General features: G+C 47.3%; 1 protein-coding gene across 4 annotated transcripts; it reads left to right on the forward strand.

The window, feature by feature from the left end:
• The first annotated feature begins 14,069 nt into the window (after positions 1-14,069).
• On the forward strand, positions 14,070-60,149 carry LOC114052548 (G-protein coupled receptor 35-like). 4 transcript variants are annotated; one of them, XR_003570277.1, is made up of 3 exons: positions 14,070-14,313; positions 17,841-18,601; positions 59,939-60,149. XR_003570277.1 is itself a non-coding variant. In XM_027875191.1 (3 exons), the coding sequence occupies exon 3, from the start codon at positions 51,359-51,361 to the stop codon at positions 52,289-52,291; it is 933 nt and encodes a 310-aa protein (XP_027730992.1). In that variant the 5' UTR covers positions 14,070-14,313; positions 17,841-18,601; positions 51,347-51,358; the 3' UTR covers positions 52,292-53,508. The 4 variants fall into 4 exon arrangements, 3 of the variants coding, with proteins under 3 accessions (XP_027730992.1, XP_027730994.1, XP_027730993.1); XM_027875191.1 differs by lacking the exon at positions 59,939-60,149 and adding an exon at positions 51,347-53,508; XM_027875193.1 differs by lacking the exons at positions 17,841-18,601; positions 59,939-60,149 and adding an exon at positions 51,347-53,508.
• The last annotated feature ends 1,702 nt before the right edge of the window (positions 60,150-61,851 follow it).

A 61,851-nucleotide genomic window follows, 5' to 3' on the forward strand; every position in this document is an offset into this window, starting at 1 on the left:
TTTGAACCCAGATTTTCTGCCTCCAAATTCAATACGCTTTTCACTATCCTTTGCCTGATCACTGCCTTGGTACTTGCCAGGTTATTTCTGCTTTCTTTCCTGAGGATTCTATTCATATAAGCCAGGCTTCAAAAGCTCCTAGTTTAAAAAAAAAAACAACAACCCTTAATGGATAAGTAGAAATTGCTGATACTTACCTAAGTCTAGGAGGAAGAGGACCCCCCTGGAATGATACCAGCCACCTACCTACCTAGCCACAAGGTTCCCCCTCCAAGCTCTGAGGCTGCCCTGGTTAGTCTCGGAAGCTTTTCCCCAGATTTCTTATTTTTTCGGGGGGGTGAGCCTCCTGCGGCCCCTTTCCTCTTAGCCTACTTCACACACCCCCATCCTGGCTAGCCGAGGTAGGACTCTTGCTTGAGGCAGCTGACTGAGTTTTTCTAGCCCGGAGGGGTTTGCTGTTCCCAGGCTGCCACCGAGTTCTAGGTATGCAGATGATTAATGCCAAGAAAGCTTGAATTTAAGGGTTCACAGAGTCCATGGGTGCCAATCAGACATCAAGAATACAGATCATTATCTCTCATTGTCTGAATAAAAAGCCTTGTAAGGCAGTTTGCCACGTTATGCTGCCTCACACAGTCCTGCTGCCTAGAGTTCTTTTTAAACTCAGTTGCCTTTTTTATGACAGTGTCAGAGGATTTGGGATTCTAGATTCAGAACGGATAGGAACCTCAGAAGTCTTCTAGTCTGACTTCATTTACAGAGGAGGAAAGTGAACCCTTGGAAGGTTCAGGGACTCTGAGCTCCTGACCCACAGGGATGGTTTCACTCATTGTCCTTGTTTCCCCAGCGCCTAGCCCAGAACACGTGCTTAGTAAAGCCTTGTTTGTTTGCTCAGGGTCACAGTGTCAGAGGCAGGATTTGAACCCAGGTCTACTGAGAACAGAGTAAATGTTCTCTCCATGTATCTGATATAAAAGAAACAGAGGACATAGGTCATAGATCTGAAGTTAGAAAGGACCTTCGAGATGTTGTCATCCATGATTCTCATTTTATAGATAGGAAAAGTGAGACCCAGGAGAGGGGAGGCAGCTTGTCCAACAGAAGCGGGATTTGAACTTAGGTTCTCTGACTTCAAACCCAATCCCTCAGCTCCTCCCAGACCTACTTTATATTTTTTTACATTCTATATTTTTTATTTATTTTGATTTATCAACAATCACTTCCATAAGCTTTTGAGTTTTATATTTTCTCCCCCTCCCTCCCCATCTCTCTCCCCAAGAGAGCGCAATCTGATGTAGGCTATACATATACATTCCTATTAAACATATTGTCACATTAGTGATGTTGTAAGGAAGAATTAGAACTAATAGGAGGAAGCACCAGAAAAAGGAAACAAAACACAACAGAAGAAAAAAAATAGCAGATAGTATGCTTCGATCTGCATTCAAACTCCACAGTTCTTTCTTTGGATGTGGATAGCATTTTCCATCATGAGACTTTTGGAGATGCCAGACCTGCTTTAAATAGGACATCCACATACATGGTATTATTTGAGGCTCCCAGAAAGCTCCAACTCTTCCTCAAGTAGCACTCAGAGACGTCCCCCAGCAGAATGGGCCTCCCGTCCACCGGGGAGGTAGGGGGATGTTTACCCCAAGCATGTGAAGGGCAGATGAGAACAATTTGTTCCAATGGCGGCTGAAGCAGGCTGCGTGGAGCGCTTTAGAGCTCGGTCAGTCATTGAGCACGCCAAGGTCATCCCCTGTATCCCTTGCCAGTGACTTTTGTCTCACCCCTGGACCCTGATGCCTCAGGAAGAGAGAGTGAGGCTGAGGACTTCGTGCAACTCTGCCTCATTTAAATCTAATTCATGAGCAAGTCAAGACATCACCCATCATATTGTGGTATCATTGATCCTCTTCAAAAACAAAGGACAAACAACAGTATTTCTCTCTGGTCACCAGTGATACTGATTAAGACAGGGCCAAAGAGAGAACTCCAGTGGTGGTCCAGCAGAGAATTGTCCTGTAATACGTTAATAACCAGCCGCTTGAGCAGGAGGGGGACTGAAGCTCTTCCTGTGGAGCCCGGCATGCTTGCTGGCCTCTCCTGGTGAGATGGGCCTGGAGCTTGGTTCCCTAATTCTGTTGACGGGTGGAACCCAAGCCAGGAAGACCTTTCCCTCTGTAGGCTGTAAGGGCTGTAGGAAGCTCTTCGGAGCCCATCATGGCTGGTCCTCTGATGGCTCTTCCTTGGACTTGGGGTGGGGGGGTGTGGGTGTGGATTTCTTTCCTTCTCCTTTCTCCCCAGGAGTAATGGGGGCTACAAGCACATGGCAGTGGGAACCTAGGCTTGCTTGGGGGAGTCTGAGTTTGGAGAAGGGGAAGGGAACAAGCATTTATTAAGCACCTACTATGTGCCAGGCACTATGCTAAGCACTTTATGAATATTACCTCCTTTGATCCTCACAGCAGCTAGTGAGGAGGTGCTATTATTATCCCTATTTTGCAGTATAGGAAACCCAAGCAGATAAAGGTTGAGTAACTTGCTCCGGGTCATACAACTAGTAAGCCCCTAAGTTTGAATTTGAACTCAAGTCTTCCTGCCTCCAGCCCCCGAGCTCTATCTACTGGGACACCTAGCTGGGGGAGAAAGCTCCTACTTCATCTAGTCCAACCCATTTTACAGATGAGGTATTATGGAATGACCCCAGACTCTGGAGGCCGAGGACAGTGCCCCTGACACTTTTTACTTGTGTGACCTTGGGCAAATGACTTAACCTCCACTAGCTGGTTTCCTCATATGTAAAACAAAGGGGTTGATGGGGTTAATTTAAGCTCTAAACTCCAGGAACCCATTCTCTCTAGGACATCGAACAAGTGACATGCTGGAGTGGAGAGTGTAATTTGTATATGGCCACCAGATGGCTCTGCCAGTCTAGTCTAAATCTCTTGTCTGGCACTGTGAGCTGGGAAAGGTCTCAGGTGTCTGGCTTTTACACGGTAATACAGCTTGTCCGACAGAGGATGTGTCTGTATAAGCAGAGGGGGAGCCAAGATTAAGCAGAGGTTTATAAAAGAGTTTGCTGTAGTGAATAGCATTGAAATCAATATCAGGAGAACCAGAATTCAAACCCTATTTATGACTGGTGTGCCCCTAGCCCGGTCACTCAGCCAGCCTCACTTTCTATACCTGTGAAATGTCAGCACCTACCTCATAGGGATGTTGTATGGGCCAAGTGAGAAAATACTTGGATAATGCTTTGCAAACCTTAAAGCTCCATATGGGTGATTATAATTGTTGTTAATATTATTTTCATTGCCTTCCTTGGCATTGTTGAAGGACATGTCCTGAAAATCCTCGCTAGGGAAATCAGTGAAGTATAGCAACTCTGAGGACCTGGGTTTGACTATGTCCCAGATGAACTACATTCTCTGGTACTGGTTAACAAACATCTGCGAAAGGAAGGGGGTGATCACACAAACCCCAGCATGGCTTCATATTAAGCCATGACCTTCTGGTCTTAATAGTGTGGATTTGGAGGTGAAAGGGACCTCAGAGTCCATCCAATATTTTACAAATGAGGAAACTGAGGCACACAGGTATAAGTGTGCCAGAATTTGAACCCAGGTCTTCTGAGTCCAGAGCCAGTGTCCTTCCTATCTGCTCTGACATGCTGCCTCTCTAGGTCATGGGAGACCAACTTCGTTTCCTTTTCTGCCAGAGTTATTAAATTGGAGATCAGAGAAATGGCATGGTTAGAATTTACCTAGATTTTAGAAAAACATTGGGAAAATTTATCTCCTTCAATTATTGTGGCAAAGAAGGAGAATTGTAGGCTCATACAACAAATGGATTCGGCACTGTTTAAATGGTAGGACCCCAAGAGTAATCAGCAATGGTTTAAGACCAGCTTAGCAGGAAGTCTCCGGTGCCTCAGAGGTCTGGACTTGGTTGGGATGTTTGAGTTCACACCATATGTAGACAGACTCTGGGCTCACTCTCCCAACTCTACCCCCCCAACATGACTGGCTACCTCTCCCCCTCACAGCTCTAAGGCGTATTCCTGAAGGTGAGTAAGGTTTCCTTCAAATGTTGTCAGCCTGAGTCCCAGAATGCTTGTGTAATTTTCCCCAGCAATCAATCACCAGTGATTGTAATAACCGATTAATATCAATTAGCTTTTACAAAGGGTTAGAAAAGGTATAGCAAGGACCAAAGTATAAAAACATTCCTCTAATCCAGGGCACCTCAGTCCCTGGAAAGAGTGGGTTCAAACTGCAATGGGTTGTGGCAAAGCATCTGTTTGTCCTACTAACTTCATTTCCAAATGTGGCATTGTTAATGGAGTCATTCCTCCTTTGCTTGCAGGACATGGCATTTTTGGGGGCTGCTAGATTGATTTACTGCTTGTGTGGATGCCACAGGTCACTCCTCAGGGTCACCTGGGGCAGCTAGCTATAGGAGTCTCTGCCTTGGACACTGGGCACTTGACTTCTGGAGGCTCTTGCAACTGGCTGAACCTCATAAGGTCATTGTCTCAAATACCCCTTCACTTTACAGCAAGAAAGAATAGATACAGTAGGGATGGAAGAAAAGCTTAGAAGCCACCTGGCACCCAGGCAGGGGAGGGCTTCCCACCTGGACATGCAACATTCCTTCCTTTCCACTCAAACTAGAGGAGCGAGAGAGCAGGCAATTTGGCTGATTAGTGCATTTGGTTTGTACATTCAACAACCAATTAAAAGGCTTTTCTTCACCATTAAGTAAGCAGACTCCAGCTAGCTATAGTGTGAATAACAAATCTCAGGAAGCAGGTGCATTATTTAATTTACCTGTTGCATATTTCCCTTGGCCTGGAACCAACGACCATACTTTATATAATTATAACTTTGAATAGTGCGAATTCAGATACATGCAGCCATTTCACAGGACTCACACTCATCAGGACCGAGTATCTGCACATGCTGTGAAGCAGAGGTTCAGGGTCTTCTCATCTCCACCACCTTCCAGAAACAAGCTCCCCAAACATCTATGGGGGTCCTTTGTGAATCCCAGGACTGGTCAGTCCCTCATTATGCATGTCAATCAGAACTGTCACGGCATCACTTTCATGATGTCAAGGTTGTCTTTGAGAACGAAGGACAAACAACAATCAGAAAGGACCTGGGGGTGTTTACCCTGAAGAAGACTTATTCTCAAGTCATGTGGGAGAGGTATTAGACTCAGTCTGCTTGAACCCAGAAGGAAGAAGTAATCAATCAGCAAGGACTCATTAAGCACCTACTATGTTCAAGGCATAAGGATGAGGGAACCTTGGTGCTCTCACTGGGCCTGAGTCAGGAAGACTCATCTTCCTGAGTTCAAATTTGGCCTCAGACACTTAGTAGCTGTGTGACCCTGAGCAAGTCACTTCACCCTGTTTGCCTCAGTTTCCTTATCTGTAAAATGAGCTAGAGAAGAAAATGGCCAACCACTCCTGCATCTCTGCCAACAAAACCCCAAATGGAGTCACAAAGAGTCAGACACGACTGAAAAACAACTGAACACATGTTCAAGTCACATTGCCAAGTATTGGGGGTGTGAACAAAGGCAAAAACAGTCCTGGGCCTCTAGAGACACACATTCTAAGAGCAATGAATGTCAGGTACAAATGGTCCCCGAGTTCAGGGAGTTCCCAGTTTAATGGGGGAGACAACTGTCCAAGTGTGTATGAACAAGATGGGCACAGGGTAAGTTGGGGATCCTCTCAGAGCATGGCGCTAAGGTTAAGGAGGACCAGGAGTTCTTCTACAGAAGCTGGGACGTTTGCTGAGATTCGGAAGATGCCAGGGAAGCCAGGAGGCCAAGACGAGGGGCACAGAGAGTGAGAACCCTCAGTCTGGAGATGGCGAGTCTTGTTGGAGGAACTGCAAAGAGGCCGGTGTCGCTGGATCACAGAATACTGCGGAGGGGTGCGAGGTGTAAGGAGTCTGGAAAGGGAGGAAGGGATCAGGAGATAAAGGGCTTTGAAAGCCAAGCAGAAGATTTTATATTTCAGTCTAGAGGCAGTGGGGAGCTACTTGAGTTGATCAAATGGGGTGTGTGTGTGTGTGTGTGTGTGTGTGTGTGTGTGTGAGACGTGGTCAAACTTATGTTTTAGGGAGATCAGTTTGATGGCTGAGTGAAGGATGGATTGGAGTCGGGAGAGATTTGGGGCAGGCAGGCCTTCCAATGGCTAGTGCAATAGCCCAGATAGGAGGTGATGATGGCTCGAACAAGGTAGCAGTGTCTGAGGAGAGAAGGGGTGTATGTGGGAGATGTTGTAAAAGTGAAAATGTCAGAATTTAACCACTGGTTGTCTATGAGGTGTGAGAGAGTGTGAAAAGTCAAGGGTGACGTCTTGTTTGTGAGTCTGGGAGCTGGGAGGATGATGGTGCCCTTGAGATTAATAGGAAAATTGGGAAGAGGGTAGGGCTTTGGGGGAAAGATAACTAATGCCATTTTGGACATGTTAAGTTTGAGATATCTACACAGGACAGCTGGCTCAAGAGATCTAAAGGGCAGTTAGAGATTTGAGACTGGTGGTTGAGAGAGATTAGGGCTGGACACGTAGATCTGAGAGTCATCTGCATTGAGATGATAATTGAAATCATGGGAGTTGTTGATATCATCCAGTGATATAGAGAAGAGGGAGAAGAGCAGAGGGCCCGGGACAGGGTCCCCGGTGAGGGCCACGGCCTGGATGAAGATCCGCCAACAAGACCAAATTGGAGTGGTCAGGTAAGCAGGAGGAGATCCAGGAGAGAACCATATTATGAAAGCCTAGAGAATAGAGTGTCTAAGGAGAAAAGGTTGTTGTCAACAGTGTCAAAGAGTTTAGAGAGATAAAAATGATAAAGATTAAGAAAAGATCGTTAACTTTGGTGACTGAGAGAGCCTTGACGACTTTGGGGAGAGTGCTGAGGTCAGAAGCCAGACAGTAGAGAGAGGCAGGAAGAGAGGAGGAGAGGCAGCAACGGCCTGATTGGAGACGGAGACAGAGGCCAATCTTTGGTGTTGCTTTCTCTTTCCTGCTCTGTACCCATCTCCTGCTGTATCTGGGAGTCGATGTCTGGCTATCTCAGCCTCTGCCTTCATTTGTTTTTCTGTTGGTGTCTCAAGCTAGACTACGGCTTTCATTTCCGGGCTATGGGTGGCAGGCCTGGTGCTGGAGATCTGGCTGTGACCAGCTCCATGGGAAGGCCTTCTACCTGCTCTGAAATCTTTTCCTGTTGTATTGGCCACGCCGACCTTCTGCCGGCCGCACGCCGTACCCTCTCCTCCTATAAGGAGCAGGCTACCAGAGTCATACTCACTTCCGAGTCTTCGGTCCTCAGCCGGATAAACACACAGAGACGAGCCATAGGGAGGCGCCAACACCAGAGCTTTATTCAGAGGCCATCACAGCAAGCCATCATAGCAAGCCCAAGCAGCAAGGCCAGAGCAACAGAGCAGGAGCCAGGAGAGAGAGTGCGCGTGATCTGACCACGCTTGTTCCTAAATACCTACCTAGCCCCTCCTCCCCAGCCCACTTACTAGCCAATGATTGTAGGGTCAGATACCGGAAGGGGCTGTCTGAGTTTAGCACACCAAGGGGGAGGGAGTGACATAGGAGGCTAGGACCGGATACAGGGAGGAGGCATCTGGGATTAGCGCATAGACAGAGTACGTGACCTAGGAAGTGAGACTCAGACACTGGGAGGAGGGGTCTGGGGTCAGTGCTGCACAAAGGGACCCAGGGTCACAAGAGGCGTCTGGGGATGACATTGCATATAGGGAGGGGACTAAGCAAAGGGAACTCAGTCCTCTGCCGTCCCACTCCCACGTGGCACCGCCCCTTGCCTCAGGAGCTCAAGCTCCAGCTACTTCCTTGCACCTAGTTTATCTCACATAGCACTGCCCACTGCCTCAGGGCTTCTCCGTATCCAGCCCATCCCAGTTCACCACGACTCTGCCTACCACAGCCCCTGCCTCGACTTCCAAAATACCCAGATCTTACCCTACTCTTGCCACAGCACCCAACCTGGTAGCTGCCAACATCAGACAGTCCCTCACACCTGTAAATGGCCATGCTGCTCTACTGGAAGCCTAAGCCAGGAGTTTGTTTGCTCATTCTCTCTAGTAAAGGGCAGAGAGAGACAGCAAAAGAACCACGATCCCTAAAGAGATCAGGAGAAGGAGCCAAGGGGAGCTCTCGGGCGCCGAGCTGGAAGGGAACCTGCAAATCAACCCCTTTATTTCCCACAGGAGAAAACTTTGGCCCACAGAGCTCATCACACAGGTGGAAATTAAGCTGTAATTTGAATGGGCTCCTGTGTCTAGATGTGCCTTCCTCCTACTTAATCAATAAACATTTATTAAGTACCCACTATATGCCAGACCCTGTACTAAGACTGGAAATACAAAAGGCAAAAGACAGTCCCTTCTCTCAAAGATCTAATGGGATGCTCCCATTCCTACAAAAATCTCTCCCCCTCCTCCCTGATGCCTGGAGACCCTTTGCCAAGCATCATTCTGTTGTACGATGGTACTCAGAGACCAGTAGTGTTAGCTGTTCAGAGTCTTGGCTTCATGTTTGTGTGTGTTGGGGGGGCAGGGAGGGCTTTTCTGGTAAACTGCCCCATTAGCCCAAGTCCCCACTCTAGCCCAGTTTGGGGGAGTTCTGGAAATCTGGTTCTTATTACTCAGTCATTACTGGGAGGGATTAGTGCTGACTGGCTCGTGGGCATCTTTCTGAAGTCGAAGTTACTTGTGCCTTGGTGGCCTTGACTGAGGCACTATAGTAATTTCACCTGCATATGTGGGTGCCTCTCAATTTTCTCCCAACTCTGTCTATTATTGTCTATGTTGGAGGATTTTATTTTGCAGCATCCTATTCAATACAAGGGTTGTCAACAGGCACCTAAGCAAACAACAGCATAGAAACAACAAAAGCATTTCATTGGAGCAGAAAAGGCAGAAAAATTAGAAACGTTCTGAACATTCTAAATTCATTCAAAGTTTCATTCTAAATATCTAGAATTGTTTTTAACCAAGAATTTTAAAAAATTAGAAACATTGACCCAATCAATGGGTGCATTTCCATTCTCTGCTCCACCCCCCCCACACACCTTCATCCCTGACTCCCTCCCTGCTCTCATCCTAAACCTCCTCCCCATACAGATTACTGCCTGACCACTAGCTATGGCTATCTGCATGGCACTAGGGCAGCCCAGGGCCACACTGCTGCCATGTAGCTACATCTGCCTGTACTCACAACATCCCCTGTGCTGATGCTCCAGCCTCCTAGGAAATAAAGCCCTGCTCATATAGGCTTGTCTCTGTAGCACAGCTTCCTCATCAATGCCTAGCCATGAATTACCATTATTGGTATATTAGGAGGAAGTTGCACAGTTGAGGTTTGAACTCAATGAAAGGACACTTTCTAATACTTAGAGCTGTCCCAATGTGGACTGAGCTGCCTAAGGACAAAATGTGTGAGTTCTCCATCACCTGAGAGGTCTCCCAGACCACTAGGCTTGCCTTAGCCTAACCTACCATCATCCCAGGCAGTAATCCCAGGAAAGATGGGGCCAGCCATCCCCACTAACTGCTGGCCAACAGCCACCCTTAGGCATGCTAGTTAAAGCAGTAAAGTGCCCTGAGGAGAGACAGGAGGCGGCATGTGCCAGTTAAGACAAGCTACAACACTCTTAACTACTAGCTCCTGCTCAGTATCTGATGGAGACAGCCCAGTACCCTGAGCCCAGGACCCAGGAGTCCAGGGAATATTGGTGATGCCCAGAGCTGTGGTCCTGCATCCAGCCCAGGCCTTGCAACCAACATCTGGGGAATCAGCCCTGCCTGGTGCACTTGTCATCTGGTTAACTACTGCAGGTATTAAACTTGACCCTTTCTTCAGCTGCCACAATGCTCAGAGATGACTGCCACATACATTCAGAAAAAAAATGACCACAGATAGCCCAGAAGAGAAAGTCTCTGCACTGGTTCAACATCAGAAATGGATGTATTTGTCAACAGAAAGATACTAAGGAAGACATCCCATCGGCTTTGCTGCTGCATCGTAAGGACCATGGATGGGGCCTTTCCAACCGACTTACACCTGAGACTATTCCTAAGGGCTGTCCCCCTCTCAAGTGCTGGGGATTCAGACACAAAGAACCAGACAGTCCCTCTCTTAGGGGAAGACAACAAGGATATATATAAGTATATGCAGAATAAATATGAAGAGAATAATTACAAATAAGTATAAGGTCGTTAGAGAAGGAGAATGAAGAAAGACCTCAGAGAGAAAGCGATAGCTGAACTGTGTCTTGAAGGAAGAGATTTTTTTGGAGGCAATTGGGGTTAAGTGACTTGCCCAGGGTCACACAGCTAAGTAAGTGTCTGAGGCCAGATATGAACTCAGGTCCTCCTGACTTCAGGCTGGTGCCCTAGCCACTGTGCCACCTAGCTGCCCCAGAAAGAAGAGACTTTCTGCTAGGTCAAGGCGAGAGGGAGTGCACTCCAGGCATGGGGGTCAGGACAGGGCAGTATCCCGTGTGAGGGGCAGATAGAAGGCCAGTTTGGCTGGACTTCGGAGGTCAGGAAGGGGAGGGATGTCGGTTGAGGCTGGAAAGGTAGGCTGCCCCCAGATTATGAAAAGCTTCAAAGCTAAGCAGAGGAATTTGTATTTGACCCTGGAGGCCATAGGGAGCCATTATGTTTATTTATTAAAAATGAGTGGTATAACAGAGGCACAAGGAGGAATTTTCAAAAGTAGAGCACAAACCATGCCTGAAATAAGTGACATGAAATGAGGCCTCAAGTCACCTTCCTATCCAGGACACTCAGGGCAGGTGGGGTGGGGTAGGCTGGGGTGGGGGTGGGGTGATGCCAGTGAGGCCTAACCTGGTCGGGGAAGAAGTGGTAGCTTCTGAGGAAGGAATTTATAATTTTCACATTAATTGATATGATATGTGTAATGAGTATACCAATAATGTAGTTTTCTCAAGAGCTGTCTGGCTTGGGAGTCAGAGCTCACAATGCAGCTTAAAATGATTAATCAAGACTCTGACGAGGCCCACAATCACTGGACCTTAAGTGAAGCGGATCAAAGGCTGTAGAGCTCTGGTTCTGTACTTTAGGGGAGGAGGACACAACCCCACCTCCCCCAAAGGCTTGGCTCCAGGATTCTTGTATTGTCGGACTTAGGGCTTTCTCGAGGGAAATCGCTAGACAATTGTCTGTAATCCACCTTCCTCAATTGTGATTCAAGGATATAACCTGTGCTTTTACCTCAGCAAAGAGACCACTCCTCACTCTGAAACTGATTAATTCACCGGCTACCTGATTACTGGCACTCCCGTTTCTAGGGCTCTGAGTGGGGATCCGAGCATTCGCAGGTTAGAGACTGGCTCAGTAAAAATCCTGTGAACACTTCTCATTTTAATGTGCTTCCTGCTAACAAGGTCCTTTTGGTGCCCCGGGAAGTTAGCACCCAAGCACAGGTCCCCAGCTGTGCTGCCCTGGTTATGGCTCAGCAGAGTGATGCAGACAGCGTCAGCTTCAGAGGGCTCAAGATCATCGACATAATCTTCTCACTAGAAATGCCGCTAAAGAGCGTGTCTCCTCATCCCAAAGAGGGAATATGCTTTTAGAACCCTGACGTGTTCCCTCAAAGTCAGCCGCTAGTAAGGATTTCCCCACCCATCCTGATACAGCTGTCAGAGATGGTCCCCCAAGGCTGCGCGCCCTCGGGCTGCTCTGTCCCAGGTGCTTGCCTTGATCACTGCGGCCTTTGACCTCAAGGATTTGCCCAGCCGGCTCGGGCTTGGCTTTCAGCAGCAGAGGCCTGGCCAGCCTGCTAGAGCTGACTTGGGGCAGCTGAGAGGCGTTGACCCGGCTCCCCTCACAGATGCATTCTGAGGCAGCAATGAGCAAGATTTCCTTATCTTTCAGAAAAATCAACTGTAATGTGGTCAATGTTTTACCAAGTGGAAAAAGCATCACTTTGCAGAGATCTGAAGGGCTTGCAAGTTTCCAGCTTTTATTTAGCTTTCTCTTGGTAAAGTGGAACAAATCTGTGTCTTTATGGACCAAACCAGTGATTCCGGTGAGATGGGGAAATCCCAATTTGGCACTCTCTCCACCAACGCAGATCAATGCCTCCTCTGCAAACCTGGAGTCTCAGCGAGTCATCAAGGGCAGGGGTGGGGGAGTGGGGTGTGTCGTATAGGACAGGATCATGTAGCCAGTAGGTGTTAGAGGCAGGTCTTCCTGACTCAGAGGCTGGCAATCAATCCAAATGAACCATACCACCCTTGGAAATGCCACATAAAGAAGCGTCAGCTCTCAAGGCTTATAAAGGGCATTAGAAGCACCATTTTGTATGAACCTCACAAGAATTCGGTGATGTCGATACCACTCGCTGACTGGTCGTCTTGTCTCCAGAAGCTCAGAAGAGTTAAGTGGTCCATGTTCCATAGTCACACAGTGAGTGCCAGAGCCAGGGTTGGAACCCCGGTCTTCTCCTCATGCCAGGTTCCTTACTTTTTTTCTTTTTTGCTTGCTAGAATAAAATATATTGAAGCAAACAAGCATGTTGGCTACTTGGGACAATGCATGCTTCATTCTGCACCCGTGGTCCCTGTGTTCTTGCTAAGAAAAGGGAGGTTTGCTTCACTCTTGTCCTCTGTACACCTGGAAGGTTCTTAAAGGTCGTCTAGTCCAATGACTCCATTTTATAATAGTCAGTCTATTGTCAATAAACATTGATTAAGCACCTGCTACATGTCAGGCACCAGGAAATAAGACTGTTCCTGCCCTCGAGGAACTTACAGCCCAACAAAGGCTTGGGGTAGGGGAAAGAGGGGAGCTGGGTGGGGCTACTTTTGTTCCTCCACAGAGAGGTAGGTTCCTACCTACCATAGGCGTGGAACGCGGGCGTGGCCGCTGCCCCGGCTGGCTTTGCTTCTATGAGGGAGGTTTGGTTCATTTGGTATAATTCAGAAAGCCAGAAATGACTGATCAAAGAGGAATGAGATATCCATTTATTTATGATTGGTAAGCTAACTGTAAAAATCTGGGCCACCAACTCAAAGAGTGAATAAGTTTCTCTGATCCAGTCAGTGGAAGAGGGTTGGAAATTGGCCACACCCTAGAGTGAGGCTGCTGGGGCTCAGAGGGTTTTTGGGGTCCAAGCTCAGAGCCATCTAAGGGAACATGACTCCTGCGCCCCTTCACTCCAACCCTAACCCTTCTGACTTTAGCCATTGGCCATGGGCTAGCAAGTACTGGCCCCTTCGGTAGGTGACACCCAGTCCAGAAGTCCGAGAAAATTTGGGGCACCCCAGAGTAAACAGAGACACATGCTCTTTTCTTTCTTTCTTTCTTTCTTTTTTTGGTTAGGTAATGGGGTTAAGTGATTTGCCCAGAGTCACACAGCTAGCAAGTGTCTGAGGCCGAATTTGAACTCGGGTCCTCCTGACTCCAGGGCTGGTGCTCACAATCTCTTTTAGAAACACAAATTCGGAGAGGCACAGACCTTGGGAGCCCAGGGAGAGCTAGGGCAGCTCATTAGTGCAATGGCTCGAACTCAGCGCCTGTGAAATGCAGGAGCTGGCCTAGGTAGGCTGTAAGGGCCCTTCCCAGCTCTGGGTCTGTGATCCTCTCAACCTCTTTCTCAGCACCGAGGTTGGGAGGGGAGATGGGCGCAGGGTGGTCCTTGAATGTCTAGGCAGTAACCCAGAGATGGTGACAGATACACCCATATCCAATGAAGTCCATTGCATTGGAGAGCTGGCCTGGTGTCGGGTGGGGCTCCTGAAAATGACCCTTGGGCGAAGGACCAGAACAGCATTGGTCTCCTAGCTTGCTAGGAGCGCCAGCTGGCTGTGGGTTTGGCCTTTCTGGATAAACTCAAGACTGGCTGCCTATATGCTTCAGGATGGACTTTGGCCAACTGAAAAGTCACCCTGGTTTTATTTTTGCTTTCATTTCCTGTTCTCAGTCCTTCTCTCTTCTTCTTTCCCTTCTGAATTCATTTCTTCCTCTTTTGGCTCCTCTGGGATCTCTCTCCATGCCTTGGTCAGTTTTGAGGAGAGAAATGTTTGGCGGAGGAAGCATTCCAGGTTCATTTAATCCTCAGGGCCAGCACCTGGATGTTTGGGCGGCCTGGGCACCAAAAGTGTGAAGGCTGCTGAAGAGATGGCGTGAGGCCCACCTGACCCTCTGAGTCTAAGATAACAGGGCCCTGGAGCATCCTGGAGCTGCTCTGTGTGAGCTGGATTTCAGCCTTAAGCTCTATTGGAGGTAAAGGAGAGTGGTTCACTGTGGCTGGCCTGGACAGAATGATAGGATAACCTTGGTCTTTGAGGGATAGGGGAAGAAGTTGCTGGGGGATCCCCTGGATAACTAGGGAGCTGAGACAGAGGGGTGGACTGGCTTTCTGCCTTGAACAGATCTCCATGGGAGCATAGATTTGGAACTGAAAGGGGCCTTACCGGTCATAGTTACAATCATAGTTCTTTGGCTGGACGTTACCTCAGAAGTGAGTTAGTCAATGTCCTTATTTTTACAAATGTGGAAATGGAGACCCAAGAAAGGTGAAGCCAATCAATCCACAAGCATTTATTAAGCACTGACTATGTACTGGACATTGTACCATGCATTGGGGATACAAATACCAAGGTGGAACGTCTCTGCCTTAAAGGGACTGACATTTGACTCGGGGAGATAACAGGAACACATCTGTCTACAAAAGAGAAAAGGCTTCATGTAGAAAGAAATCCTTGAAGGAAAGCCAGTCTTTCAGGAGGTGACTGGGAGGAGAAAGTCCTTTACAAGCCAGGGGGACTTCTTGAGAAACAAGATGGCGGGTTGGGTGTGGGGAAATATGGCTCAGGGCTCCAGAGCAGAGTGCTGGGAGGGCAGGAGTATGAAAGGAGGCTGGGGGGGAGGGGCATGAAGGGCCCCCTTGCAAAGAGATGTCAATATTTATATTTGGTATTAGAGACAAGAAGGAACCACTGGAGTTGGTTGAACAAGGAGTGACAGGGTCAGATCTGGGCTTTAAGAAAATCCCTCAGGCAGCTGTGTGGAGGATGGATGGATGGATGGATGGATGGATGGATGGATGGATGGATGGATGGGCCAGAGGAGGGGCTTCTCTGAGTTCTGGCAGAGTCCAAGGGCCATGGGAGCCGAGGCTCAGGCAGGAAGGGAGCTCAGCCCCAGGGCTCTCTAACACCCACCAGGGCCCTCCAAAGCAGCTATTGAAGGTGGGAAATCCAAGCCCTGATTTCTTCTTGAGCTTGGAATCAAGGTCAGTGCCTAGATTAAATCAAATAGTCCGGAATGTGATCCGTGGTTTGGAGTGTGAGCCTCTCACGTGTCACTGGCTCCCAGAGACCAGAGAGATCTGATACTGTTTTATAGGAAACATGTAAATCATTTCCTTGAGGTCCTTACATAAATGCTCTCCCCATCCTCCTCCATCCTCATAGCAGGAATAGCTAGTGATGAATTGGAAGAGAAGCTGGGTGCCTGGAAATTGCAGCAGGTTTGTGGCTCCAGGTGGGGGGGGGTGGCTTAAAATTAATGTGACAGCATATGTGTGTGTGCACTTGAGTGTGTGTGTATGTGAGAGTGAATGAGTGTGAATGTAAGTGTGAATTGTGTGGGTGTATTGTGTGAGGATAGGTGAGTGAGTCTGTATATATATGTATGAATGTGTGTGAGTGGGCATGAAAATATGTGAATCTGTGTAAGTGTATGTCTATATGAATATGTGAATGTATGTGAGTGGGTATGAATATGTGTGAGTGTATGTATAAGAGTTGGTATGTGAGTGTATATAAGGTTGAAAGTGTGTGATGGGGTGTGTGTATGAGTGTAGGTGCATGTGAGTGAGTGGCTGTGTGAGTGAATATGTGTGTAAATGTGTGTGTGTGTATGTGTGAGTGGGTGTGAGTGCTGAAGACCAGCTGGGCAGTAAAAAGCCACCAAGCAGCTTTGTTTGTAATGGAAAGAACATTTGGCAGTCACCCAAGACCTGGGTTCAGATGTTTCCTGAACCACTAGCTGTGTGATCATGAGGGAATCACTTGGCCAACTTGAAATTCAGTTTCTTCATGTGAAAAATGAGGAGAATGGTAGCATGTGCACCTCCTGGAAATGACATAAGGCCTGGAAAGTCCACTGGGGTGTCAGGGATGTCATCATCATGAGAGACATAATGAGAGGCATCATGGTGGAGGGGAGAGAGAGTGAACCTCAGAGTCAGAAAGACTTGGTCTGCCATGTTCTGGCTGGGTGACCCTGGCCAAGTCACTTGTACTCTGAGCAACTTTGGAAGACTATACAATGGAGAGAAATGCCCTGGGGGAGGGGCTCTTCACCAGCAGCTCACTCCATCCATGGAACGCCAGCTCTACTCTCCTTCTTTAGCCCTAGTTGTTATTATTTGCAGGGATGCGACTTCCTTCTGAAGATAAACATGATTTCACTGTCTTCATATATGAGGTCAGGCAAGGGGAAGGAGGAGAATTGTTTTGATCTTTTAATTGCTGAATTTTGATGGTTTTTTTCTCCATCCTAATCGTTCTCCACCTCTCTGCCAAGTTGAACAGTCATGGTGGTCTGTGCATTGCCGCCTGATCCTGGTTCCTTTCTCCTCTCTGGGTTGTCCTGCTCTTCCCTGGCTCAGCCTCTAGCCGCCTGCCTGCTTCTTCTCAGTCTCCCTCCTGGATTCCTCACCCGCCTCATTTCCACGTCATGTTCCCTCTGGGTGTTCTCCAAAATTCGACTCTGATTTCTCTCCTCTTTTCCCTCTATGCTGTCTCTTTCCTGGTAACCTCGAGGCCTTCCAGGGGTACAACTATCATTTCTATGCGGATTGCTCTCAGCTCAGTGTACACAGTCCCAGTCTCTCCCCAGGCTTCGGTCTGACATCATTAGTTGCCTATTGGACAGTTCCAAGTGGATGTCCCAGAGTTATCTCCAACTCGATATGCCCCAAATTGAATCCATTCTCTTTCCCCTCCACTGTTCCTTTTTCCTCTTTCTGCAGAAGATGCCAACCATCCTACCAGCCTCCCAGGTTCATAACCTTCCCATTATCTTCATCTCCTCTCTGTCCCTCACCTCCCATATACAGTCAGTGGCCAAATATTGTGAAAATAAAACCAGACTGGTCTGGGGTGATGTCTGTGGTCTCTATGCCCCTCTGTATACTAAAGTCAGCAAGAATGAAGATAAAGGGTGGGAGTGGGACTGAAGGAAAAGCCTGTGAGCTAGGTCCTGAAAATCTTGAGAAAAGAGGGAGAATGGCCTGGGGTCAAGTAGACTCTTTCAATAAGGAGCTAGATGCCACGACAGACAGAAGGAAGGAACCTCTGAGGGTGAAAGGCTGTCACCAAAGGGAAGTATTTGGAAGTAGAAGCAAGAGCTCACAGTACTGAGGGTGGGGCGGGAGAGGGTGTGTGCCAAATGCAGGAGGGGGTGGCCAGGGGGGCAAATACCAAGGTGGAACGTCTCTGCCTTTAAGGGACTGACATTTGACTCGGGGAGATAACAGGAGCACGTCTGTCTACAGAGGAGAAAAGGCTTCGTAGGGGCAGCTAGGGTGCCACAGATGCAAGGAGAGAGGATTATGAGAAGAGGGTTAATATGTTGGACAATTTGTCAGTGTGGGAGCTGGGAGGTTCCAGAGGCACGATGGAAGGGGAGGGCAGAGCGAGGAGTTGCAGGCTGGTCCTTAAAGGGTAACTGCGCCTGCCAGCGCCCGTCTCTCCAGGGCTTGCGGACTCTTCTTAATCATCACCCCTGCTCCCAAACAGGGCTTCAGGACCCCTCTGAGGCGGAGTCTGCCTGGGGAATCGCTTGCTGGAGCAGAGCAGTAGTTCTCATCAGCGATCCTTTAGAAGGTGCTGGACTGCAGGCAGGGAGACGAAAAACTCAGCTCTTCGGACGTTTTCTGAGAAGCAGCTGGAGAACTCAGTGCCGTTAGTGTCCAGGGAGGTTTCCCACCCAGGTGCCAGATGTTCCCCACCCCACCCCTCAAAGGAGAGGCTTGGGAGGATACAAGATCACGGAGCTAAAGGTGACCTAGCCCAGACCCCTCGTTTAACTGAGATCACACCGCTAGCCTGTGTTGGAGCCGGGCTGCCGGTGTCCCAACCTCATTCAGATTCTCTCCTTTCGGATGACGAGAGGGAAGCGTCGGGGCTGCGACAGCAGGAATCCCCAGACGGTGTGATACCCATTTCCTCTGGAGTCGGGCAGTTCCCCTCAGTTTGATCACAGTCTGCGACCTTTCTGTGGAAAGGCCTTCAAGAGTGAAGGAGAGATATTCGCACCCTGTGGGAAATTGAGAAGGGGCCCTAACCCTGTTGCGGTGCAAAGACCCCAGGAAGCTCCGCCCAGCCCTGGCAGTTGGGGCTGAGCTGGGGAGGAAGGAACTCGTACTGAGATACTGAGGAAGTCTAGGAGCACAGAGAGCAGCACCCAGACTAGCGCACAGTTCAGCTGTGCGAGAAGAGAGGAACAGAGCAAGGGAACCCTCCGTCCGCTTTGTATCTCACCACCACTGATCATATCGGTGAGTATCCCGGCTGGCCCTTAGAGACCCTAGGGGGCAAGGTAACCTGGGGTGGGGGAAGGAAGGGGAGAACTCCCCAAGGGGTCAGAGGGAAAGTGCATGCAAGGTGACCTGTGCATGTAATAAATAGCAGTAATAACTGTTATTAGGCTATGCTAGCAATCATTCTGGTTCGAGGGAGTGCAAATCCAAGAATATCTGAAATTCTGGGAGAGGGGCTTTGAAACAAGCAAGAGGAGCCCTGCTGCGACTTAAGGGGGAAAAAAAGAGCATTCTTTGACTTTGCCAAAGTGACTAGGGCTGAGAAGTCAGGAAGACCTGAGTTCCAATCCTGTCTCAGACATTAGACTATGTGACCCTGAACCAGTCACTTAACTGCCTTTAGACTCAGTTTCTTCCCGTGTAAAATGGAGATGATAATAGCGCCTATCTCTCAGGGCTGTTGCTAACATCAAATGAAATCATCGAGGTGAAATGCTACCCGCATATAAGCAATGACTGGGAATTTTGCATGACCTCAGTGAATGGGAAGCCAGGCAAGGAGCTGAACTGAAATTTCTGGGTAGCTCAAGTTTCACTTATCAGCCTCGCTGAAAATCCTCTCAGTTGTGTTGCAGACATCTTTCCTCAGTCTCCAGCACAGTCAGCCAGGCGGTATCTGGAGGCCGAGATCCTGGCTTTGAATCCTGCCCCTTTTTCTTCCTCTGGGAAATGAAAGGGAGTTCCTTCTGCCCTAGATCTGGGATCCTGCGACTGGGCTCTCACTCTGGGCCCTGGTGCTCTCAGGGTGGCATGTGCACAGTACAGCGGAGGAAATGCTGCTTTGGGAGTCACCGGTTTGGGGTCAAATTCTGCCTGCGACTCTTATCGCAAGACCAGGCACTTTCCTTCCATTTCCTCATCTAGAAAAGGAGGGGGTTAGATCAGTTGGGATCCCCTTCAAGTCTAGATGTCTGGTCTTGTGACTTCAGTCTCCATCAGTGAGGAGTGCCGATGAACATGAGGACGTGTCTGCGACTTACTGTAATTGTCTCGGAGATCGAGGCCTATTTATGTGATAAGCATCCCCTGTCCTGCTGCATCTCCCTGAGAGCCCTAGGCCTGGGGCAGCGTTGGGCGCTGCTCAGTGGAGAGCTGAGTTCCCAGCCCCACTGTTGACATTTAAGAACTCCATAGATTTTTTTTTGTTGTTGGTATTTGTTTGTTTTTTTACAAATCACTTAAACTGAGCCTCAGTTTGAATATAATGCTATCTGTACTATCTACTTAGTTCCCATTTGTTGGTTTAGAAGCAAGGGTTTGTGTGTGTGTGTGCGCGCGCGTGCACGCGCACTGGGAAAGCCAGTTGTTAAATTCTCAGCGTGAGCATTTATATCCCAGAAATCGGCAAACATTGTAAATCAGGGCTTGATTGACTGTTTTGTTAATTGTCCAGACTTAAGAAAGTGATGGAGGAAATTTTAATAATGCAGATCAAATTGGAAAGTGTGTCTTGGGTATATTTAGTTGTTTTCTTTTCCCTCAGACAGTCAGTTGTTAAACATTTACCACCACTCCCAGTTGAGAAGTCAATCGAGCATTTATGAAGGGCCTACTTTGTACCTGGTGCTTTTCGGGGTTCTGGGGAGACAGTCACAGAAATGAGACATGCCCTGCTCTCAAGGAGCTCACAGATGACAAAGTGTTTTGTCCTCATAGCTGTGTGACCCTGGGCAAATCACTTCACCCTGTTTGCCTCAGTTCCCTCATCTGTAAAGTGAGCTGGAGAAGGAAATGGTGAACCACTCCAGTATCTTTGACAAGGAAACCCCAAATGGGGTCACAAAGGGTCAGACATGACTGAAAAAAAAAATGACTGAACAAGCCTGTCGGGGTAGCTAGGTGGTACAGTGGATAGATCACCGGTCCTGGAGTCAGGAGGACCTGAGTTCAAATCCGGCCTCAGACTTTTGATACTTACTAGCTGTGTGACCTTGGGCAACTTAACCCCAATTGCCTAGCAAAAACCAAAAAAAAACCAAAACAACAAGTCTGTGAATTAAGCAGGACAGGCATTATTATTCCCATTTTAGGGCAGGGGAAACTGAGTCTTACAAAATGCTAGATGGCCTACACTGAGCCACACAGACAGTAGGTGGGAGACTCCAGGGTTAACACTCTTTTTATTTGGGTTGAGTAGGGATGTACTGGAGAGGCAGTGGATAGAGAGCTAATCTCTAAATCTGAAAGACCCGGGTTCAGGTCTCTCTTCTGATTCCTCTGGTGTGCAGGGGCCAAGTTGGGGAGGCCTCTGTGGGTCCCCAGGCAACCCTCTAAGCTGTGTGAGTGGGAGGAATTACTCATCACTTGTCCCCTACACCAATGGAAGTGGAAAGGGGGGGAAAATGGCTTAGAATTAGGAGGTGGGTTGTGTTTGTCTTCTTTGAAACATCCTCTTCTTCTAAATAATGTTTTACGGGTGTCATTCTTTATATCATCATCACTTCCCAATAACCCAGCCCTGCCCCCAGTAGAGAAACGCTGCCAAGCAAACCGCGTGGACCAGGGGCCATGGAGGACAACGTGTGCATGCCCCCCATGAAAACATCTCTTCCTGGGCACTCTCTCTTGCATGTCTGACAAAGAATCTCTTCTTGACTCTCTCTTCCCCTGGGGGGACCTGGTGGAAAAGATAGTATAACCAAGGGAACCCCAGCCTGCTGGCTCCCAGCCCTGGCCAGGCCTCAGCTGCACAGAGGCAAGCCCTTCTCTCCCTGTGCCTCAGTTTCCTTCTCTGCCGACTAAGGGGGCTGGGCTAGATGACTTCTAAGGCCCCTTCCAGCTTTAGCATTTGGAGCTTCTAGGCCAGACATTTAATTATGCAATAATTATACAATAATAATTGTTACTGTATGCCTAACACCCCCATCCCCAATGTGTGGGGAGGAAAATGGGAGGATACAGGGTCTCACCTGTCCCAGAAGCAGTGAAAAGATTGAGCGCAGAATTTGGAGTCAGGGGTCCTGGATTCAAATCCCAGTTCGTTGACTACCTATGTGACCTTAACCTCCATAGGCCTCAGTTTCCACATCTATATAACGAGGTGGTTGGACTAGATGGTCTCTGAGGTATGAGCTGATGACTCCAGAATCCTTTGATCTTTCAGAGAGCTCATGATTAGAGGGGGAACAGGGACGGTGAGGAGGCAGGTGGCAAATGAGGCAGCTGGGGGGCACCATAGAGCACAGGGCACTGAGCCTGGAGCCAGGAAAGCCAGAGTTCAAATCCTACCTCAGACACTTACTAGCTATGAGATGCTGGTCAAGTCTCTTAACCTCTATTTGCCTCAGTTTCCTCATCTGCAAAAAACGAGGATAATAATAGAACCTGCCTCCCAGGCTTATTGTGAGCTGAGATAATATTTGTAAATCACTTTGCCAGCCTCAAGTAGAGGAATAAGTGCTAGCTATTGTGATAGCCTGCAGGGAAAGATGAAGCCTTCTGGGAGGTCCTCAGTACCGGCCCCTAGGAGCTCAGAGGAGTGCCACGTGGCTGTAAGCTGGCCCCGCTGGCCGGGCCTGAATGGGCAGCCTGTAAACGAGCACTAGGGACAGAGGGGAAAGGGAGGAAGGAGGAGAGGTGGCTTGGGAGCCCTTGTGGCTTGCTTCCCGCCGGTTTGAGAATGTGGAGACTCGAAGGGATGGGATCTGCTCTCACCTCTCACCTCTCACCTCTCCATCTGGCTCCTCACGCTCACTTCTGGGAACCCCCTCCCCTGCTCTTCAAAAAGGCCGCTGACCAACCGGACACTCTCCGGAGGAGGCAGACTGGGCCTTATAAGGACTACTGAGGCTAGAGGATGCAGGCTGTTTAGTCTGGAGAAGGGAAGGCTTAGTGGGGAATTCGAGCTGAGCTTTCATGGGGAAGAGGGAGAGAGCAGAACTAGAAGAAATGAGGGCTGGGGAGGAGGACTGGGGCTCAAACTTCCTGATGCTTAGCACTGGCCCCGAGGGGAATGGGCTGCCTGGGGAGGTAGTGAGCTCCCTGTCCTTAGAAGTCATTGAGGACATTCTCGTTCAGTTACAGGCTGGACTTGAGGTCTGTGAAGCCCTTCCCTAAGAAGCTCATTAAGCCATCCAGTCTGATTCCCTCATTTTACAGTGGAGGAAATTGAGGCTGAGTGACTTGTCATCCGGAGGCAAGATTTGAACCCAGTGCTCTTTGCACTCCCAAACCCACAGCTCAGCAGCAGTGAACTCTATGAGCCTGGCTGGAGACTGGAAGCTGCCCAGCTCCGTCTGCTTGTGTGGGCGACCTTTGCTTGGTGACTGCTCCTTCCCTCTCTGGTCTCTGCCCTCTCTCCTCTGCCCAGTCCCCTCCACCTCTGTTCTAGCAGGTACTGGGAAGGCTTGACTCTGTGGCATGTCCCATTAGAACATAAGCTCCCTGAGGGCAGGGACCATTTTTTTGCATTTTTTTTTTCATCATCAACCACAACCACAACAGTAATTTATTAAGAACTTAATATGTGCTATGCACTGTGCTAAGCAATAGGAATAAATACAAGTAAAAAGATAGTTCTTTGCCCTCAAGGAGCTTACATTCTATTAGAGGAAGACATCCCATAAAAGGAAGCTTAGCATAATCTTTAATGGTTTTCTGTGTAGAAGTCTTCTCTTCCAACTTGATCATGAACTTCCCAAGTGCAGGGGTCTTATGTCTTCTCTGTACCTCCCTTCAACAACTACCTTTTTTAAAATTTTCACATTAGTCACATTGTAAGGAAGAATTAGAACCAAATAGGAGGAACCACAAGAAAGAGGAAACAAAACAAAACAGAAGAAAAAATAGCAAATAGTCTGCTTCCATCTGCATTCAAACTCCATAGTTCTTTCTTTGGATGTGGATAGCATTTTCCATCATGAGACCTTTGGAGATGTCTTGGATCATTTCATTGCTGAGAAGAGCTAAGTCCATCAAAGTTAGTCATGCACAGTGTGGCTGTTACTGTGTACAACATTCTCCTGGTTCTGCTCACTTCACTCAGCACCCAAGTTCTTTTAAAGCCTAACTAATCCTCCTATGGCACAGACTCAAGGCCCTTCACTGTCCTGGCTGCCCTCCCCTGGATACTTTCTGGCTTCTTGACATCCTTTCTGTGGCGTCCAGCACTGACCACAACACTCCAGATTTGTCCAAACCATGGTCCCCGCTTTTATGCCCTTGACCCCCTGCCCCCATCTTTACTCTTTCTTTTGGCCTTGTGCCTGGTCTGGGGGAGGGGATAGGGAGGTGAGAGGGAGCCCTCGTTCTGATGCAGGGTCTTCAGCTCAAGGACAAAATCTCTGATTCACAGGAAAGATGAGAATCTGAACATATCACTCCTCCTTCCCCCAGATTAGCATTTTAAAAGAGGACCATCCTTACCCCAAAGGAATAAATGGCCATCAGAGTAGTAGATAGGAAGTAGCCTGGAGTCCAGCAGACCTGGGTTCAAATCCTACCCTTGCCACATGCTATGTGTCCTTGGGCATCACCCAATGATTTAACTTGATTTAACTTCCCAGTGCCCAGGTCACTTTCTGAGATTGTAAGATTCACAGCAGCCCATTGGAACCAAGCTCTTCCCTGGGGAGCTCCAACTACTGCTTAAATCAAGGTGTCCCACCCCCCCAACCCAAAGAAACAAACAAACAAAAAATGAAACTGGTTGATGGGAGGTATGTCCTAGATGTGGTTTGTCCCTATTTTGGCAAAACATTTGATCAAACATTTCATGCTATTCTTATGGAGAAGAAGAAGAAAAGTGGGTTGGACAAGGTACCAGTAGGTGGATTTGGAAGTGGTTAAATGTCTGGACTCAACCTGTAATCATAGTGGTTTGATGTTAGCTGGGAAGGAGTCCTCTACTGGAGTGATCCAGAAATCAGCCCTGTGGCCCTAGCACATTTAACATTTGTATCAGTGCCTTGGATAGCAGTGTGGATGGATGGTCTGTCTGTGTCTGACACCCAGCTGGGAGGGTCAGCTGCCATACCCGACACCAAAGTCAGGTCCAAAAAGGTCCCTGGGGGCTGCCTAGAGCATTGGGCTGAATCTAAGATGAAATTTAATAGGGCTAAATATAAAGGCAAACACTTCAATTTGGAAAAAAATCCATTTCACAAATACACATCATAGGAAGCATGGTTAGGTAACAGTTTGTCTGAGAAAGATCTGGGGGATTTCAAGGTACCTTTATCTTAATATGAGTCAGCAGTGTGATGTGGCTGCCAGAAATTCAAGGTGATCATGGGCTGTGGTAAGGGAAGATGAGTTTCCTGGAAAGAGGAAGGGATAGTCCCACTGACCTTTGCCCAGGCTGACATACTTGGAGTATTGTGGTCAGTTCTGGGCACCACAGAAAAGAAAGACGTCAAGAAGCCAGAAAGTATCCAGGGGAGGGCAGCCAGGACAGTGAAGGGCCTCGAGTCTATGCCACAGGAGGATTGGTTAGGCTTTAAAAGAACTTGGGATGAATAGCCCAGAGGGGAGAAAATCAGGGGCAGGGAGGAAAGAGGTCTGTCTTCCAGCACAGAAAAAGGATGAGAGTTGTTCTGCCTGGTCCCAGAGAGTGGAACTAAGAGCAGTGGGGGCAAATGGCAGAGTCTAGTTTAGGTTTGATGGTCTAACAATTGGAGCTGTCCAGCAGCAGCAGCGCTGCCTCCCGATGGAGGTCTCCAAGCTGAGTCTGGACACCCCCTTGTTGGGCGTGTGGCAGCTGGGATTTCTGCCCTATGTGGATCAGATTAGATGCCCCTGGGGTCCCTTCTGACTCTCAAATTCTGTGATCCAGGGATTCTATTTCCTCCAATTCTGAGATTCCATAATTCTCTGACCTCCCCGCTAATCTCCAATCTTGCATCTCCAGCTGCCTTCCAGACATCTTGAAATAGGTGTCCAGTAGACATCTAAAACTCAATATGTCCAGAACAGAACTCATTATCTTTTCTATTAAACCTTCCCCTGTTCCTACCTTCCCTATTACTGTAGAAGTCCCCCAGACTAACAACCTAGATTCCTCACCCTCTGATCCCCCCAAATCCAATATGGTGCCAAGATTTGTCAATTTCTTTCTTTCTTTCTTTCTTTCTTTCTTTCTTTCTTTCTTTCTTTCTTTCTTTCTTTCTTTCTTTCTTTCTTTCTTTCTTTCTTTCTTTCTTGGCTAGGCAATGGGGTTAAGTGACTTGCCCAGGGTCACACAGCTAGTAAGTGTTATGTGTCTGAACTCAGGTCCTCCTGACTCCAAGGCTGGAGCTCTATCCACTGTGCCACCTAGCTGCCCCATGTTACCTGTTAAGTAGGGGTAACAATACTTGTGCAACCCATGGCTGGGGGGGAGGGTTCTGTGAGGATCAGTTGTAAAGAGCTTTGCAAGTAGGAAATGGCACATTCTGATCAATTCAGTCTGTAGGACTGTAGATCTCTACCTGGAAGAGACCCAATTTAATCCAAATTCTTCATTTTCCAGATGAGAAAATTGAGGCCAGGAAGCTTAAGTGACTCAGAATCATGATTAGAGCTCCAAGTGACTTTGGAGGCCATCTAAACCTACTCCTTCATTTTGTAGATCAGGAAACTGAGGCTCAGAGAAATGAATGGATTTGCTCAGGTTCAAGTCAATTCAATGAGCTTTTATTGAGTATTTACTATGTGCCAGGCACTGGGCTGGCTTCTGGGAATACCAAGACAAAGAATAATAGTCCTACTCAAGGAGGTTTCCTTCTAACAGAGGTTACCAAGGGAAAGTATATAGAAAGACAAGAAAAAAAGGCTAAGGCTGAGCTTTGGGGGATCCTCACCCACAGGGAACTGGAGAGAAATGAGGAAACACAAACAAGGCTGAGAAAGAAACCATTGGCAGAGAGGAGGATGCTCAGCACAGAGCAGAGTCATGCTTCAATTGAACTAAGCACCTACTATGTGCCTGGCAAAGTGTGAGGCACTAGGGAGACTAAGCCCATCCCTCTGGGGTGTTACTTGGACAACTTCCGTGTCTGGACATGATTTATGAGGTAGAAGGCTCTGTTCTCTGTGTGTGTGTGTGTGTGTGTGTGTGTGTGTGTGTGTAAACAGATGTAGGGGGGGATGCTGAGGAAAGCAAAAGGGCTTATGGGGGCAGGGGAGCTGGGATGCTCCTGAACGTCAAGAGGTTCCACCCTCTGCGTCACAGGAGACGTTCTTTCTAACCGCCCCCTCATGACAGAATCCTGGCTTGGAATGTGGCCAAGAGAAGCTCCTGAGCTCTCTCAGGAGGATGGTGAAGGGCCACAAATCCATGCATATAAATGAAGTGCCTACTGTGTGCTAAGGGCTGTGTGGACACAAATAGAAAAGCAGAGACAGGTCTGGCTCTCAAAGAGCTCTCAATCTGATTGGGGAGACAACACAGTTAGGAGGCTTAGGTGCAGGGCCGATGGAAAGTGCCTGAGATCCTTCTGGGCCAATGGAAGGACAGATGGAGAAATTCAAGGGTGTAGATGGCAAGAAATCCAATCCTTGGCTGGAATGTATCAGGGAGAGAGAAGGCTGGTGCACAAACCTATCTGCCTTCGTATCATTTCAATTAATTAAGCCATATCCATTTCTGAAATTGAGCCATTTGGTGGCGCCAAGGACTCTGGTGTTGAGACCTATCTTTCCTGGGTCTTCAGAAGCATGTGCAGAAACAGTTGTCAGGTCAAGGGCAGCTGGGTGGTGCAGCGGATAGAGCACTGGGCCTGGAGTCAGGAAGACCTGGGTTCGAAGGTTACCTCAGACATTTAGTAGCTGTGTGACCCTGAGCAAGTCACTTAACCCCACTTGCCTCAGCTTCCTTATCTATAAAATGATCTGGAGAAGGAAATGGCAAACTGCTCCAGCATCTCTGCCAAGGAAACCCCACGATGGTCACGAGGAGTCAGTCACGACTGAAACAATTGAACAACGGCAACACCTTGTTAAGGGTTGCTGTTGGCGTGACGGGTGGAGCCAAGCCTGGGGGCTGGAGTGGAGGGGCTCTTGGGCAGGGGAGTCTGGGTGGCCATCTCCCACAGGGTGTGAGGGGAGGTGAGAGGTGTGATGGCTCTGGTATTTCTGGCCTTCTTCATCCTGTCTCCTGTGTGTCCCACGGGGCAGTACTCCGGCCAGCGGGCCAGCATCACACCAGTCGGTCTGGTCAGTGGTGATGATGGTGGGGCTGTGTCTCCACAGATACATAGATGAGGAGCGATTAAGGCAACGGGGGATGTTTAGCCTGGCTTGAGGAGCCTCCAGAGGTCCATGGGGGCTGGCTTCAAGTATTTGGAGGAGGGACTGGCTTTGTTCACCTTGGCCCCAGAGGGCAGACCCAGGAACAGTGTGAGATGAAGTGTTCAGGTGAAAGGATCTGGCCTCCGACTTCTCAGAAATCCTCCTTCAAAGATCCTGATCCAAACACCAGGTCTGGGGGCACCCAGGAACGCCCAGGGGCTGTTGTTCCCCTCTCTGGCTGCATGTCCGTTCCACTTCTGGGTCCCATCATACATTTTAGGAGCGATCCCTTCTCCTCCTTCCTTGGGCACAAGTCACAGTTGGTCAATATTCTGCACTAAACTGTAGGAAAAAACCAGTCTAGGCCGTGCAATCGAGCTAAGGTTCTAGACACAATTTGTTCTGCACGTTCTGCTTAGAGACCCCTCTGACCTTCTGAGCTTTCCTCTCCCATCAGAAAGCCCTCTGACCCAGGTCTTTTGCAGGCCACTTTTGACAGTAACCATGAAATCAGAATGAGGAAATTCTCACAGAAGAAGCCAGAAGTGCCGGCTGAGCTGCTTATGGCTCACTTTCTAAATTAAACAGTGAGGGTGGATCTTGGGGTAAGGTCTGGCTTCTAGGAAGAGGAAGACTTCCATGCTTTTTTTGTCTAGTGGTTGGGCAACCACAGGGCCACCTCCTCTCCTGATTTGTCCTTGATAAGATAAGGGACTCTCTGGCTGCGGTTAACCAAAGACTATTCCTTTCCGGTAATAAGTTCTGGACCCTGCTCATCATCCATTCGCAGTGCTTAGCCAAGAGAGACTCCTTGTGTATGGATTGCACTAGATGGCCACTGAAGTCAATCAGTTTATCAACAAGCACTTTTTTTTTAAGGCAATTGGGGTTAAGTGACTTGCCCAGGGTCACACAGCTAGTAAGTATCAAGCGTTTGGTCTGAGGCCGGATTTGAATTCAGGTTCTCCTGACTTCAGGACCGGTGCTCTATCCACTGTGCCACCCAGCTGCCCTTCAACAAGCACTTATGAAGCACCTTCTACTGCCAGACACTGTGCTAGGCACTGGGGACATCAAACCAAAACTTTGCAAGGGCCTTATATTCCAATGTGGGTGACAACCAGGACACATCCCTATCTACATCTCTATTTATAACAATATCTGTTTCTATATCATCTATATCTATAGATATATTATGTCTGGAGATATATCTGGAGAGATATTACATCTATGTCTATCAATAGATAGAGCTCTAATTAAACCTGTATCTATAGATAGAAAGAGATATATCTTTATATTATGTCTTTACTGATCCATGCATTAGTATATACACAATAAATATAACCATACATATAAATAATATAAATAAATGCAATCAATGCAAAAGAGTCAAATACAAGACTGTTTTAGAGAATGAGTTCTAATGTTTGGGGGGGGCATCATCAGGAAAGTCTTCACAAAGAAAGAAGTACGTGAGCTCCATCTTGCTATTATTTAGTCATGTCTGACTCTCCGTGACCCCTTTTGGGGTTTTCTTGGCAGGGATGCTAGAATGGTTTGCCCTTTCCTTCTCCAGCTCATTGTACAGAAAAGGAAACTGAGGCAAACAGGGTTAAGTGACTTGCCCAGGATCACACAGCTAGTAAGTGTCTGAGGCTGGATTTGAACTCAGGAAGAGGAGTCTTCCTGACTCCAGGCTTGGCCACTATCTGTTGTACCACATAGCTGACCCAGCTTAAAGAAAGAGAAAGACTCTCTGAAGTGGAGATAAGGAGGGAAGGCATCTCAGGCAGTGGGGACAGATGCTGGAAAGGCAAGGAGGAGGGAAATGAAAAGTCTTGTGTGAGAAACAGGGAAAGCCAGTTTGTCTGGAACCAAAAAATGAGGCTGGAACAATAGAGTAGGGTCAGGTTGTGAAAGGTTTTAAGAGCTAAGTAGAGGGGGAAGAACTCAGTGTTTCACAAAAACTGTTGGGAAAAGTGGGCAGCAGTCTGGCAGACATTAGGGTTAGGCCAATATCTCACTCTCTAGTATGATAAGGTCTAAATGGATAGGTGACCTAGATATAACCGGTCACGTCATAAGCAAAGGAGACAAACAAGGAAGACATTCCATTTTACATCTGTAGATAGGGGAGAGTTCATGAAACAAATGACTGAAAATCACACAAGATAAAATGAACACTTAAAATGAAAAAGGTTCCACAAACGACCTAGAAGGGAAATAAGTAAATGGGGACAAAAACCTTGGCAGTGTTTCTCTGATAAAGATCATTTCAAGATACCTCAGGAACTGACTCAAATATATAAAAGAAAGAGCCTATTGCCCACCGATGGGTGAGGGACGGAAGGGACAGATTTCAAAGGAAGAAATCCAAGTTATCAACAACCAGGTGAAAAAATGCTCCAGATCACTATCAGTGAGACAAATGGAAATTAAAGCGGCTCTGAGGTTCCACCTGACGCCCAGAGGACAAAAATGGAAGCAAACAAAGATGGGAGGGGCTGCAGGAAAACACAGAGACCTGGGAATTGGGCCAGGTTTCTGGAAAGCAGTATGGAACTGTGCCCATCAGGTTACTCAGTCGCACATGCTCTGAGCCAGCTATACCATTACTACTAGTCCTATATCCCAAAGAGAGCAAGGAAAGATGGAAAGGACCCACGTGGTACAAGGGATAAAGCACTGACCCTGTGGTCAGGAAGACCCGAGTTCAAATCCAGCCTCAAAAACTTACTAGCTGTGTGACCCTGGGCAAGTCACTTCACTTTTGATGTCTCAGTTTCCCCATCTGTTAAATGAAGATAATTATAGCACCTACTCCCAGAGTTGTTGTGAAGATCAAATGAGCTCATATTTATAAAGTGCTTAGTGAGGTGTTTGGTACATAGTAGGTGCTATGTAGGGCAGCTAGGTGATGCAGTGGGTAGAGTGCCAGGCCTGGAGTCAGGAAGACTTCTCTTCTTGAGTTCAAATCCAGTCTCAGACACTTTGTAGCTATGTGACCCTGGGCAAGTCACTTCACCCTGTTTGCCTCAGTTTCCTTTTCTGTACATGAGCTGGAGAAGGGAATGGCAAACCACTCTAGTGTCTGTGCCAAGAAAACCCCAAATGGGGTCACAGAGAGTCAGACACAACTGAAAATGAACGAACAAGGTGCTAACATGTTAGTTATTTACTATTAATATTATGCACAAAATATTTATAGCAGCTCTTTTCAGATTAACCAAAATTGGAAACTAAGAGCCTATCCTATTAGGGAATGATTAAACAAATTCATGCTTAGCACAGTGACTGGCACATAGCATGCATTTACTAAATGCTTGTGAATTTGACTACGTGATATCATGGTATATTGTTTTGCCGCAAGAAATGATCAAATAGATAGTGTCAGAGGAAATTGGGGGAGATCTCTGTGAACAGATACAGAGTGAAATGAGCAGGTGCAGAAAATCAGTGAGCATGCATGATGACTGCAGTGTGGAGAACAACAGCCTTCGAACTGATCACTAGCTCCGACCCTTTTGGAGACCTGAGTACACACCCTATCTTGAGCTGGTTCCAGATTCAAGCGAGTTCCGAGATTAAAAAGACCAGACCCAGGCCACTGTGATGACGTTGATTCTTAATTGTTAGAACTCAACAGAAGCCTTCATGTTTGGGTTTACTCTTAGGTATCTCTTCACTGGCCTTTGGGGCGTGTGCCCCGTTTTTATTGGAGGGAGTTGGGGACATGATTCACAGCCACAGAACACTTAAGGAAAGGATGGATTTGGGCATCTGTTAGCAGCTTGGGATCCATGTGAATTTGGTATGTTTGTTTCAAATGTTCTTTTTTATTATTAACTTAAACTTCAACAAATGCAGACACTTCAGTAAGGAAAGACCATGTGGTCTTGTGGTTAGGGTGCTGGATTTGGGGTCAGGAAGACCCGGATTCAGAGCTCACTCCAGCTTGATATTCCTGCACAAGTAACCAAAATTTTCTGTGACTCAGTTTCCTCAATTGTGAAATGAGGGAACCAGACCCCATGGACTCTAAAATATGGTCTAGCTCTGTGATCCTGAGTATACTCATAGGTTACCTCTTCAAAACAGAATCTGGCCTACTCTAGTCTGCCCGCTCAGTGCTCTGCACAATGTTACCCAAATGGGATGTTTATCCAAGATAAAGATTCTCATGAACTGTCAGCGGGCTGCTTTTCCAACCATGTGCCCTAGACTGCCCAGTGGGCTTTCTTCATCTCAAAAGTGACAAAGGGTGTGTGTGTATGTATATATGTATATATATTATATGTAACGTATATACAAAGATGTGTGTGTAAATATATACACATACATACATACATATATGTCTCAAAGGTTTTTAACAGCCTTGAAAAAATTCCAGGGGTTTTCTTTTTTTAAGCACATAGTAGATACCTGATAAGTGCTTGTGGTTTGATTAGTTGGGTCATCCATTTAGTTTTTCCTGTATGAATTGTTAGCCTGATTTGAGTTGTCAGGGATTTAATGGAGGAAACCCTGTAGCCTCTTGGGACTTAATGCAGTCAAGCACAATATCAAAAAAGGGAGTTTTAGGAGGAAGGACCTCACTGTCTATGGGGGCGTCCCTCTTCCTCTTGGACTCTAAGTAGGATATGCTTTGTGACAGTGATGAATACAGTGATGAATACCAGTGAAGACCAGGCTTCTCTCTTTTAATGCTTCCCTCGAGGTCAATGATCAGAGAAGCTGTTAAAGTTATCTCTGTGGCTGCCTCTGGACGCTGAGTTAGAGGACCTCGGTGTACATTCTGGCTTTGCCACTTAAGCAATCATTGTGGTCCTGGGTAAGTCACTGGACTCTTGGGCCCTCAATTTCTTCCCTCATATAATGAGGAGTGGGGCTTAGATGCCCTTTGTGGTCCCTTCAGACTCTAAATCTATGAACCCTTCAGCTTTCAAGGACCCTTATATGAACTTAGTAGTCTCAGGGAAGACAACTGTCAGAAGAAAGCATTTTAATTGGGATTTTGCTCTACTAAGTTAATCCCCACTCTTTTTTAAATACCCAGCAAGCATGAAGCACTGTGGAATCTTGAACTCTCTGCCGTGCACAATCATTGTGTGACTGGGAAGGTGTGTTTAGCTGTGGAAAATGGTTTCCTACACTTGCCTATTCCCTCCTCATATTTCCATCAATGATACCTCTAATGTATATGTAGATCTGTAGCATCCCTTCTGGGCTTCTTCCTCCAACTCCTACTTGTTCTAGTGGATCTGGTCCCCAGAGTCATTGGGTCCTTGGGTCCCTTGTGGGTGACTGTCCTCCCAACACTCTGGCTTATGAGCTCCCATCGGGGTGCTTCCCCCTAACATTCAGCCAGTAGCTTCATTAGCTTTTAGAAAAGGCATTTACTTAAAGAGCATGGCAAGAACAAGAGTTACAAGGCAGTCTGTGACTTGTGAATTCTCCCACAACGAGCATAGAGTCCTTGGTTGGCAAAAGTGAGTGTAAATTTAGAAGACAAAGTGAGGGGCACATATAGGAAACATATGGGGTCAAAGTGTTGAACAGCAAATAAGAACCAGTGGCAAGCCGACTGCAAATAAAAGGTGCCGCTAGGGCAACTAGGTGGCACAGTGGATAGAGCACTGGCCCTGGAGTCAGGAGGACCTGAGTTCAAATCCGGCCTCAGACACTGGCACTTACTAGCTGTGTGACCCTGGGCAAGTCACTTAACCCCATTACTTCACCAAAAAGCAAAAACAAACAAATAAAAGGTTCTACTGCCTTGAGCTGAACACAACCTAGAGTTTTGGGAGTGGCTGTCCCACTTAGGGAGTGATCTGCCTGGACAGCTCCGCAGGAAACCATGTTCCACAGCTTTGTTTTAGCTCTGCTGGCACTCCTGGGCCCTGGTGAATGTGTCCACTCTCCTCCTCTCCTGCCTCATGGTCGCTCCCCTTTTTGGAGTCTCTTGTTCTCTTTCAATCTTTTTTTTTCTTTTGATTATCTATGTTGTAATCATGGATCTTGTTTCTAGAGAAAGATAAATGGGTTTTTATTGCAGACTGAGCACGTTTTTTGGGGGGAGAGTTTTGTTTTAGGTAATTGGGGTTAAATGACTTGCCCAGGGTCACACAGCTAGTCAGTGTCAAGTGTTTGGTCTGAGGCTAGATTTGAACTCAAGTCCTTCATGATTTCAGGGCCGGTGCTCTATCCACTGCGCCACCTAGCTGCCCCAACTGAGCACGTTTTTGCTGTAGAAGAGTGGACCGCAGAGGGGAGGGGGAGGAAACAATTGAACCATGAGAGCAGTAAGTCTAAACTCAGCCATGATCTGCTACAGAAGCTATCCTCGAGGCCCCTGGAAGCGCAAAGAGTCCCAGGGGTTTTGCTTCATTGAGTAAAGGTGCTGATCTTTTGTTTTCCATCACCTCCACGTCCAGCTGTGTCCCTTTCTCGTCCCCTTCCTGGAGAGACCTGGGGCGTGTAACAAAGAATAAAAAAGCTAGAACAAAGGAACACATAGGCCGAGTTGGATGGCGAAGGAAAACGTCCCCCTCACTCCCGAGATCTCGCCTTCAGGCGCAGGCTTGCTAGCCCGAACAACAACTTCAGGGTGTGGTGGATTGTTGTAGGTTGGACTTCGCATCTACATTTGCTGTAATCTTTGTGCGTATCTGGTTCTCCCTTCCCAAACTGCTCTGTATCTCTCACACGCCTCATCTCTTCCAGCCCCGACGATCCCATCACATCCATTCGCCACAATTGGTTTGTCCTGTCTCTCATCCAGGGGCATCTTCTTGGTTCCCAGTTTTTTGCTACCACAAAAGCGCTGCCATGGATATGTGGATGTCTACACGGACCTTCTTTCTCCGCCCCAGCTCCCTCGGGGTCTGTACTAGCAGTGGGGTCTCTGCGTCAAAGGGGGTGGATGGTTTCATCTCTGTCTTAGCATTATTCCAAATTGTTTTGCAGAAGGAGTGGATTAATTCAAAGCTCCACCCTCAGTACAGGAGCGTGCCTGGCTTTCCACACTCCCTCTTCTAAGAAATACTCTCATCTCTGGCAATGAGCTGGGTGTGAGGTAAAACCTCAGAGTTGTTTTTACTTCTTATTCATTTGTTGTTCAGCCCTGTTCGACTCTTCCCATTTGGGCTTTTCTTGGCAGAGATACTGCACTGGTTTGCCATTTTCTTCTCCTGCTCATTTTACAGATGAGGAAACTGAGGCAGACATGGTTAAGTGACTTGCCCAGGGTCACACAGCTAGTAAGTGTCTGAGGTAGGATTTGAACTCAGGTCTTACTGACTCCAGGCCAGGTGCACTATTATCTACCGCACCACCTAGCTGCCCTAAACCAAAGTTGTTCATTTGTGTCCAACTCATGAGATACGTAGGTCATAATGGGGAGTGTGTGACCAGGATCCAGTCCAAGCCGTCACATTTAGATACAACAATGATTTTACTTGTGGAAGTACTCTTGGATTAAAATGCTGGTTATTAAAATACGTAGAATAGGCCATCTGGCATCCACTGAGCTTAGAGCCAGAGGCCTGGGTTCAAATCCCCCTCCCCTGCTTGCTAGCTTGCTGTGTCTGGGCAGGTCACATGATGTCCCTGGGCCTGTTTCCTTGCCTGTAGCTGGCAGGATGACCTCTCAGACCCTTTACCACTCTAGGTCTGTGCTTTCCTGGCCACACTTCCTCTGCTAGTTGTGAAGCTTCCAATCTCTTCCCTGACAATGTTTGTCATTTTCCTTTCTTGTAGTCTTTCACAATCTGCTGAGTGTGAGGAAGAGCCATAGAGTTGATTCACAGCCTGAATAAGCTCTGTGTTATCTCAGAAGCTAAGCAGGGTGGGGCCTGGCTAGTCCTTGAGTGACAGAAAATCACTTAGTGACCTGTGGCCCAAGGCTGCACCAGTGCTGAGTGCCCTCAGAGCCACGGTCCACAGCCTCTCATTTGCCAGTGTTCACCTATAATCCGACCCCCCATTTTACAGATGAGGCTACTGAGGCCCAGAGAGGTGAGTGACTTAGCCAAGGCCACGCCACCAGGCATAGCAGAGCCAGGGCTCAGACTCAGGTGGTCTGACCCCAGATTGACCATTGACCCATTCCTGGCTCTTTCCTCTCCAGCTTTCATCTCTGGATGTTGCTGAATATTTCCAGAAGTCCAGGCTTTTGTGCAAATTAACCTGCAAACAGAGGCTGCTGTGGGAATTTCTAATGCAGGAAATGACCCGGAAAACGAATTAGCCTCTCGTGACTTCCCTGGTGCAGAATAGGGACTCCCGCATGAAGGCAGCCAGGACAGCGACCTGCCAGGCTCTCGGGGCTCCCAAGGGGGTGGGAGTGAAAACAGCCAGGAAGATGACCTTCCTAGCTCTCCTTCCACGGAGAAACGTCTTCAGTCTAAGCTGGGGGATTGTCCTTCTAGCAGCCCCGGCTGCTGGCCCTCTGCCACGCCCCCTGCCCTCCACCAGCTATGACAGTGGTCGCTGATGACCTCCAGAGCACTTAGGACCACAGGAGCCCAGACTGAGAGCTGAGGGTGACTTCAGGGTCTAGACATCGAGTCTAACCTCCACATTTTACGGAGGGGGAAACTGAGGCTGAGAGAGCTCACAGGACTACGGCAGGAGGAGCCTCAGAAGCCAAGTACCATCCCTTTGCTTTACAGAGGAGGAAGCCCCCTTTCCTTCCAGACCGGGCTCAAGGCCAAAAAGGAACAAGGAATGGGGATAGAAAGCTGGCTTTGGAGTCGGGAAGACCTGGGTTCAAAGTTCACCTCAGATCCTTACTGCCCAGCTGTGCGACCCTGGCCAAGTGGCTGAACCTCTGTTCTTGAGTCTCTCCATCTGTAGAATGAGTCCATGGACTCTGAACTCCCTTCCAGATCTAAATCTGAGCCTTTGTTCATAGATAATTCCAGGGCAGAGGAGGCATAGGAGGTGAAGAAGGGGAGCATTCCAGGCAGAAAGGACAGCCAAGGCAAAGGTGTGGAGGCTAGAGATGGATTGTCATGTGTGTGGAACACCAAGTGGCTAGTCTGGCTGCGTTGTAGAGTGGCTGTATGTCTGATGGGGCTGGAAAGACGGGTTAAAGCCCGGTAACAAAGGACTCTTAAGTGTCAAACAGAGGAGCCTGTGTTTGATCCTGGTGGCAGTCAGGGGCCGTGAGCCGGTGAGTGACAAGGTCACACCTGTGCTTGGGCAGCTGTCTCAGGATAGATTGAGGGAGACTCGAGGCCCCGGGGGCCAATGGGTCAGGCAGGAGGCCAGGAAGTTCTGAACGTGGCTCCTGAATGTGTGAATGCGGAGCACAGAAGGGGACACGCAAGCCAGTTACCCTCCGTGGGCCTCAGTTTCCTCATCTGTAAAGTGAGTCGGTAGGACCAGATGGCCCCTGAGGGCCTTCGCAGATAAAATACAATCCTGGGGCTCACCAGTGCCTTTGGGGAGGTCCTGCCCACTCCTGGCCCCCTCCCCCATCAGACAAACTTTGTGGCCAGACCTTGATGAGGCTGCAGAGGGAAGGAGGAGGAGACACGCCCCCTTGGGACTGACTAGTCGGGGAGAGGCCTGACTGATGAAAGGGATTAATTTTTCAGGGCTGAATTGCGTGGATGGAATGGCAGGCACTGTCAGGCGATTAGGGGGAGGGGTCCCATCTGCACGAACATCAGGACCTCTGAAGTCTGCAGGCTGTGGCCACTGATGGCCGTCCCTTCTGGGAACTGAACCCAGCCCTGCCGCACAAGATTATCTCAGATCAGAAACCAGTTTTTCATCCCCTGCAAGGAAGTGCAAGAAGGAACTGGGGAGAATGGAGGAGAGAGTGGGAAGAAAGTCCCCCCCATCCCCTCCGTCCCCCCAGCGTTGACCCCCTCCCCGGGGCACTGAGGGCAGGGCCTGGAATGCCAACATGTCCTGGGCTGAAGCAGACTCCTGCTTTAACTTTGAGTGTTGCACACCCCCTTTTCAGAGCCTTTTCAGTCCCCAGTGAGTGAGAAACCCAGGAGAAGAATGGGGTCGTTGATGGTCGGCTACTTCTCTCTCTGGATAGCCCTGCCTCACCGTGCATGCCCAGGTTCGGTTGGGTAGGTCCTGATGCTCAATAAAATTCCATTAGGCAAGTTCAATGATTTTTTAACTTTAGCTTCTTCATCCATAAAAAGGAGAGGACGGTCTTTCAGGTTGTGCCTGTCATAGGAGCATGATTTGAGACTGGATGGGACCTTGGAGGCCACTGGGTCCAACTGCCCACCCACCCCCAGATTAGGAAACAATGAATTTACAACTAATAAAAGGCTGGGGTAAGATTTGCACCCAGACTTCCCTGACTCACTGCTTTATGCCATGCTGTATGGGTTTTTTGAGCTCAGAACAAGCTTCACAAAAACATGACAGGGACATATAACAAAAAGAACACTTTCAACAACTGTCTAAAAATAAAATCAGTTTTTGCAGTGGAGGAAGTGGGGAGGAAGAACAGGAAATACCTGTACCCTGGGACCCAGTGAGCTCTCCAGTCACAGGAGGGAGATGGAGAGAGAGTGCTTTCATTTTTCTTGGTAACTAAATGCTATATTCAGTTGTTTCTATGGCTGAGTGCAAGTACCGTCTAAATTTCGGCACCTTGGGACAAAGCCCTGTTGGCCTGGCCTAGTTACAGCTCTTTCTAACACTCTTTCAGCTCTTAATCTTATGATCCTCTGAACTACCTGCTTAGAATCACAGTTCGTTGCCTGAAATATAGCCAATTCAAACTTAAAGTTGTCACAGTGTCAAGGAAAAAAAGTATTCATACTGAATCCTTTGTTGAGGGCACAAGCCTGCCAGAAACAATTTTTATTTAATTAATCATTATTCCAAATCTAAACATTGTTCACTTGAGAAAGAAATGTCTAAGCTGGTGGTCTCCTTGTTTCCCTTGGACATGTCTTTCTAATACGAGACCATTTTGAGGCATCTTGAGCAAAGAAAATTTCATGTCACAATGAAACAGTTGAACAGCTCAGACTTGATATTTTGCTTCATCAAATGGAATAATAGCCTCTTAATCTCTGGGACTCAACCCTGAAGAATCATTTTCCTAAAACCACTCAATACCTCTCTGACCAAGGTCTCCCCTCCCCTCCTTTCTCAAGAGACCTTTTCCTTTTCTTAGGTGGATCACAGTTCTCTTCCCTTCAGGATATGGGGAGGGAGGTCACTACTCTTACTTGCCCTTGAAAGACTATCACCTAATTATATTAAGGGAGGATTCCTTCCTGGGTTGATTTGAGAGAGGGAAGCCAGACTTTGTTTTAGAATTAGTAGAGAAAGGCTGGCAAGGTTCCACTGAAGGGAGAACCAGGAGCAGTGGGCATAAGGTGGGGAGGGGTAGCTGTAGGCTGAGTGTCAGGAGAATCTTCTTGACATTGGGAGCTGTCTCCAAGTGGAGTAGACACCCTCCACCTAACCTGGTGCCCAGAATCACAGAATGCAGCCTACTCCCTCACACAGTCTGCGGGGAAAGGCTCCTATCCATCCAGGACATCTGTCTGTTGGTCTGGGGAGAGTCTCAGGAATAAAAGTTTACCTTCCAACCCTCTAACAAACCACCACTACCATACTTTGGGCCCAGGCCTGAGCTGAGGGCCGTGGGCATTGTTAGACCAACTTTCTACTAAAGAGGGCTCTGTGGCTCTTTTTTGTGGCAGCAAAGAATTGGAAACTGAGGGGATGCTTATCAATCAGGTAATGGCTGCACAAGTTGTGATTGGGATGGAATACTATTGTGCTATAAGAAATGATGAGGGGGTGGGTTCAAAATAATCTGGGAAGACTTAACATGAGGTGACGTAAAGTGAAGTGAGTAGAGCCAGGAGAACTTTGTACCCAGTGATGGCGATATGGTAATAACCTCCAGATGTGAAAGAGCTAGCTACTCTGATCAATACAATGATTCACAAAAATTCCAAAGGACCCATAATGAAAAATGCTCTCCACCTCCAGAGAGACAACAAATAAACTCAGAATGCAGACCGAGGCATTTTTCCTTTATTTTTCTTGCTTTCCCCCCCGCAACGTGGCTAATGTGGAAATGTTTTGCATGACTTCATACGTATGATAGGTATCATATTACTTGCCTTCTCTACGGGTGGGAGAAGGGTAGAGGGAGAGAGAAAATTTGGAACTGAAAATAAAAATTAAAAAAAGGAGAGGACTTAGGATGCCGTCTTCTCCCTTCCCCAACCGTTTCCTGTCACAGGGCTTACCACAGAGTAAGAATTTACTAACTACTTATGGTGGATGAAAAATCCTATGATTCTGGCAAAATAATCAGATGGAGACAAGGGAGTTTTAGGGCTTGGCTGGGAGGCTGGAGGAGATCACCTCCTAGATTCCTCCAAACTAAAACATTTGATGGTTCACAAAAGATTCTGTTGAATGAGAGATTTCGTGTCAATTGTCAGGAGTGGGCAGGACCCAGGAGTCTGCCTTCTCAGTTTTCTAGTTGTCAAGGGAAGCTGAGCATTACAGGCTGGTTACCTAGAACACTAGGCTGGTTACTGAGGGTGTCCTGAAATCATTAGTGAAGGTTCTAGGCTGGCTCCTAACTCTCAGACCCAGGGCAGAGAATTGAAATGCAGCTGGTGGAAGAGGTCAGGGATCAAAGGAGAAAGCCCGTGTCTTCAGTCCAATCCAGGCTAAGAGGAGAAAAGATTAGTTGTGCATAGAGTTCCTAGTGCTCCCAGAGCTTGGGATGTCAACAACAGAAACCCCACAGGAAGGGGGAATTCAGAGTGATTTAAGGTTTCCATCACGGGGCAGGACTTAATCTCTCATTTTCCTAATGGTTCCCAAAGGGAAGCAATGTAACTGATTTTATGGAATTAAGGAGCTCAGTCTCACCACTAATGGCAGCTAATTGGTCCCATGTAGACAGAAAGCCTGTTTGTTTTCCCTCCTCTTCCTTTGGATTTTTGGTCTTTAGTTTTAATGGCACGGCAGTAACCTCAGTGTATGCAGAGAGGGAATTTGTATCTCTCCATGCCCACCTGGTGAGGGAAGAGAGATGCCCTGAACCGAAGCTGCTCAGGGGTCCCTGGACCTTGTGTCCCTGAGCAGCCTGATGGAAGTTGGAAAGATTCAGCCAACCATCCAGATGTTGGCGCCACCTAGAAAGTGTCAGGGGAGGCTCTGATATGAATGAAATGAGTCACAGGCTTGGGCTTCAAGAGGAGTGCAAGCATAGTTCCTGTCCTTTTTACCAAATGCCAGCACCGAGCCTGTTGGAGACAAGAGGATTCCAGCTGCTGCGTCTGTCTTTGTGGTCTTTCCGAGGCTCTAGCAGCCTTCTGGACATCCCTGGGCCTCCATTCAGTTCGTGGAGTGAACATGGGGCACAGAGGGATCTGGCTGAGATCCCCTTCCAAGTCAGTCCTGGAACCAAACTTAGAATTCAGTTCTCCTGACCTAGAAGAACAGTTGAAATCTTCCCCAATGCCTTTCTCTCCTCAGACAGAAGGCACCCTGAGAAAGTTGAGCCCCGGGGCCCTTCAGAGAAGACAAGATCTGGACTTGGGGCTCCCCATCCCCATCTGGCCCCTTGTTAGATCTTTAACTATATCATACCCGCTACTAATGGATGAACTTGCCCAAGGTGGCATGGGTAGGAAGCGACTGAGCTGGGGTTTGAACCCAAGTCCTCCCACTGAAATAGAACAATCTTTCCACATGGTGGTTGCTTAATCAATGCTTGTTCACTGACTACCTGACTGAGCTGCACAGCCCTGGAAAGCTTGCTGTCTTCCCTACCTCAATCCTCTGGATAGCTGAGGAGATCAGGCCTGAGAATTTTCAGTCAATCAATCAACATACATTTATTGAGTACTTACTGTGTACCTGACCCCATGCTACACACTGGGGATACAAAGATAAAAGTGAGACAGTTCCTGCCCTCAGGGAGCTTAGATTGTGACGGGAAGACAATACACCCATAATTAGGCAGACACGCGATAGGTGTAAAATCGATACAAAGTAACTTTGTCAGGGAAGAAGCAGGAAGAGGAGTCTTGAGGAAAACCAGGAAAATCAGGAAATCCGAGAGGAAAGGGATAGGATGGGGAGCATTCCAAGCAGGAGTGACAGCCGGTGCAAAGGCAGATGGGACTAGAGAGGTCTGCTTGTGTGGCTGTACCTGAGAGAGTCTCAAGCAGAGACTGGGGAAGTGGGAATAGGTAAGAAGAGGCATTTACGTCGAGTCCCAGCAGTGATAAGGAGCCACAGGAATTTACTGAAGGAAGAAGGGATGACTTTGTCAAATCTGTGCCTTGGGAAAGTCACTTTGACACCTGTGGGGAAGGATGAGAGATGAGGCAGGGAGGCTAGTCGGGAGGCTACCGATGTCGTCCAGGCAAGAAGTGATGATGATCTGGACGGGGGATGGCTTTGTGAGTGGAGAGGATGGGGGATATGTCAGAGAGGTTGTGTGGGTAGAGGTGAGATTCGGCCACAGATTGGATCTATGGGAAGAGGGAGCAAAGAGGAATGGACGATGATACAGATGGTGAATCTGCGTAATGGGAGGACAGCAGTGAGAGGGGAGTTAAGAGGGCTTGGATTTCAGGGAAAGAGCACGGGCTCTGTTTTGGATGAGTTGATTTTAAGTGTTTCCTGTATGGCCAATTAAGAATCGGAATAGGAATTCAATAAGAAATTGATGACAAGTAGCTGGAGAAATGAAATGAGTCAAATTGAGCAATTCAGGAAAGCTGAGTGTGTTCCAGCCTTACTGAAGGTGCCCCCAGGGAAGGGGAGTGGTGAAGACTGGGGTGGAGGGGTGGATGAGGAGCTGGAGAAGAGGGAAGGAAGGCCAGGGAGAAGGCAGAGAGCACAGCAGGAACAGCTGTGAGTGCTGGAAAGTGTCCAGTCTGAAGCTGAAGGAGGAGTTCAGAGACTAGGGAGCGGATCCCCTCGGCCAGACTAGGAGGGACATCAGGGGCCCAGCCACAGGTGAGACCCTCGTGCCCAAAGTCCTTTTCCTTGAGCAACAGCTCAGGGGCCAGACCCGTCGGTACTACCCGCACAGACCCGCAGGTAACCAAGCCACCAGCTGAGTGGTCTCCCAGCTCTCACCAGGGAAGAGGACAGCTTGCTAAAAAGGCGGGGCTCCTCCTCAAGATGGGAGGAATCTGGAGAGGAAAGGCAGGAAGTTTCTTTGTGAGAATTTCAGAGATCTGGAATGGAAATGTAGGGGATCAGATTAGAGGAAGCGGGCACTGAGTCCAGGGGCTCAGGGTAAGGAAAAGGTCTCAAGGGGGTCTACTTTTTCTGGCCTGAGCCCTGTGCGAAAACCCTCTCTGCTAATGGGCAAGTCTTCTCCAAGTTCTAGTCTTGGAGATCTGCCTGGGGTTCTGAGAAGTTATGTGACTTGCCTAGGGTCACACAGCCAATATGGGTCAGAGACGCCATTCTTCTTCTCACTACTATATTATCCTTTAAAGGCCATTTCCCTGGGATGGGGAGGAGAAAGTGTCAAAGTCACAATAGCAAATGTGGAAAGAGCATAGACAGGGCTAGTTTTCAGGTGACCTGGGTTCAAATCCTTTCTCTGACACTTAATGACCATGTCACCCTAGGCAAGTCACTTAGCCCCCTGAGTCTCAGTTTCTTCCTCTGTAAAGACAGGAGTTTGGACTAGGTGACCCTAAGGTCCCTTCCAGCATAAGAGCAACGATCCCAGATGAGAATCCTAAAGAGAATTCACGTCCCAGGCCATGCTGGAGGGATCTCCTGGCTTCTGGAACCTTCAGATTAGGAAGGAGAGGTGAAGAAGCAGCCTACCGTGCACAGAGTCCTGACAAGTCCTCATAGACATGGGGTTCCTACTCACATGCATCCTCTATTTAGAAGGTCTTTTGTCCTTTCTGGGGACCCCAAAATGCTCTGATCTCACTTCCCACCAGAGAAAGTACTGGACACTCATGAGCATCAGGGAGGACCATCCTCCCCTCTTACCTTCATCATTTTCTCCCCCTCTCTTCTCTGGCCTGAGCTGGGAGGGGGGAAGGGCCACTTAGCTTGGTGCACAAAATTTTCTGGAAACTGACTCAGTGACGTGTGATAAGGTCGAACCCTGCATCCAAAGCCAAAGAATTCAGAGGCCAAATCTCAGCCTTGCTCGGCACTGTCTGTGTGCCTTTGGCCAGGGCGCTTAACTGGGACTTAATTTCCTCATCTGCCAAATTAACACAATTTTACTACGTAATATAATATGGACTAGAAATGGATGGTGAAGGGATTAGAAGCTGGCTAAATGGCTGAACTCCAGGAGTAGTCATTAGTGGTTCAATACCAGTTTGGCAGGAGGGCTATGGTGGAGTGTCTCAGGGATATTGGTTTGGACCAGAAGGCCTTGGAGGTCCCTTTCAGCTTCAGATCCATGACTCTGGGATCCCTGTCCCACCTGGAAGTATGGGAGTGGAAAGGGTCCCGAGCAGTATCAGTAGACCTGAATTTTCTTCCTGGGACCTACCAAATTGGGATGCTGGGGGATGGGGGCAAGGGGAGAAGCAGGGGGACGGTTAGCTCACTATAGGGAACTTTCTGGAGAAGGACCCAGTGGGTGCATTAGAAGAACACTTTGGCTCTGTAGTTAAAAGGCTCGACCCTCTCTGGGCCCTCCTACAAGGCAGCTGTAATCTTTCTCAACCTCTCTGCCAAATTTAAAAATCACGGTGGTCTGTTGACTACCATTTCTTCCTGGATACTTTCTCCTTTCTGGGTTTTAATGGCCCAAGCATCCTAGCTGGGGGAGGGAGGAAGTCTCAGGACTAGAAAGTACCCCGTTCTTTCATCCTGGAAACCATTCCCTTGAACTTCAGTTTGTTTGTCTGTGAAATGGAGATGATATACAAAGAAGAGAAGAGAAAAAGAAAGCCTCTGCCTCTAGGCATTTAGGTGGATATAGTGCTGCTGTACTGGAAGTCAGAAAGAGCCAAGTTTAAGGCCTCACTTGCTTTCTGAGTTACCCGGAGAAATCTCCTTCCCTCCCTTAGTTTCTTCATGTGTAATGTGGGAATCGTAATAACAGCTACTTCACGGGGTCATTGGGAGAATCAAATGGAATCCCTGTCAAGTGTTTTGTGGCTCCATAAATGCTAAGAACGGGGAGAGGGACCTGCCCTGTGATTTCACTGGTATGGGAAACTCCCTTCACCAAAGCAGGTTGGCACCTTCTCTGCAACTTCTAGTTTTAGAAATGAAGTGATTTACCCAAGGTCACACAGCCAAGGTGTGTCAGAAGTAAGATTTGAACACAATTCCTCCTAGGCTTTGGGGCCATAATATTTGCTATTCTAATATCCATAAACCCACAGGAAGCAAGTGGGAGAGCCAGGATTCACATTCCTGTCTCTTGCATATCCAGGGCTCATTTCAGCTTCACTTCCCATCCAAAGGGAAAACAGGCATGAAAAGTGGAAAGGACCAGGAAAAGGAAGGGGCTCCTCATGGTTTGGAATTGTACCTGATTGGTCTGGTGCATCTTGTCTTCCTCACTAGCATGGAACTCTCCTTGAGAACAGGGGATCACATCATCTTTGTCTCTCCATGATGCCCAGCGCAGAGCAGACAGAGAATACGGCCTCGGAAGTCGTGCTCTGCTCCCACGCCAGCCCTGCTGGACACAAGTAGGGGACACCCCCCCAACCAGGCTGACCGCTGCCATGCTCGGCTTCTCATAGCCTGTCTGCTCTTTTTGAAATAAAGTTTTATCACCAAAATTCCGCCTGTACCCCTCTCCTTTTCCCCTCACTGAAAGCCATTCCTTAGATCAAATTATTAAAAAAGGAAAAAAAGATCAACACATTAATACTCAAGTAACCAAGACATAAAATTAATAATTGATTATTAATGATGATCATTATTAATAATTAATGCATTAAAAATCTGACAAAGCATGCAGTATTTCGCCCCTGTGGCCCCACCCCCACCTCTGCCAAGGGTGGGGGAGGTGTTTTGTCAGATCTTTCTTCGGGGGAGGGGATTAGAGCTGTGCTGTAATCAAACAACATCCATCTTTCGTTGTTCTGTGGTTGTTCCATTTCCATCGTCGTCCTCACTGTCTTGTTTTGTGTTGATTGTTTTCTCAGCTCTACTCACTTCACTTGGTGTCGGTTTCTGTGGATCTTTCATCATACTGGGCATTTCTCTGTTGTTAGTGAGTCTTTTTTCAGTCATGTCCAGCTCTTCGTGACCCCTTTAGAGATTTTCCAGCAAAGATAGTGGAGTGGTTTGCCTTTTCCTTCTCCAGATCATTTGGCAGATGAGAAAACTGAGGCAAACAGGGTTAAGTGACTTGCCCAGGCAGCTGATTAAATAAGGGTAAGAAAGAGGCAGGACTTGAACTTAGGAAAATGAATCTTCCTGACTTCAGGCCCAGTGCTCTATGCACTATGGCGCCACCTAGCTTGCCCAAGCACAGTAATATTCCATTACATTCAATTTGCTTAGCCATTGCCCAGTTGATGGGCAGCAACTTTGTTTCCAGTTCTTTGTTACCACAAAGAGTACTGCTGTAAAGATTCTGGTGTATACGGAACCTTTCCTTTTGTCGATGACCTCATTGATACGTGCGTACATGTATATAGACACACACACATATATGCTTAGCAACGGATTGAATCTCTGGGTCAAGTTTTGATGACTTTATTTGCATAATTCCAAATTCCTGTCACATTTTCCTGTTTTCTGGGTTGGAGTTGAGGCCTCAGGATTGTTTTGATTTTCATTTCTCTTACCAGTGATTTGGAGGATTCTTTCATATGGCTGTTCATAGTTTGCCACTCTTTTGAGAACTTTGTTCATATCCTTACACCATCAATCTCTTTAATTTTTTTATTCTGAATTTAACAAACATTAAGTAAAATGAGCATTTTTATATATAAAGTAGAACAGAAAAAAGAGGATGGTATGTTGACCAGCAAATCTCTCTAATGCCCTGCCTCCTTTCCTTTCGAGTCTATAAGAAACTGGACATTTAAACTCAGCATTCAAACTTGTAACTCAAATTCAACAGATAACTATCTACTTGTCTAGGATTCTTTCTGGCTTTAAAAAAAATCCTTCAATGTCCTCTGTTTATATATACTTTTTCTAACTGCTGTAATAATGAGAAATTTTTTATGAATTACAAGTATCTTCTCATGTAGGAATGTAAACAGTTTAACCATATTAAATCCCTTACGATTTCCCTTTCCTGTTTACCTTTTTGTGCTTCTTTTGAGTCTCAGATTTGAAAGTCAGATTTTCTATTCAGCTTTAGTCTTTTCATCAAGAATACTTGACAATCCTCAATTTCATTGAATGTCTATTTTTCCCCTAAAGGATTATGTTCAGTTTTGCTGGGTAGGTGATTCTTGGTTATAATCCTAGCTCCTTTGCCCTCTGGAATATCATATTCTAAGCCCTCTGATCCTTTAACGTAGAAGCTGCTAAATCTTGTGTTATCCTGACTGTGGCTCCACGATACTTGAATTGTTTCTTTCTGCCTGCTTGCAATATTTTCTCCTTGACCTGGGAGCTCTGGAATTTGGCTCTAATATTCCTGGAAATTTTCATTTTGGGATTTCTTTCCCAAAATTGGTGATTGGTAAATTTTTTCGGTTTCTATTTTACCTTCTGGTTCTAGTATATCAGGGCAGTTTTCCTTGATACTTTCTTGAAAGATGATGTCTAGGCTCTTTTTTTGATCATGACTTTCAGGTAGTCCAATAATTTTTAAATTATCTCTCCTGGATCTATTTTCCAGTCAATTGTTTTTCCAGTGAGACATTTCACATTGTCTCCTATTTTTTTCATTCTTTTGGTTTTGTTTTATTGTTTCTTGATTTCTCATAAAGTCATTTTGCTTCTGCTTGCTCAATTCTAATTTTAAGGAATTATTTTCTTTTTTTTTCTTCTTTTTTTGTAGGGCGGGGGGCTAGGCAATGGGGTTAAGTGACTTGCCCAGGGTCACACAGCTAGTAAGTATCAAGTGTTTGAGGCTGGATTTGAACTCAGGTCCTCCTGACTTGAGTGTTGGTGCTCTATCTACTGCACCACCTAGCTGCCCCAGGAATTATTTTCTTCAGTGAGCTTTTGTACCTACTTTTCCATTTGGCCAATTCGACATTTTAAGGAGTTTTTTCTTTAGTGAATTTTTGTGCTTTTCCCATTTGACCAATTCTGCTTTTTAAGGCATTCTTCTCCTCATTGGGTTTTTGTACCTCTTTTACCATTTGGCCTAGTCTGGTTTTTTTTGGGGGGGGGGAGGCAAGGCAATCAGGGTTAAGTGACTTGCCCAGGGTCACACAGCTAGTAAGTGTCTGAGGCTGGAATTGAACTCAGGTCCTCCTGACTCCAGGGCCAGTGCTCTATGTATTGCACCATCTAGCTGCTCCTGGCCTAGTCTAGTTTTAAGGTGTTATTTTCTTCGCTATTTTTTGTGTCTTTTTTTTTTTTAACCAAGCTGTTGACTCTTTTTTCCTGATTTTCTTGCATCATTCTTATTTCTCTTCCCAATTTTCTTCTACCTCTCTCATTTTTTTCTTCATCAGTATCAAGTCACTTTATTGGGATGTAAATGGTGATAGTTTGTTGGTACAGATAATGAAAAGGTCAGATAACCAAAATAGGCATGCACGGAAAGACAATAGGAATTACACCCACACTCCTCAGGTGTGGGGGAAGCCAGGTGTGGCTTAGCTCTCATTGTCATTGTATCTAAGAGTGTGCTTGTCAAAAAGATATTCTGCTATGCCAAAATCGGAGACCCCCATTTTGCACAAGTTGGTTACATGATCACCCAGTTGTTTGATGGACTTTACCTGTTCATCCAGGTAGTGGGTTTTGATCCTTCTACCTCTTACTTGATTTTCAAACTCCTTTTTGAGCTCTTCCATGGTCTGAAGCCAATTCATATTTTTCTTGGAGTCTTTGGATATAGGAGCTTTAACTTGGTTATCTTCTTCTGAGTGTATGTTTTGATCTTCCTGTCACCATAGTAACTTTCTATAGTCAGAATGATTTTCTGTTGTTTGCTTATTTTCCAGCCTATTTCATGACTTTTAATTTTGTTAAAGTGAGACTGCTTCCAGGATGGTGGTGCACTGTCCCAAGCTTCAAGGGTTTTATGCAGCAGTTTTCCGAGATACTTCTAGGGACCGGCAAGTTTTCAGTTCTTCCAAGGTGGTGTGATCTAAGGAGAGGTGTGTACCCCTCTCCTGGCCTGTGCTCTGGTCAATGAGTGACTACAAGCACTCTTTTCTTTCCTGGAACTGTGAGGAGAGTGCCCCGCTCCACTGTGGCTGTGAGCTCTTGTGTGCTAGTGCTCTTCCTGACCCTGGGACCGCCTCGCAGGAGTGCGGCCTTGATCAGCGCAACAGAGTCCTGCCTCAGCGCTAGCAAAGAGACCCCTGTAATCTCCCTCTGACAGTTGTTTCACCCCCTTACTGTCTGTGGGCTGAGCTCCAGAAGCATCTACTGCCGCTGCTGATTCAATAACTCTCAAGGCCTGCTCCTGGCTTGCTGGGTGTGGTCTGTGCTGGTATGGCCTGCACTGGACTGTGCTCCACTCTAACCTGGGTGCAACAGACTTTTCATGATGACATTTGAAGTTGTTTTTGGCTGGAAAATTATTTCACCTCATCCTTTTGTGGGTTCTGCCATTCTAGGAATTATTTTATGGCATGACTTAAAGGTTTTCAGGCGAGTTTTGAGGAGAGCTCAGGTGAGTCATTGCCTTTTCTCCGCCATGTTGGTTTTACCTCTGGGGACTCTTAAGCATTCTGGAATAGCTTTCTCTAGACCCTGGCATCCCCTATCCTTTATTTCTCCTCTCTCCCAGCCACACTCCTAGAAAAGGCTGTCTGTACTCCCCCTTTTCACATAGCACTTGCTACCTGTCTTCTGAGCCCTCTATTCTCTGGTCACCAATGATCCCATCATTGCCAAGTCTAATGGCCTTTTTGTAAATGCTCATCCTCTTGACCTCTCTGTGGCATTTGATACTGGGAATCACCCTCTCCTTCTGGACTCTTTCTTCTCAGGTTTTTAAGGTACTGTCTCATCCTGGCTCTCCTCCTACCTATCTGACCATTCCTTCTCAGTCTCTTTTGCAAGTTCATTATCCATGTTCTGCTTCCTCTGTAGAGCTCACCCAGGGCTCTGTCCTGGACCCTCCTCTTCTTTCTGTACTATTTTAATGGTCTCATTGGCTCCCATAGGTGGTCGATCATCTCTGTGCCTATGACTGCCAGGTCTAGATTCCCAGGTTCCCATCCCCTGTTCCTGCCAGACATCTCTCCCTGGATGTCCTGTAGATATCTCAAACTCAGCATGTTGAAAACTGAACAAGTTATTGTTCCCCCTATATTCACCCTTTCCTTATGTTCCTTATATCTATCAAAGGCACCACCACTATTCGAGTCACCCAGGTTTGTGACCTGGGAGACAGCTAGGTGGTGCTGGCCTGGGGTCAGGAAGACATGACTTCAAATCTAGTCTCAGACATTTACTAGGTGTGTGATCCTGAGCAAGTCACGCCACCTCTGTTTGCCTCAGTTTCCTCATCTGTGAAATGGGGATAAAAATAGCATCCACCTCCTAGGGTGTTGTGAGGATCAAATGAGATAATATTTGTAAAGCACTTAGCACAGTGCCTAGTACAAAGTATGCACTATATAAATGTTAGCTATTATTATCATTAGCTTTTATCCTTCACTCATCGTGCTCATTTATTCTCCACCCCTCCCCATATCTTAGTCTACCTTCTCACCATTTTTTTTCTCCTCCCCACATGACCCTAAATCACTTCTCATTGGGACTATTGCAACCAACTCCAAACTGGTCCCTGATTCGCCCCTCCCCTGTCCAAGTGATATTACTGAACGTACTGGTCGCTCTCCTGCCGAAGAAGACTCGGGGGCTCCCCGTCGACTCTCGTCTAGACTGTAGTGAACTGCTCTGATTGGTATTTAAAGCCTTTCGCAATTTGGCTCCTACCAACCTTTCCACGACAGCTGTGCACAACTGCCCCTCACACACTAAACTCCAGCTGAATGAGTTCCCTTGATGCTACTCAAACAGAACACTCCGTCTCCATGCCTTTGCCCAGACTCCTCCCCATACTTTCCTTCCCAATCTCCCCCTTTTGCTTTCCCTCTAAGATAGCTCCAATTTGCTTCCAGCACCCAGCAAAGTGCCAGGCACGTAGCAGTCCCTTAACAATCACTCACTTGACTGATTGATTAAAGTCAATTAAGGTAAACGAAATCATGGAAGTCAATTCAAGTGGAGTCAGGTGAGTCACGGAGGTATTTTCCCCCTTCTCTGTGGCCAATGACCTGAATGAGGGAGGGGGAGGCAGGAGGGGCTGGACTGAGGGTGAAAAAAGTCTCGGGGACAAAGAAGTTTGAGCAACAAGGCTATGAGCCCTTCTTCACAGAGTGTTGACTGAATGACTCTTCCCCACAGAAACAGCCTGGGATGGACAACACCAGCAACTGTACCTATGAGGACAAAAGCCAGCTCCAGGAGATAGCCATGAGAGTGTACATCATCATTTTGCTGGTTCTGGGTATTATGTTCAACGCCTTGGCCTTGTGGGTGTTCTGCTGCCACATGAGAAAGAAGTGGACAGAGACGGTCATCTACATGACCAACCTGGCTGTGGCAGACTTCTGCCTGCTCTGTGCCCTGCCCATCATGCTCTACTCCCAAAAGCACAGCAAGCAAGAGGACACCGTGCTGTGCCAGACCTCCCAGAGCATCTACCTGGTGAACAGGTACATGAGTATCAGCATCATCACCATGATTGCTGTGGACCGCTATGTGGCCATCAGGTTCCCGATGCAGGCCAAGAGGCTGCGGTCCCCTGGCTGCTCTGCCATCATCTGTGCTGTTCTCTGGGTTTTGGTCATCATCTGCACAGCCAGCCACATGGCCTGGCAAGTCAAAGATGGCGGCTTCTGCTTTTCCAATGAGAATTTCAAAGGGTCAAAGACATCCATCTTCTCCATCCTTAGCTTCTTCATCCCCTTGAGCATCCTGACCTTCTGTTCAACCCAGGTGATCGTGAGCCTGGTGAGGAAGAAGAAGACGGATGCCCACAAGAACAGACACATCCAGAAAGCCATCTGGATCATCAGCACCAACCTGCTCGTCTTCGTGGCCTGCTTCCTGCCCATGCATGTGGCCTTGAGTGTCCGGCTCATCATGAATCCCACGACCTGCTCCAGCATACGCACCTGGAAGAATGTCATTTTTATAACCTCACGTTTGTCCAATGCCAACTGTTGCCTGGACGCTATCTGCTACTATTTTGTGGCCAAGGAATTCCAGGAGGCATCAGCCAAAACCATCTTCACTTTGTCCAGGCCCTACAAGCTCCAAGACTCAACACAGGGATCTGCTGCTTAACAAATGTAGACGTCAGAGCTGCCATAGCTTCTTGAATTATGGTCCCTGTGGTGGGATGGAGAGGGAGTGGCTGGTCTTAGAGGACCACATGCTCTGCCGGTGTTTCCTGCTTTACCATCCAGCATGCACCCCGCCTCACCCTCAGAGCCCTGGTGCTGGGATTCAGGAGAGGCAGGCTCTAGTCCAAGGTCTTATCATCAGCTTACCGTGTGACCTTGGACAAACTATCTGGCTTTCCTGGGCCTCTATTTCCTCATCTGTGAAATGGGCAGATGGGGATGGGATAAAATGCAGGCTTGACCGTGACAAGTAAGAAGCTTCACTGGCTCCCCATCACCTCTTGGATCAAATAAACTCTTTGCCTGGGGCTTAGAGTCCTTCACAGCGTGGCCCCAGCCCATCTTTCTAGGCAAACTACACATTCCTCTCTTTCACATACAATGCATTCCAGTCAGACTGGCCTCGTTGCTGGTCCTAGGCCTCTTATCCATCTCCCAGCTCCGTGCCTTTGCATAGGCTGTGCCTTCTGGAATCTCTGGCTCAGCAACAGGCCTTTCCTGATGCCCTCCTTGTTCATGTTCCCCTCCTCCAGTCACTTTGGATGTATTTGGTGTCTCACTTGTACTTGCCTACGAACATGGTATATGTCCCAGGAGAACGGTGAAAACCAAAGCCGTGGTTTTGGCTTGGAATCCTCAGTGCCTAGCACTGTGCGTGGCACATTGTAGGTGTTTAATAAATACTGGGTGGATTTTTGTACATGTTATCTCCCCGCCATCTCCACCCGAAGTGTAAATGCCCTGGTGGCAAGGGCGAATGTGAGATTCTGTTTCTGTCTACGTTTCCCCAGTGCTAAGCACATCCTTCAAATGTCTTGGCACATAGCAGGTATTTAATAAATGCTAATTAAATTGAATTGAACCAGGAGTAGCCTTGCCACCTTGTGACTTTTCTTCCCTTTGTCCCTCAACACACACACACACACACACGCACGCACATAATCACAATACATATGTACATGCCACACATATACACATATGAACACACATGCACACAATATGTACCGCACATACAACATGTACGTGCATATAATGCATGGCACACACATGAACACATCCCAGCACATGTACACACATTCCCATGCACATGCACATATAGACACACACCACACACACATGCACACAAATCTATTTGCCCATACACATGTGGACACACTCGCATGTACACACACAGCACATATGTCTGTTCATACATACACACCCAAATGCACACCTGTATATACATGCATGCAAGCATACACATATGCACACACACACCCTGCATCCCTCACTCCCCTCTCCCTCAGATTACAGGAGTTGCTCCAGGCATGACTAGAGGTCTGGGCCAAGGACATTCCTGAGGGTTGGAGCTGGAGAAAACAGGGATTAAGGGATCCTGCGCAGGTGTGTCTCTGGCTCTGCCATGGGAAAGGGGGATGGGTTAGTGTCTGATGTCCAGAGACATCCTATAAAATCTCTCCTTGGGTGGGAAAGGAAAGGTTAGGGACAAACCAGCAGCTTGGTATAGTGGAGCTGGGAAGCTCTGGGTTCGAATCCTGCCTCTGGCACTAACTGGCTGGGTGACTCTAGGCAACTCACTTAACATCTCTCAAGCTGTTTCCTCAATTGTAAAATGAGGAAGTTGGACTTTCAGCCGATCAATAAACATTTCTGAAGTGCTTGGCACTGTGCTAAGCAGTGAGCAAAGAGGCGTGGGATGCTTCTGGAATTCCATGGAAGCTTTGGGCTTCTGTGCACCTGGTCCTGGGTCATTCACTCTGAAAGCCTCAGTCAGAGCTCAAGAGGACCAGGCTGGGCCAAGCTGGGCTGGGAGTGCAGGGGTCTTCACCCACCTGGTCCTATCCCGGCCCTCCTCTAGTGTTTGTGGAGAAGAGAGGGGCCACGATGCTGCCTGGAGTCCTGAGGGCCAACTCAGCAGGGGGCAGGGTGGTGCAGTGGGCAGGGCCTCTGGGATCCTGGCTCAGGGCTGCAGGGGGCCTCTGAGCTCCTCACCTGGGAGCTGAAGAAGCTCTTTGGCTCCCTCCAGAGGGGAAAGCCTTGAAGGTGGAATGCAAACCTGGCTCCAGCTTGTAAATTAAGTTAACTGTTTGCCTTTCCAGGCTGGTCACCATGACTTTTGTCCTTTACCTGCCTAAGCTTCCCGCCAAAGTGGCCTAGCTGAGGGGCCTTCTTCAGGATAAATGATACCTCTGATTACATGCTATGTCATCTCTGGCTTCCTTGCCTTTGCACTGGCTGTCCCTCATGCCTGGCATGCCCATTCACCTCCTAACATCGGCATCTTGGAATCTCCATCTCCCTTCAAGGTCCACGAGTACTACTCCTTCCTTACCCAATTATTTAGTATTTACTGTGGTGGCTAGGAGGTGCACTAGATTTAGAGCCAGGGAGCCCTGGGTTCAAATTCTGCCTCAGACACTCATCAACTCTATGATCTTAGGTAAATCACTTAACTCTTCCCAGCCTCCGTTTCCTTGTGTATAAAATAGAGATAGCACCTACCTCACAGGGTTTTTGTGAGGATCAAATGAAAAGACATGTAAAGTACTTGGCAAAACCTTAAAATGCTAGCTACTTAGTAGTAGGAGTAGTAGGAATAGTAGTATTGCTACATGTGTAGCAATGTATGTATTATATATATATATATATATATATATATATATATGATATATATGATATACACACACATACATACTTTGTATCTACAATGAGGCAATGTGATACTTACAGAGAGGTGGCCTCAAAGTGAGGACGACCTGGGTTCTAGTCTAGCCTTTGACATCCGGCTGGGTGACCCTGGGCAAGTCACAACTCCATGCCCCCAGGCAACTCTATAAGACTATAAATTATATAGAAGGTGTTATTCTGCGTTGGTAGAGAGGCTCTCTCACCCAGAAATCACAAGAGTGGTTAAAAAAAACAACTTTGTATTTATTTATTATTTTGTATTTATATGCACGTGTGTTATTTCGGCACTAGGTTGTAAGTCTCTTTCTGTCTTTGCATGGCAGGTGCCGAGCAGTGTCCAGCACCTAGAAGGGGCTCAGTAAATACTTGTTGACTAATTGATCTCGTCTGAGACCTTTGTTTTCTGGGTGAGGAAGCTGGGCCCAGAGAAAAAGGGACTTTCCCAAAGTTACCCAGCTGGTCAGTGCAGAGCCCAGGTCCCCTGACTTGAAGGGTGTCTCTCTGTCCACTCACCTAACACCTCAAGTGTTAGGCGAATCTCTTGGATTTACTTCTTGCTGTTTATGTGACTTTAGGAAAGTCTCTTCCTGTCTCTGGGGCTTAGGTCCTTCCTGTGTCAAAGGAGGGCCTGAAGGTCCCTTCTAACTCAAGATCCCATTTCAGTAGAGAGAATGAATTGGTCTCTGGTGGCCGTCCTAGGGAATCTGTTCCCGGAGCTCCCCTGGAAAATTCTGGGGATTCCGGAAAAGTATCAGACTCTTAGCAGATTGTGACAATAGTTGTAAGTTAAGTTACTGAATGCTATTTTAAGTGTGTTTTGTCAAGTATCTGTTTGTGTGCATGCTATGTTTAGTGTTCCTTTGGTGTATGTAGAAAATAAATAGCTGTCCCATACCTGATTCATGCTGTTTGTCGTTCATCTGTTTATCTTTCCCTTTTGTGGAAACCTAGATATTAGCCTAAACCTAAGCTTTAAAAAATGTGCCCTTGGGGCACCATGGTTGGGGTCTGATGAACCAAAAAGTATAAGAAAAGAGTACAGTTCCACTCTCGTTACAGGCTAGGCTCTCCCCAGGAATGAACTAGGGCCAGACCATGTGCCTGGGGCCATAGCAGAAGGGTTTCGGAGGGAGAGCAACTGGACACAATATTCCAACCCTGGGGACCCAGCAGATGTTCTTCAACTCCATTACCCACTTGTAAAATGCCAGTCCAGGCAAACCATGCCATTCTTTTGCTCTAATTTCATTTAAAAACCAAATTCCCTACTCAAGGGAGGCACAATAAAAGAACCTGCCCTGCCCTCAGAAAAGACCTAAGGCATCTACTGAAAATGCCCTTAGGGCCCAGCTCTGGTGCTGTTACTGCCTCCTCCAAGAAACCTTCCCTGATTCAGCCACTTACTCTCTGCCCTTTGGAGTGACTTTTCTCTCTTTAGGATTCTCTCAAAACATCTTTGAGTGAAAAGGAGCACTGGGTTTGGAGTCAGGGGTCCTGAATTCAAATCCTGCCTTTGTCATTTGCTACCTGTGTGACTTTGGGCAAATTAATGCCCTTCTCTGGGCCTCCATTTCCTCATTTATTAAGTAAGAGGATTAGACTAGGGAGTCTCTGAGGCCATCCAGCTCTAGAGACCCTTCCTTGACATTCCCTTCCGCATCTAGATGCTAGTCAGGCTCTTACCAAGCACCTACTATGTGCCAAGCAGAAGGCAGCTGGGTGGTGCAGTGGGTAGAACTCTGGGCCTGGAGTCAGGAAGACCCGAGTTCAAATCTGATCTTAGACACTTACTAGCTGTGTGATCCTGGGTAAGTCACTCAAACTCTGCCTTAATCCATTGAGAAGGAAATGGCAAAGCACTCCAGTACCTTTGCCAAGAAAACAGGCTCAGGAAAAGTCAGAGCAACTGAACAGCAGCAACAGCGTACCAGGCACCGGTAAATAATGGCGACAGGCTTATGAGAGGAGGACAGACCTTGCCCTCAAAGAGTTTACATTCGAATGCCTGGAAGACAATGCATGAAAGGGCGTTGGAAAGGAGTGGGATGGGGAGGGGGAAGGTGACCAAAAGGGACTTTGTGGAGAAAATCTAGGTATCACAGTGACAAGAGTGCTGGGCCTGGAGTCAAGAGGACCCAAGTTCAAATTCAGCTTCGGACATTTACTAGCTGTGGGACCCCGGGCTAGTCACTTTACCCTGTTTGCCTCAGTTTCTTCATCTGTAAAATGAACTGGAGAAAGAAATGGCAAACTACTCCAGTATCTCTGCCAAGAAAACCCCAAATGGGGCTACAAAGAGTCTGAAAGGACCTAAAAACAAAGAGAAAAGTGAGGAGAGTGGAACTTGGAGAGCAATGAAAACATGCCTTGGAACTTTTCTTAAAATGGAGGCTCCGGAAGGAAGCAGCCAATCAGAGAACACAGCCAAAGGGCAGAGGGCACTTCCGGTGTGAGAAGTCCAAGGTGGAGGGAATGTCGAAGTGAGAAGGCTCTTCGAGGCTAGAAATATTTTCATACATGTGGATCCTTTTCCCGTTTTTATGATCTCTTTGGGATACAGACTTAGAAACAGTATTGCTGGGTCACCTGGGCTGTTCTTTACGTTAGCCCCACTTTGGCAGACTCCAGGCCTTTGTCTCTTTGTCTCCAGGTCCACGTGCTTGGAATGCTGTTGCTCCTCATCTCTGCCTCCTGAACCCCCTAACTCCCTTCCACGCTCAGCCTGAGGGCCACTGGCTTTAAGAGGCCACTCCAGATCCCCCCAGGTGTCCATGATGATCCCCCCTCCCCCCACAAATCACTTTGTACTGCTTTTCTATAGATCCCGTATCTGCTCATCAGCCAACATGTGGATTGTAAGCTCTTGGAGGACAGGGATAGCCCTGCTTTTGTATCTGTGCAACAGGGGCCTAGCACAGCACCTGGGAATGTAGCTGTAGTTGTGGTTGTTGTTTGTCTTCGTTTTTTTTGTTGTTTTTTTTTTTGTTTGTTTTGTTTTGGTGAGGCATATGCAATTACGTGACTTGCCCAGGGTCACACAGCTAGCGTCAAATGTCTGGTCTGAGACTGGATTTGAACTCAAGTCCTTCTGATTCCAGGGCTGGAGCTCTATCCACTGCGCCACCTAGCTGCCCCTTGTCTTCATTTTTGAAGAAGACCAATTTCCTTTCTGAAATTCTACCCCCTGTGCCTAAAACAACTGACTCAGCAGCTGAGCCCTGAATCTTCCCTCCTCCAGTCAGACCCCCAAGGGCTCAGCCAATTAACACCCAGCGTTAATGACTGACAAAGATACAACTCCTCCAGGGGGTTTTGCTTAGAAAATCTTTTAAAATATCTTTTAAAATTATATTTTTAAACATTTAACAAGCATTTACTTTTTCTTCCTTCTGTTCTACCCAACTCTTACTGAAGAAAAAAAAAAAAGAATAACAAAATCCTTGTAACAAATGCACACAGCAAAGCAAACCAGATCCCCTCTTGGCTCTGTTTCCAAAAGGTTTGTCTCATTCCATGGATGATTCCATTCCCTCTCTGTCAAGGAGTGGGGAGAGCAGCATGCTTCATCACTGGTCTCCTAGAATCATCATTGATCATTGGTCTGAACTGTTGTCTTGAAAACTGCTCCTTTTTATTATAATACAAATTGTTCTCCTGGATTCGCTCATTTTCCTCTGCATCGGTTCATACATATTTTCCCAGGTTTCTTCAAAACTGCCCTGTTATTCCTTACAGCCTAATAGAATTCCATGTGTTTCTATGCCATGATTTCTTCAGCCATTCCCCAACGGATGAGCACCCCCTTAGTTTCCACTTCTTTACCACCAAAAAAAGAGCTCCTCTAAATGTTTTTGTACAAATAGGGCCCTTTCATTCTTCTTTGACCTCCTTGGGGTCAGACAGCAGTGTGCAGGTAAATGTTGGACAACCAGCTTTCTGCAGGAAAATGTGCAGGTGACTCACTTAGCTTTTTCTCCACCTGTTTCTTAAATTTAGAAAAACAACAGCACAGTAAATCAAGCCCCGATTTGTAACATTTGATGATTTTTGAGGTGAAAATGCTCACCCTGAACACTGGATAACCATTCATCGGGATGAGCCAGCTCCCTGGGCATAGGCCTGGAGGGGTGTTGTTGGGTCTGAGATGAGGTAGGAAGGAGTGCTCGAGGCAGACGGCAGAAGCAGGATGCAGGATGTGAGATATGAACTAAGATGCAGGACGTGACTAGTGGAAAAGTGATCGAAGAAGACTATTCATTGAAACCATCCACGAGGGACTTAGCTGTGTGCTTTCACAAAGCATCCCAGTCACCTGGCATTCCAGAACAGCTCGTCCGTCCGCTCCCCTTTCCTGTTCCCTTTGCTTATCTGTGTAGGCTCTGGAGCAGCACAGTGCCCCTCTGCCCCCTTTCCTGTTCTCCTTGCTTATCTGCACACCTCCAAACCACCTGACAGCCCAGGCATTCCAGAGCCCTGCTTGCCCCTCTTCCTCACCTCCTATTAAGCTGTATTTAAGACCACACAGCTAACCTGGCCAATCGCTCCGCCTCCTAAGGGAAGAGGGCCTGCTTAGATGCATCACCCCCAAAATGCCTGTCTTTAACTTGGAGACGGCCCGAGTGAATTCTTCAGGACATTAGAACCCACTTGTCTATTCTTCATCATTTCTGGTGGCACCCCAACATTCTTGGGGTGCACCATGAAACCATATGATAATATGCTAGTTCAGTGACTTTTTCTCTCTTTCTGTCTGGCAGACCAGAGGGCTGAAGGTTCCGTTCACCCACAGCATGGGCACCATGAACTAAACTGGGTAGAAGGAATGACTGTGCCCCCCTTAGGCCTTGTGGCCCCTGAAAGTCTGCTTTGGGGTTTTGGTCTGTTTCATTTGTTCTTTCAGTTCTAGGTCCAGGCAGACCCCAAGAGTTCAAGCCAAGGCAATCTTGGAGGGAAGATTCCAGGACAGACGTTGCTCCCAGACCAGCGAGAAACCAGCATACCAGGAGGGAGCCTAAGGGCACTTTGGACTTGGAACTTGGTGGTACCACCAGGCACTAAGTTAAGCTGTGAACTTAATTCCCCTCCTCTCCCCAGAGACTGAGGGGCTAAAAGGAGAGAATTAAAGGTGTTATTAGGAAGAAATGTTTGTATGTTTGTTCTGGCTCTATCTTTGAAGTCAATACTCCTTTGTAAAAGCTACTTTGACTGTTAAGTGGTTAAAATTGGGGTACACAACTATTGGGAGCTTGAGCCAATGGCAGAGAGACTAGACACTCCCCAATCCTTTTAAAGGTACCAGATTACCCGAGGGAGGGGTGAAATGTCACCCACCTGGCCTTGGTCAGTGGGGGCCAGAGTAGTCACTGTTTTATACTCATTGAAATATTAAAAAAAAAAAAAGTTCTCAGATTTCAGGTTAAGAGGCCCTGAGGGCTGCCTGTTTCTGACATCGTGAAGAACTGTTTCAGACCTGACAAGAATATTTGCTGAGAAGCCGCAGCTCCCTGGTCAGTTCTCTGTCATTTGTCAATTCTGCATAAAATTTATCAACCATAATCTGGCTTAATTCTTTAGAAGAGAACCATGCCATTTCTGAACCTTTTTCTCTTTTGAAATATTTGAAAACCTCTATCTTGAAATTATTCATTTCCAGTTTCCTTCTCTGTAAAATGTGAGTGGAGGTGGGGGGATGGGCAGAGATGGGTTAGACTAGACGTTCTCTAAGGCAACTTGCAGCTTCTAATCCATGATGCTGTAATGCAGATCACTTCTCTTTGGGTATCAACTTCCTCCCATGTAAAGTAGAGGGTCAGGATGGACAAGATGCCACTAAGGTCTCTGACAGTTTTAAGTCTGTGATCGCATGACCTAAGTCATTTTGTGTTTATGGGCCTCAGTTTCTCCATCTGTAAAATCAGCAGCTTGGATAAGTCAACCTCTAATGTCTCCTCCAGCTTTAAAATCTAGGATCCTCTGACCTCACCTCTAGCATTGACCTAACCTCATATACCATACTGCCAGGTGAGGATTGTAAAAGTTCAGTGACTGACGGGGTTCCCAGAAAGGCCCTTAGCCACCAGCCCAACAGATGATTGGCCCATATATACACACCCTCACTTGTTTGTCGCTGATCTGATCACTAATCAAAAGGAAATGTTGATCTACTAACTTTTTATTTTTAGTTTTGCTTTTTGTTTTTTTATATTTTTTTTAATTTATTTTTTAGGCAATTGGGGTTAAGTGACTTGCCCAGGGTCACACAGCTAGTAAGTGCCAAGTGTTTGGCCTGAGGTCGGATTTGAACTCAGGTCCTCCTGACTTTAGGGGCTGGTGCTCTATCCACTGCACCACCTAGCTGCCCCTAGTCTTGCTTTTTAAAAATGTCTTCTGCAAAGCAGAACTTTCCAATTATTAGGGGAGCTAAAATAAAAAACACAACCTTTCACTAGGCCCTGCCATCCCCTAAAGCTACCATCTCATAGCTTTCCTCTCTTTCACAAACTCTTAAATTAGGGAGGAAAAAAGGCTGTTTACACCTGCTGCTTCCACTCCCATTTCCCCTTTTCTCATTCAGTTCTCAGCTCTTATAATCTGGCTTCTGGCCACATCACCCACACCAAAACAGCCCTGGCTGAGGCTACAAATTATCTCCTAATGAGGAGCTTCTGTAGCTTTCTTCAAGCCTCAGCCTTCCTGACTCCCTAGTGCTTTGGAGTCTATTCCTCTCATTTTCTCCTAGATATTCTCATTCTCTCTCTCTCCCTCTCTCTCTCTCTCCCTCCCTCCCTCTCTCTCTCTCTCCCTCTCTCTCTC

The sequence above is a fragment of the Vombatus ursinus genome, unplaced genomic scaffold (genome assembly GCF_900497805.2).
Source record: "Vombatus ursinus unplaced genomic scaffold, bare-nosed wombat genome assembly UNPS02014808.1, whole genome shotgun sequence".
NCBI classification, from domain to species: Eukaryota; Metazoa; Chordata; class Mammalia; order Diprotodontia; family Vombatidae; genus Vombatus; species Vombatus ursinus.

Excerpts from the sequence above, each read along its gene's own strand:
- LOC114052548 (XM_027875191.1), top strand. The coding sequence starts at position 51,359 with ATGGACAACACCAGCAACTGTACCTATGAGGACAAAAGCCAGCTCCAG.